At 41.5% G+C, this 72089-nt stretch overlaps 1 protein-coding gene across 2 annotated transcripts; it reads left to right on the top strand.

Annotated features, from left to right (window-relative positions):
• The first annotated feature begins 31828 nt into the window (after nt 1–31828).
• LOC100280669 (uncharacterized) lies at nt 31829–42233 on the top strand. 2 transcript variants are annotated; one of them, NM_001153588.2, is made up of 7 exons: nt 31829–32082; nt 32796–32899; nt 33172–34968; nt 39848–39898; nt 40448–40546; nt 41156–41302; nt 41803–42233. In NM_001153588.2, the coding sequence occupies exons 3-7, from the start codon at nt 33313–33315 to the stop codon at nt 41932–41934; spliced, it is 2085 nt and encodes a 694-aa protein (NP_001147060.1). In that variant the 5' UTR covers nt 31829–32082; nt 32796–32899; nt 33172–33312; the 3' UTR covers nt 41935–42233. The 2 variants fall into 2 exon arrangements, with proteins under 2 accessions (NP_001147060.1, NP_001395041.1); NM_001408112.1 differs by having other exon boundaries at nt 33327–34968.
• Nucleotides 42234–72089: the final 29856 nt, after the last annotated feature.

Consider the following 72089-nt stretch of genomic DNA (forward strand, 5'->3'; position numbering starts at 1 on the left):
AAACCGATGGCTCCCCAAAGTAGTGAGAGAGCTGGAGGCATCCCTATACAACTTATCACTGTTATTCTGAGAGGCAAGTAGTGTCTGGTTCTCAGTCTTGAGCCTTTGTACCTCCTCCTGCGGATGGGAGAATCCTTGATAACAGGTCGACAACATGGAATAAGCAACCTAAAGCTCATGGCAAATTACCTCGTGGGTTTTCTTCTCCAAGTCTAGTTTCAATTGCAGGGTGGAGTTCATGGCACGGGCACCATCAAGGAACCGGGTGACTTGATGTAACATCCCAAACTTCTATTTTGGGATTTAGAAAAGATTCTCCAAAAAGCTTAAGAATCAAAATGTCATTGCTAAGGATTTCCCTACCTTTAGAATAAATTTTCTTCCTAAAATAAATATAGTGAAAATTTTAGATCCAAACTTCGAAACTAGAATTTAAATTGAAACTTAAAAACAAATAGATAGGTTCCTTAATTTACTATTTGATCGAATAATACCTTTATAAATTATGCGTTTAGAAACAAATAAATAGTTAAATCATCTCTTAATAGAAAATATACAATAGAGTTTATTTTCTAGCAAAATAAATAAGTAGTGAATATTTAATATTGGAATGGACTTTTAATTAGACTATACGCCCAAAGAGCAATTATTCTTTAAATAAATATTTATGTGTGTACTATATATTTGAAGCATTTTCTCAAATGAATAAAATAGTTAACATAAAAATAATATTGCATCACATGCTAGATCTTTGATTGTGCATTTGATCTGAAAACCATATTTGAATCTAAATTGAAACCTAAAATTCAAATAGAAACTAAAAAGGAGAGAAAAGAAAATAGACTAGATAGAAGAAGAAGAAAGCTCGTCCTTCCTGCAGCCCAAAGGACATTCGTCGGCCCATCTTTTCCCTCTTCTCTTTTTTTTATTTTTTTTCTCTTTCTAAGTTTCGTCACGCCACATCGCTGGGAAACTTTCAGCGCTTATGTCGTCTTATGTCATGCTTGCATCAGCCACGAGGTCCAGAGTTTACGGAGGATGAGCAAGTCACCATATGGTTCAAGGACATGATATGTGTTCCTGATATTGAAAGCCTTCGTGAGACTATTTTGAAGGAAGCCCATGATTTGGACTATTCTATTCATCCTGGTAGTACCAAGATGTATCAGGATTTGAAGCAGAAATATTGGTGGTATGGATTGAAGAGAGATGTGGTTGCACATGTGGCTATGTGCGATGTGTGTCAAAGAGTTAAGGCTGAACACCATAGGCCAGCCGGACTATTGCACCCGCTAAAGATACCCGAGTGGAAGTGGGAAGAGATTGGTATGGATTTCATTACTAGATTGCCTCGCACCCAGAAAGGATATGATGCTATATGGGTGATTGTGGATAGATTGACTAAAGTGGCTCATTTCATTCCGGTCAAGACCACTTATAAAGGTTCTCAACTAGCAGAGTTGTATATGGCTCGGATTGTGTGTTTACATGAAGTACCAAAGAAGATCGTGTCTGATCGAGGTTCACAGTTTACCTCAAGATTCTGGAGAAGCTTCCATGAGAATATGAATACAAAGTTGAACTTTAGTACGGCTTATCACCCTCAGGCTGATGGACAAACCAAAAGGACTAATCAAGTGTTGGAAGATATGTTGAGAGCTTGTGCCCTTCAGCATGGAGGAAGTTGGGATAAAAGTCTACCATATACTGAATTCTCATATAATAATATTTATCAGGCCAGTCTGAAGATGTCACCTTTTGAAGCTTTATATGGCAGGAAGTGCAGGACTCCTCTGTATTGGGATCAGACTGGAGAAAGACAGTTCTTTGGGCCTGAACTGATTCAAGAGGCAGAAGAACAAGTCCGTATAATTCGGGAGAATTTGAGGGTAGCTCAAACCAGGCAAAAGTGCTATGCTGATAATAGAAGAAGACCACTAGAATTTGAGGAAGGAGATTATGTGTACCTCAAGGTGTCACCACTTCGTGGAATGAGGAGATTTAAAGTTAAGGGCAAATTGTCCCCTCGCTTCATTGGACCATTCATGATCTTTAGGAGAGTTGGGGAGATGGCATACCAACTCGAGCTACCTGATAATCTATCGGATGTGCACAATGTATTTCACGTGTCTCAGCTTAAGAACTGTCTCCGTGTCCCTGAGGAACAGTTACCAATGGAAGAGCTCAGTGTTCAGGGAGATTTGACTTATACAGAATACCCGATCAAGATTCTTGATACTTTGACTAGATTTACAAGAAATAAGGTGATAAAGATGTGCAAAGTACAATGGAGTCATCATGGAGAAGATGAAGCTACTTGGGAGAGAGAAGAAGAGCTTCGCATAGATTTTCCCCATCTTTTCCCTCGTTCCTCCTAAATCTCGAGGACAAGATTCCTTTTAAGGGGGTAGGATTTGTAACACCTAATTTGTAAGAGATCATATAAGAGGAGAAAAGTGTTTTCCTTTACTTATATGTGTGTACTGCATCTATTTGTCATCACATGTGAACACCACCTTTAAAAACAATTAATAAAAATATATACCACTAAATTATGCATCATGCTGGATATTATTTTGTGTGCATATTGTGACAATATAAAATAATAATGTGACAAAGAATATAGTAAAAAGTCCAAAGTGGAATTTAAAACTCAAAAAGAGATTCTAAAATTTAGAAAAGAGAAGCAAACAAATACCATGTGAAATAAAAATATAAATAATATATATAAATATATCCCCAAATTAGAACTTGTCATGGAACAATATAATCTAAGGTTAAATTGGTCACAAGTTTGAATTTAAACTAGAATTTAAATTTGAATTTGAAAATCTAAAAAGAAAAGAGAATAAAAGAAAAGAAAAAGGAAATAAAAAGAAAACAGCATGCTGGGCCGACTTCCCCATTCCGGCCCAACCACCTAGAACCGGCGAACAGCCCACCGCGTGTCCGCCGACAGGCGGGACCTGCGTGTCAGTCACTCTACGTGCCATCGTATACTAGCTGACGCTCCGGGCCGCCTTGTCAGTCGCGCGCGCATCCGCTTTCTCCTTTACGTCGACCTATGGGGCCCGCTCGGCAGTCGTTTACCCGTAACCATGTCGTGACGCAGTCGTATCGCTGCACTCAGGGCCCACCTATCAACCACCCCTCTTCACGCGGCCACGGTAACGGCAGGCGCGGGATCCACGGCGAGCACCGCCATGGTGTTCGCCAGCACTGTTACGGGCGAGGCCATCCTCCGCGGACCATAAAACGTTTGTGCGCCCCCTTTTTCCTCCCCTCTTCCACCCTCTCGCGCGGACCCAGGCACCGGAGCCAGTTGCCGCAGCCGCGCGCCATTAGCTGGGAGACGGAAATTCCGCCGCCGAGGCCTAATCCGCATTGTTGCTGCGCCGGGTATAGTGTGCATGTGTGAGGAGCCTCGCCGTGTCTCCGGGAAGCTGTCTACTACCGTCGCGGAGGAATTGAACCACAGGGTGACCCGGAATTGCTCGTCGGAGTGGAGTTCTCTGCCGTGCTCGTGTCTCACCGTGGCCATCACCGACCTAGCGTCGATTCGCGGTAAGAATTCCTCTCTTGGGTTCGCTATTCACTCTACAACGCGTAGGAGCTTTCGGGTTGAGAGATTAGGGTGTGTGCACGTGGATTGGATGTCTCGCCGGTGAGGGTGCGCCGCGGGCGGGGCGCCGCCGCCGCGAGCTGCAGGGGATTGGTCGGGTGGCTTGGTGGCCGTTGGATCCACCAGGAACGGCTACGATTAGATCGTAGGTGTACCGATTCGCGATGTTCATCCTACACATCCGTTTCGGATCTGGCGAGCGCGATTCAATCTGGTTATTTTAAATCCGGTGCATTCGCTAGGGATCGGACGGTTGCAGTTGCGTACCGGTTCAGATAGAATTGTTTTAATCTCGGTCGTCCGTTGTTGATCTCGCGGCCGTAATAACCCCATACCCCTTCGCAAACACATTATTCAGAAGAGCCCCCAAGTTTGATTGGAATCACCCACCTCCACTGTTTTCTGTGTCTGGGTTATCTTGCGCCGGGGCCCCTGCGCTTTAGGAAATTTGAGGCCCAGTCCAGAGAGTAAGAAAAATCAGAGAAATGAATTTAGAAATAGATTTTTAGTATTAAATTAATTGCATAAACTTGTTTAATTTGTACAAAATCCATATGAACTCCAAATTAATCCATTCCAGTTTCTAAAATTTTGTAATATTATTCTCTATCACTTAGAGTCTCTGTTTTGACATGAAAACAGTAAGAAAAATAATTTCTCACTTAAACCTATTTCAAGCACATAAAACCTTTGGAAATTCATAACTTAAAATGTATAACTCTAAAAGTTTGATTCCTGTTCCTAGGATTTTATTTTAATGTGTAGATTATTATTATGTATTTTGTTTACATATTTGGTGTGATGTTAATTTTCTCTATATACTGTGCTTGTTTGTATTGTGGCGAGTAGAAGAACCTGTGACTGAGGATCCTGGTGCCCAACTGATAGAAGTAGCTGAGCAGGAGCTCATTGAAGGCAAGTTGTGCCCTTGACCACTTTTATACCCAATAATGTTCTTTAATATCACTTGTACATGCATAGGTTTAATTTTGATGGGACCCGATAGGTCACCCTAGATTGTTTATCTCTTTACCTTGTTATCCCTAAATCACTTGGGTAGTTTTGGTATTGCTTTACATGGTTTTGGGATAACATTTCATTATATCCATGTTCCAGTTATTTTGTTACTCTATTTATGTTCATGTCAAGATCATTAATATTAATTGGAACATGGAGCTTAACTTGAGAAACACGTGCCACCACAAGGGTAGTATGGGATGCCCTTGGCTGACTAATTAGGAAAGCTAGTGGAAGACTACCTTACCCGAAAGGGGCAAGGGCTGTAGGGGAGTTGCATGCAAGGAGGTTCTCGGGTTGATTTTGCTGCGATGGCGGTCAGACGGGGGATTCTTGCAAGTGCTCTTCCCATAAACTGTAGCGGGTTTTCGGAAGCTAGTAGAACTTTGTAAAGGCCTCGTAGTGTTGCCCTGCCTCGCTTCCTTGGTAGAGGTGCATGGGAGTTGCGATCCCTTGGAAGATGGGTAACATGACTTGTGGGTACAGGGTACAACCTCTGCAGAGTGTAAAACTGGTATACTAGCCGAGCTCACGGTCATGAGCAGCTCAGGACTCTCGCATGATTAATTTATGGAACTTAAATTCAATTTGTCATTTACATTGCATGGGGTTATTTATTAATTTTGTTCTATTACGTTATTAAGGTTTGGTATTTACTTATATTTAGTAACTGCTAAAAAAAATTTGACCAACTAATTAAAATCAATGCTCAGCTTTAACCCCTGTTGTTGATTAGCCTTACACCTCACATGAACTCCCACCTTTGGTGAGTTCATGCCCACTGGTTTCCCCATAACTTGTTGAGCTATGATCATGTGTGAGCTCACCCTTGCTATCTCACACCCCCACAGGAGAAGAACAGGTGGTTCAGGAGGAGCCACAAAGCGAGGAGTTTGATCTGATCTAGGTGGCGTTTCCTAGTTGACTTGCGCCAAGGATGATCCTTAGTTTGTTTTATATTTATCTTTTATTTTGTAATAAGACTTCCGCTATGTAATAAATACACTGATGTTATTGTGACATTTATCTCTATACACTCTGTTATTATATATGTTGTCTTCTTGGCGCATGTATGAGATGCACCCGGCTTTGTCCCTTAAAGCCCGGGTGTGACACCAAGTGCGCAAATATGAGAGATTTAATCTTCTCTTATCCCATTCCTCAAATGATGTGATTTCTTTGTTCTTTTTTGGAACTCTGTTCAGGACATGACACGCTGTCAAAATCGACTCACCCCACCATGCCTTGGATAATCCCGTTGTACTCAACATGGCATTCACCAAATCTGTTAAAGTGCGGTTTTTCCTTTCAGCAATCCCATTGGATTGTGGTGAGAATGGCAGTGTCCTCTCATGAATAATACCATGTTCCATGCAGTTTTCATCGAAAACATTAGAGAAATATTCTCCACCTCAGTCAGACCTTAACCGTTTTATTTTCCTCTCAAGTAGGTTCTCAACTTCAGCTTTGTAGGTCTTAAAATAATTAAATGCTTCATCTTTTGTTTTTAAGAGATACACATAGCAAAATCTGGTGGAGTCATCTATAAAAGTGAGAAAGTATCTTTTACCACCTTTTGTCAAAATTCCATTCATCTCGTACAGATCAGAATGAACAAGTTCTAGAGGTGCCAAATTCCTCGCCTTAGCAGCCTTGTGAGGCTTGCGGGGTTGTTTTGATTCAACACACACATGGCACTTAGACTTTTTGACCAAGTTAAATTTAGGAAATAGATTTAGATTTGCTAACCGCATAAGACAGCCAAAGATTGCATGACAAAAACGTGAATGCCATAAATCTGACTCATCAGAAATATTAACAAAATTCACCATTTTATTACACACATCATGCAGTGATAAGCGGAACAAGCCTCCGCAGTCATATCCTTTACCAACAAAAGTACCATGTTTCGACACAACACATTTATTTGACTCAAGAACAACTTTGTACCCATCTCGACATAGCATAGAAGCACTAACGAGATTCTTCTTGATAGAGGGCACATGCTGCACGCTCTTTAATGGCACCGTCTTTCCTGAAGTAAACTTCAGAATGACCGTACCAACACCAAGAACATGAGCACACGTCCCATTTCCCATTAACAAGGCGCCAGACCTCCCGACCTGGTAGGAAGTGAACATAGAGGCATCAACACACACATGAATGTTTGCACCACTATCCATCCACCACTCAGGTGAATTACAAACTGGAAGAACAAATGGTAAAGAATTACCATACCCCAGATGTTCCATCTCCAGTTTCAGTGGTTACAACATTAGCTGATTTCTTGTCCTGTGTGAACTTGCAATCAGGGCACTCTCTAGCCCAATGTTGATCACTGCCACAAACAAAGCATCCTCCCTTTCCCTTGTTATTGTTGTTATTCTTCTTTTAAACTGTGCTGTTTGAACAGGTTTATTTGTGTTCTCTTGTTTGTTTTGATTTTTCTTCTTATTAAACATGTAGAAGTTTCTCTTTTGCACCACATTAGCGGTAGAGGTCTCAACACATTTTCCAGTGTCCTTTGTTCTAGCCCTTTCCTCAACATCAAGAGTACCAATGAGCTCTTCCACATTGAACTCTTGTCTCTTATGTTTGAGAGAGGTAGCAAAGTCCTTCCAAGAAGGTGGCAACTTGGCGATTATATCGCCAGCCACAAACTTGTCAGGCAAAGGACAAGGAAAAAGCTCAAGTTCCTTAGCTAGTGCCTGAAACTCATGAGCCTGTTCCACTACAGATCGGTTCTCAACCATCTTGTAGTCATACAGCTGCCCCATGAGATATAGCTCGCTACCAACGTCAGTTACTCCAAACTTTCCAACAAGTGCATCCCACAGCTCTTTCCCTATAGGAAGGATGATATAGCTTTTCTAGAATTTTGCATCAAGTGCGCTAATTACTGCTCCTCGAAAGAGGTTGTCGTCAGCCTTAAACTTAGCCTCATCCTCAGGAGGTAAGTTGGCAGGCTTGCCCTCAACGGCATGATAACAAGACATTGCAGTAAGCCACAATTCCATCTTAGCTTTCTAAATCAAGAAGTTTTTACCATCAAAAGGATCAGGCTTTAACACAGCAGCAAAACCTCTGACAGAAAACTGCCTAACATTAGGTTTTTGGATTGTTAGAAATATAGGCATTTTCCATATCATTTTAGTTCCATAAATTAACATTATGATGATGACATATAAAAGATGATTAATCATAGAAATCATGATATCAAATATATCCATAACAATATGGATCATGAGAACATAAAACATATGAATCATATAAATCATATAAATATAATAAGCATATAAACTGACGGAACAATTGAAAATAAACAGATAGCAACATAAACAGCATGACTGTAAAATTAAGACAAACAGATATAACATATTACTAGCATGAACAGACATCAGACATGTCATGATATAATATGACAGAACAGATGAGATAAATTCATGGTTACATACGAAACAGTAGACATGAACATATGAAACATATATAATCTAGAGAACGTAAAACAGTAAGGAGATGAAACGATCATACCCTCCCATGCGTTCCGAGGATCCAGATCCTTGTCCAACTTCTCTTGTCATTCCGCCAGGAAGAAGAAGATGTTTACCAGTGATGAAGACAATGACGGATGTTCGGGCAGTCGCTACCCAAAAACCTAATTGCCGATCCCCCGTGCAAGGTCTCGAACGGCAAGGGATTTAGAGGCACCTGCCCTCTCGCTCCTCTGTGCGCGCAGAGTTACGAGATGGAAATACCCACACTTGCGGCTGGACAGTGATTCTGAAATGGTTCTGCTCTCGTACCAAACGACAGGAGTTCTCCCCTTTTAACCTCATCACAGAAGGGAAGCTGAAGGAGAAGGGTCTCGCATGCGGCAGATCAAGAGACGGGCATCTGAAAGGTTTAACCCGGAGTTGAAACTCCCATGGTTAATGAGTGCTAAAAATTAACACAACCACACCACGCCTCGCCCGCCGCCGGCCTGCCATGCCACGCCACGCCACGCCCCGCCCCGTCCGGCCCGAGCCCGTGCCCGGCCCGGCCGGTGGCGGCGGCGGCGCGCGCGTGTGGCACGCCCTTGTTTGTTTCTTAACTTCTCAAATTAAGTGGAATAATTCCCACCATATAAGTCAAGCCAACGACCCTTGAAATTCCAATATGGTACTATTGGTGTTGTCCATAATTACGCACCATAGAGTTTATTGATTAAATGGGCCAAGCCCATAAAAGTTCCAACAGAGGAAGGTTGCTCAACCTATGATAGCATCACTTTTGGAGACAATCGCAAAGGAAAGGTTAAAGGTTTGGGTAAAATTGCTATTTCAAATGTACTCTTAGTCGAATCTCTTAACTTTAATTTTTCTATCCGTAGCTCAACTATGTGATTTGGGTTTTAGTTTCATCTTTACTGTTAATGATGTTCTCATTTAAAGTGTTGATGGTATCAATCTAATATTCAAAGGTTTTAGACATGAAAATCTTTATCTTGTTGATTTTTCATCTAATGAGGCAAAGCTTACAACTTGTCTATTCTCTAAGACCTCACTAGGTTGGCTATGGCATAGAAGACTTGGTCATGTTGGTATGAGACAATTGAATTAATTATCCAAGCATGATTTAGTTCGAGGGTTGAAGGATGTGAAATTTGAAAAGAACAAATTGTGTAGTTCATGTCAAGCCGGGAAGCAAGTGGCAAATACTCATCCCTACAAGAGTCAAATGTCTACTCATAGACCATTGGAATTACTTCACATGGATCTTTTTGGACCAACATCTTTTATGAGTATTGGTGGTAATTCCTATTGTCTTGTAATTGTGGATGATTATTCTAGATTGACTTGGGTCTAATTTCTTCGAGATAAATCAAATGTATTTGAAACTTTAAGTCATTTGCTATATTGGCCCAAAATCAATTTGATTTTGACATCAAGAAAGTTAGAAGTGATAATGGGTCGGAATTCAAAAAATGCTAGAATTGATGAGTATTGTGATGACAGGGGTATTGAACATGAATTCTCTTCCAAATATACACCGAAACAAAATGGAATTGTTAAAAGGAAAAATAGGACTCTTACTGATATGGCTAGGTCTATGTTAGTCGAATATAATGTGCCAGCCTCTTATTGGGCCGAAGCCATTAATACCGCTTGTCATGCATCAAATAGATTATATTGCCACAAGCTCTTAAAAAGACTCCCTATGAATTGCTTATTGGAAGAAAGCCAAACATTTCTTATTTTAGGGTATTCGGTTGCAAATGCTATATTTTAAGGAAGGGTAGTCGACTCTCTAAATTTGAGAAAAAAATGTGATGAAGGCTTTCTCCTTGGATATTCATCAAATATCAAGGCATATAGAGTTTTCAACAAAACTCATGGGATCATTGAAGGAGCATATGATGTAGAGTTTGATGAAACAAATGGATCTCAAGACGAAAATGAAAACCTTGATGATGTTGGTGGAGTTCATTTGAGAAACGCTATGAAAACTATGGCTATTGGTAAAATAAAGCCAATGGAAGACGATGATGATAGTATGGTTGTCATTCCATCCTCTTCAACCATAATGAGGAAACTCAACAAAGCCAACATAATGATGAAATTGAGGATGATCATGTTCAAGATATCTCGAGTCATTCGATCCCTCCTCAAGCTTCAACTAGTGATTTTCAAATTACTTCAAGAATTCATAATTCAATCATAAAAGAGCACCCACCAAATCAAATTGTGGGTCATATAAGTAAGGGTGTTCAAACTCGATCACGTATTGCTTCATTTTGTGAACACTTCTCTTTTGTATCTTGCATTGAACCTAACTGTGTAGATGAAGCTCTACTTGATGTTGATTGGGTGAATGCAATGCATGAGGAATCTAATAACTTTACCCATAATGAAGTTTGGGAGCTTGTTGAAAGACCAAAGAATCACAATGTTATTGGAACCAAATGGGTATTTCAAAACAAGCATAATGAATATGGTTTGGTGGTAAGAAACAAAGCAATACTAGTGGCACAAGGTTATACACAAGTTGAAGGGTTAGATTTTGGTGAGACATTTGCACCCGTGGCAAGATTGGAAGCCATTCGAATCCTTCTCGCCTATGCTTGTGCTCATAATATCAAGCTCTACCAAATGGATGTTAAGAGTGCCTTCTTAAATGGTAAGATTAGTGAACTAGTGTACGTGGAACAACCTCCCGGTTTTGAGGATCCCAAAATACCTAACCATGTGTACAAGCTCTCTAAGGCTCTCTATGGGCTTAAGCAAGCTCCACGCTCTTGGTATAAAAGGCTTAGGGATTTCTTGCTTTCCAAAGACTTCAAAATTGGGAAAGTTGACACTACTCTATTCACTAAAAGAATTGGTAGAGATTTATTTGTTTGTCAAATTTATGTTGATGATATCATTTTTGGATCAATTAATGAGCTATTTTGTGACGAGTTTGGCAAAATGATGTCAAATGAGTTTGAAATGTCCATGATTGGAGAATTGAGCTTCTTTCTCGGTCTTCAAATCAAACAATTGAAAGATGGAATCTTTGTAAGTCAATCTAAATATTTGAAGGATATGCTCAAAAAGTTTGGATTGGAAAAATGCAAAATCCATTAAGACTCCTATGGCAACAAATGGTCATCTTGATTTAGATGAGGGAGGCACAATTGTTGATCAAAAACTTTTTTGTTCAATAGTTGGTAGTTTGATCTACATTACCGCATCTAGGCCCGATGTTATGTATAGTGTTTGCATGTGTGCTCGGTTTCAAGCATCACCTAGATAGGTTCACTCAAAGGCCCGCTAAAAGAATTCTAAGATATTTGAAGCATACCCCCAATATTGGTCTATGGTATCCCAAGGGTGCTCAATTTGAATTAATTGGTTATTCGGATTCGGACTATGCAGGTTGTAAGGTTGATAGGAAGAGCACATCAGGATGTTGTCAATTTCTTGGAAGGTCTCTTGTTTCATGGTCATCTAAGAAACAAAACTCGGTTGTTCTTTCTACCGCCGAGGCGGAATATATATCGAACGGTAATTGTTGTGCTCAATTATTATGGATGAAACAAACCTTATTGGATTATAGGATTTCATTCAAAAATATTCCTCTCTTATGTGACAATGAAAGTGCCGTAAAATGGGCTACAAATCCCGTTCAACACTCAAGAACAAAGCACATTGATATTAGACATCATTTCTTAAGAGATCATGTTGGCAAAGGAGATATCTCTGTTTATTCTATCAGCACAGATGATCAATTGGCGGATATATTTACAAAGCCGTTAGATGAAGCAAGGTTTTGCGAACTGAGAAGTGAAATGAATATAATTGATCTCTCGAATGTTGCTTGAAGATGAGTACACATGTGTTCCATTCGGTTTGATCTCTAGGATGCTCCATTTTGTGATATTTATCTCCTATTTTTGATCATTTATTCTTATTACCTAATGGAAATTCTATATATGCAAATGACTAGACATTCAAGTCAATTACATATGAATTCATAGATACTAACCATTTGATTGATAATATTGTCTATTTTTTGAGGTAAGAATCTATGTTGAAACTCGTTTTCAATAATTGAAAAAGGTATGGAAAACTCTCTGTCAGGCCGCGGACCGTCTGCCCCCTGCCCGCGGACCGTCCGACGCAAAAGTTGTTGGATTGTCCGGTGGACAGTGTAGACTGTCTGCGCCCACCAGGTCGCGGACCGTCTGGGCGCTTTTCTCAGACCGTCCGCGAGTGGGTTTTAAGTCAGTCGAGGCCGCCAGCAGCACTCATTTCTCCATCACCTCTTGCTCCCTCTCTCTCACTTTCTCCTCATTTGAAAACTGTTTTCTGCGATTGCTATCGTTTCAATTTTAAGCGTGGACTGTCCGAGAGTCTTCTTGGTGATCAACTATGATGTCTTCTTCTTGGTATTCACATTCTTCATGAAATTTATTCACATTTTGACAATTTTAGGGTTTATATATTTTGGTCTCTGGTCTGTTTTTGGATAGATCTTTCATCAAATTGTTTGGTGGCATTTGTTATAGTTATCATCATGAACTAATTGCAAAATTTTGGTATCACTATTTTGAATATATTGCTCTAATTTTGAGACTGAATGTTTGGAGCATATTAGGTATCCAAAATAGCCCCTAGTCTGTCGTGGACCGTCCGCCCATGTAGCGCGGACCGTCCGGCCATGGTGCGTGGACCGTCCGGTACCCTAGCACGGACCGTCCGCCTTCTGGCAGATTTCCACATAGATCTTGTTGTCAATTTTTTTCAGGTTATCATCTTATTATTGGGATTCTTTATATTCTGTTTTCATTGGATTCGGTGGTCTCAAGAAGAAGCTTGCAGGGCGGTTTATGTCCAAACGTCATTGTGCAGACGATTCAGACTATAACCCTGCCTAGACTCTGAGGCCCAATCATCAGCTGGAGGCAGTGTTTCATTGGATACTGAAGATGCTCCCCACTCTCATCCAGACTATCATATTGACATTATAGGATGGATAAATCCCAGGATGCGATTTTCCATGGCTGAATATTCTTTAGGATGACTATAGATCAATTTTCACTTTCCAATGACACCAACATCCAGTACTTCCATACTCAGTTACAGTTTGATGTTTTCTGGGGTACTCTAATGGACATAAAATTTCATAAGCATCAAGTTATTGACTGGGACTATATGCAGGGTCAAATAGTTATGGAAGGATTACTCGCTAAGTTCCTGGCATGTGGTTTGTATGAGTTCATGGGTCAACGCACTGACTTCAATGAACTGACTGTCAAGCAATTTCTTGCAACTACTGAAATCAATATTGAAGATCAGCTAATTGTCTGAATGACTGGGTTTAAATGGTATGTGGCTACATTTGCTGAATTTGCAGCGGCTAATAGTCTGGATTATGCCATTATCCCTCAAGGAGTAGATCTTTATACTGAGGACCAGTTTGAAGATTTTGCTCAGTATTATGAACCTGCCAGGCTGGGTATACCTAGGCGTTTCGGTGAGACTCCAGGCCTGCGACATCATCCTGCCGTCATCAACAAAATTGCTAGGGTCACTATTCTTCCAGAGAGTGGTGACAAAAGCAGGATCCCAGACAAATTCTGGAATATTATTGATCATGTCATGAAGGAGGAGGTCATGAATGTTGTTCTCTTTATGATGCATCAGTTAAATGATCTGAAGATGGACAAGAACCAAAATCTGGCATATAATCCATATAATATGGCTCTGATTAAAGCCAAAACCAGATTCGAAGGGCGGTGTGAAACTGCTCACACTCCGTTCAGGTCATTCAATAATGAAATTGGTTTTCTTACCAGGCCTCTCACACCATTTCCTGATGATGAGGGAGCACATGGAGATGCTTTTGCTGCTCATCCTGAAGCGTGCCCCGCTCAGCAAATGCCACCACCTCCATCTCCACAGCAGCAAGGACAGTACTAACAGCGTGCACCTGGATATTTCGATCCTTAATGCATCAAGGGCTCCAGATTCATATAGATGGTCAGTTCAGGGCATGATGTCACATGTCGATGACCGGTTTGATCACATGCAATCCACATTTGATGGTCAATTCTCTGATTTGCATGGTCGATTTACTGTTGTTGACACTCAGCTGGATGGGGTTCATACATAGTTCAGTGATCTTCGTTCTCACATTCAATCTACTATACATGATCCAATTATGAGCAGAATGAACAACATGCAACAGAGCTTTCAAGATAATATGGGTGCTCTGTCCAGCCAATTTGAGTCTCTGTCTACTAGTGACAGCATTCACTCACTAGATGCAAGACAGCAACAACTTCAAAATAATTTCAATCGGTTCACTTCTATATTTGACAGCTTCAACTCTCACTTTTACAATATGTATCCTCGTCCTCCACCTGGTGCGCAATGATGTCCCCTTTGTGGAAATTGATGCCAAAGGGGGAGAGAAGTGATGATTCACGGGGGAGGTTGAGAAATGAAGATTCAAGATTCAGGGGGAGCTTGCTGCATATTTATGCTACATCTGTGTTTTATGCTACTAAGTTATCATGTTACTTTGAACTATGTTTAAATTGTTTTTAAGGCTCTATATATTTGAATTCTTAATGGTTAATCGAAGTAGTATTTCTCTTGCTGCTTTCAATTTTTACATACTATTATTTCTATGTGCCTTTATAACCAAGATTATAGGAAGGTCTCCACCAAAACTCTGATATACTATGTGTGTGAATTCGTGATGTGGATATTCTCTATGCACACATATAGGGGGAATTATTCCTATTCTCTGAGTTTTTCTGTGCTGACTTATCAACATTTTAGATGAACATCAAAATCAAGATAAGTCACTCAAAAACTCATCTCAAATCTTTCTTATGCCCAGAATGTAAGAGAGGTTGGGAAACAAAATCTACTTTTCTCTAAAATATGCATTGTTGTCATCAATTACCAAAAATGGGGAGATTGTAAATCATCTAGGCCCCTAAGTGGTGTTTTGGTAATTAATGACAATTGACTGTGGACTAATAATTCTTGGAGAAATAAGAATGCAGGACTGGATCACATGATACAGTAAAGTCTTTGGGACTCATAACCATTGATTGTGGATCAAGTGAAGGCAAAGGTAAAACATAGGTTTTTGCTTTTGCCGGTCAGCAGGTGTTTAGAGAAGAAAATTGACCGGATTAATAGGATAGATAGCCATACTATTAAGAGGGGTCAATGAACTTGAATGGTGTAAAACTTAGTGCCTCGTAGAGCATAAATGGTAGCATGTGCATGAGGGCTAATAGCGCTATGGGTTTCAAAATTTGAGTTATTTTGAACTAGTGAAAAAATCTTTTTTCTCTGTGGTTGGTGGACCGTCCAGGCCAGAAAGTCGGACCGTCCGTGACTCTGCCAGAGAGGTTTGCTGGCCGTCTGTCTCTGTCTCCCTGTGGCGGACCGTCCGGGCTAGGAGGCCAGACCGTCCGCATAAGATGAATTGAGTTTGGGCAGGGACGGTGTGTTTTTGTGTCCTTGTACTACGGACCATCTAGGGTTTTTAGCCGGACGGTAAGTGGTCCAGGTGCGGACCATCCGGCCATGAATGGCGGACAGTCCGCTCAAATTACTTTGACTGACCAACGCTCTGTTATTCCAATTTATCAGGTTCCGGACCGTCCGACCCTGGTGGGCAGACCATCTGGCCTTGACTTTTCTGACAGCTCTGACGGGTTTCAAACGGTCAATATAGCCGTTACTGGTACGGCGGACCGTCTGGCCATGGGCGCGGACCGTCCGCGTGTGCGCAAAGCTATTCTATTGGCCACTCCTAGTACACATTGAGCTCATTTGTGATCCTCCAACTCAATACTCACACTCGTTGATTGAGATCGTATTCTAGTGAGTGATTGGACACTCTAGTGCATTTGCATTCGTTGTGATCTTTTGAGGCACTAGGTGGTACACTGGGCAAGCGTCATCGACTTGTTACTCTTGGAGGTTGTCGCCTCCTAGACGGCTTTGGTGTTGTCTCCGTCGAGCTCTCTGTGAAGATTGTGTAGGAGCCGCAGGATTGATTGTGAGGGGTCCGCGCCCACCTCGTCGGAGTGGCAAAGGCGACGCAAGTGAAATCGAGGTATTGAGCGAGTTCTTCTCCACTTGGCTCAAAGATCAAGTCGTGACTTGGTAGAGGAGCAAGTGAGAGCTTGAATTCCACCTCAATGTGGATTAGGGGTGAACGGCAAATCACCGATACCACAGGATAAATCTCGGTATCTCTCTCAACCTTTATACATTACTTACAAGTAGTTGGTAATTTGTATATTGTCTATCTTTTTGGTGTTAGCTTAAATTGCTCATTATATTTTGTTGTCTCATCAAGGCTAGTAATTTTTATATCTCTTGTCAATTTGATTAAATTTCTCTAGTGTATTTTATTTTAGTCAAAACCGTCTATTCACCCCCTCTACCCGGTGTCCTAGATCCTACACATGCTCAGGTTAATTTAATGGGACCTAATAGGCTACCCTAGTTTTGATTACACCACACCTTGCAAACAAATGAACTATTGTGTAGATTGGCTATGCTCTACCTGGTTTCGGGGTTAATGTTATAGCTGAATTATGATCATGTTCCATTATTACCGTTGGTTTAATTATTGTTCATGATAATATTACCGTATTACATGGAACATGGAGCTAAACTTGAGATAACAGTGCTTCCACAAGGGTGAAATGTGACGCCCTTGGCTGACTAATTAGGAAAGCTAGTGGAGGACTACCTTACCCGAAAGGGGAAAGACCGATAGAGGAGTTGTCGGTGTAGGGAGGTTCTCAGGTCGATCATGCTGTAATAGCTTTTTGGACTAGGGATTCCTATATCACTTTTCTCACGAAATTGTAGCGGGTTTTCTGAAGCTAGTGGAACTTTGTAAAGGCCTCGTAGTGGATCCCTAGCCGTTCACCTCAGAAGTGTCTAAGGGCCTTGCAAACCCTAGCTAGATGAGATACACGACTTGTAGGTAAAGGGTGCAACATCTGCAGAGTGTAAAACTGGTATATTAGTCGTGCTCATGGTCAAGAGCGACTCAGGACTCTCACATGATTAACTTATGGAATTAAACTTAACCTGTAATTTGCATTGCATTGTGGGATTTATCATTAACTGTGATCTATTATTTAATTGGGACGATATCTATGTATACTTAATAACTGCTAATAAATTTTTGACCAACTCTAAAAGCAATGCTCAGCCTCAACCACTTTCCCATTGGAAAGCCTTACACTTCACATGAGCCACCACTGTAAGTAAGCTCATGCACATTATTCCCCACAACATGTTGAGCGATGAACGTATGTGAGCTCACTCTTGCTGAAGTTGAGGAGCATGAAGGATAGGTACCACCAAGTTGAGGAGCATGAAGGATGCCATGATGAGTTCATGAGAGGTCTAGACCATCGTCTCTCAGTCAACTATGGTTGTCGAGGATATGATGTAATTATTTAGCTATTTTGTACATAACTCCTATTATATAATAAAGATGTGACATTCGTTTATGTACCATGAGTCATCATATGTGTGAGACTTGATCCTAGCACACATTTGATTCACACCCGGGTTTTGCCTGTAAATCCGGGCGTGACATTTGAATGGCTTGATTTCGGGCACATCTCTCCTCAGCATCAGAACACCACCGAGCCCAAGCTGAAGAAGCGACTAGCAGCCATCAATAATGTGAACAAGAATAAGAAAAAGCAGCAAGAAGTGGCAGCAAAAACTCACCAGCATTAGCAGGCCTCATATCATCCACCTGCCTATGAAGAAAAATAGGAGTCCATTGTGACAAAGAGGATATTTTCAGGTACCGGAGCTCCATGTGCTTTTAGTTGAGTGGTCACCAGGACAGAAGTTAGCAAACAGAACACCCATTGGCAAATAAAAGATAACACGAGATGCAAGTACCTGCAAATTTGACAAGAAGTACGGAAAACCCAAAGCTAGAACCGCAAGGATACCCTAGAGGCAATGCATTAATAGAAGCCACAATACGAGCAGGGACGAGCGTCGAAGGATCCAGATCACCCAGGCTAAGCGCGACACCCATTGGGATTTCAACACCAGAAACACTCATTGGGATTTCAACACTAGAAGCACCCATTGGGATTTCAGCACCAGAAACACCCATTGGGATTTCAGCACCAGAACCACTAACCTCCAAAGTGGTTGGGTCGGCTAGACCAATGGGCATAACTGAGCTTGTTGTCCTAGCATCATTAGTCCAAGGCATTGGTGACCCAACGTGAACATCCATTGAAGCAACAGAAGGAGAACCAACTAAAGCATCATCGGGGCTGGAGGATCCCCAGGAGCAGGAGTGATCTCTAGGACAGGAACTGAAACATCATGGTGGACTGGCAAGCTTACCTCTGGCCCGGCCAACAAACTAGTAGAGGACAATTCGTTCGGGCGATCTATACCGACATCAATAACTCTGATTTTAGGTAATTCAAGCAATAGATCCTTAGGAATGGTATCCTCGAGCACACCATCAATGGCCGAAATAGTTAAACCTCGAATATCCATCATCTCTGTGGCAACAAGGTTTGAGGTGTTACTGCGAGCCTTAGATCGCCGCTCACACCGAACTAGGGGAAGCACTTCTTCTTCCTCAACATCTTCCTCCACCACATATCTAGTCGTTTTCACCCCACTTCCACCTTCCACGACATCCTCCAGACTAGCATCCACCAGATTATCATCGAGGTTTGGCTCGACTAGGGCAGTCATCGGCTGTAGGTCTGACGAATGTCAAATTTTCTTCTTCTTCTTCTTGAATTTTGAGACTCGGCCTGAGTGTCTGCTTGGCATGATCTCTTGCGCCACGGACTCTCAAGGTTGCCTACCTTCTTCCCTCCACCACTCAACTACTCAGGAGCTCCACACCCTGACTCAAGTTGCGTTGATTCAGACGACTCCCCGACCAGCATACTAAGAATCGATCTCAGAATCATTGGCAGGTGGTTGTATCAAGAAATGAGTCTGCTTTTCCTCTTCATCCAGGTCTCAATGTGCATCGATTATAGCTTCTATTTTGTCTTGAGAAGGTCGCACTTTATGGCCGGAGCCACAATCCTCCTCACGGATGGGAGGGTTGGACACAAACTCAGAAAAAGGACTCTACATCAATAAAACAATACAATGAGCACAAGACATACAACAATTCAGCAAACGTTGAATAATAAGACTGAGGAGCACCAACATTTACAACAGCACCCCTCAACATCATCTCAATCCAGCTCAAGATATTTTCCTCTGATATTTGTGTTGGGGACTTGTTCTCAAATGCTTCGAATTAAGAACAAGGCAACACAAAATGTTAAGTATCAAAAGGCCCTTCGTCCTCCGAATCATTATTTCCCTTCGGATATAATGAATTTAGGACGAAGGTCATGAAGGACATACCTTCGTGATCATGATAAAAAATGGAGAACATTCAAGCAAAATATAGAAAGTGACACAATTATTGTAAATATTATTATTAATCTATTTCTTATTTTTATTACTTGTTTGAACAAGAATAAATTACAAGTATACCTTCGGCTTGAAGGAAAAGAGTACAGGCGTGACGCAAAAGTGAATGCCAAGTCAGCGTGAACAGTACAAGGATATTGTTCACCTATTTATAGGCACGGGTCGCAGCCCATGCAAAATTACAATAATGCCCTTTACATTTATCCATAACCCTATAGTAATTCTTCGAGGTCTAGTTTGGCTTTTCATCTTTAAGTCGGTTCCCCTTTTCTGCTATCATGCCGAAGCTTTCCTGCGCATAGCTTCGTGATTATCTAGACCTTCGCATAATCCTCTTTCGTCTCGTTCAGGCTTCGTCCTGACTGTGCTCTTGTATACTCATGATTCGATTCCGAAGATACCTGCTCACATATTTCACTTGGAAAACATTGTCAAATCATGTTTTTGAGGACCTTCAGAAGCCGAAGGCCCCCAACAGTAGCCCCTCGCAATATTAATTTGCTGGAATGATAAATTTATATTGCGACATGGACGAAGGCTTTGAGCCGAAGGTCCGAAAAAACACCTTCCCTTTGGTAGAATAGCAACAGTCTTTGACAAGCGGGACCCTCCAGTTTTCGACATAATGGGCGTATAAATAGGGGCTCACCACAATTTATTTGGCACGCTCTCTTGCCATCTGTTTTGCCTGCTCAAATAGTTTTCTGCCCACAAATATTTGGTTGCCTCCCTAGTTTTAAGCTTCGGAAGCGAGAGGCAAGAATTCCGAAGGGATGTCTGAGGATAAGAAGGTTGCTGCCGAAATGAAGCTGAGCCTTTCTGAAGAGATGCATCTGGGCTTTCTTGAGTCAATAGCAAAGACGAATACGTAGAAGATTACAAGGGAGATTTTATAAGGTTTATCTGAAGATACTGGTGATAGTGACAGTTATGATGCAGACAGTGGGGGTGAAGATTCCGAAGATCGACCATGGCGACCAAGCCATTCAGTCTTCGGAAAATCAACTATTGGGCAGAGTCACCTTGAAAACATGAGGGGGAGATATTTTCGAGATATGTCCATTGTGAGAGCAGATGCCGGAGAAAGAACTGTGCCGACTCCCGAAGATGATGAAGTCGTTATCTTCCGAAGCTTTTTAAAAGCTGGACTACGATTCTCTGTAAGTAAATTTGTGGTAGAAGTTCTGAAAATATATCAGGTTTACCTTCATCAACTTACCCCTGAAGCAATAATGAGAATGGGAATCTTCGTCTGGGCTGTGAAGAGTCAAGGCCTAGAGCCAAGTGCGAAAAGCTTTTGCAATATACATGAATTGTTATACGAAACGAAGCCCTGGGGTAAAGAGCAATATCATAACAACTTTGGTTGCTACAACTTCGGTGCTCGCTCTGGATCAAGTTGTCCCGTGCCCACTTTTCGGAAGAGATGGCCCGGAGAATGGATGAAAGAATGGTTCTATGTAAAAAATGATTTGAAGGTTCGAGAAGATATTAAGGATATCATCATGTGCCCCATCTGGCAACGCTTCGGACTCCGGAAACCGAAGGTAGAAATAGATGAAGTAGCCGAAGAATGCCAACGAGCCTTCGGCGTAGTCTGCTCTTTTATTGGGACAAGGGATTTAATACAAGAACACATTGCCTTCAGAGTGTGGCCTCTTGCAGATAATTGGGAAATGCCGAAAGAAACTGTTAAAGAAACTGACGAAGGTGGGCTAGTCAGGCTAAAGTATACATTCAAGTACGGAGACAAGTTCGTTGAACCAGATGATGATTGGTTAAAGAGTATTGAGACTGTAAGTGATGAATTGCTTGGGGTATATTCGAAGGCCGAAGACACTGCATTGTCAGCGGCCTTCGGAGGCCGAAAAAAGAAAAGACTCAATCGAGTGTTTGATGCAGTCGGGTTTGTCTACCCCGACTATCGCTATCCAATACGGGGGCAAAAAAGAAAGGGCACAACTTCTGCGAAAGAAACAGCTACGGCTGTTTCTAGCGAGCCGGCGCCGAAGAGAAAAAGGATAAAAGTTCTCACACACCGGCCACGCTATATTGAACCAGCCACGGTGCCTGAGTTCACCGGTGAGACCTCTTCGGCCACCGAGGCTAAAGAGCCAACCCTGCTGGAAGAAATCACAGAAATGGCCGAAGTGCCAGCGACAGAAAAGATGGAAGAATCAAAGACGGAAGAAGCAAAAGCATCAGCTGAGGGAGTGAAAATATCAGAAATTTTAAGTCCTTCAGAAGAAGTTGAAGCAGCAAAAATTAAAAAGGGGCCAACAGTAACCCCAAAAAGAAAAAGAATGGTTAATGTGTTAGATGTTTTGGAAACAATTAAACTTCCAAGCACAACCCCAAAGAAGACTGCTGAAACTTCTGAGGTGCTTACTGGAGTATCTGTTGCTAAAGCTCTGAAGCAACAGACTGAAGTCGAAACCGAGCCTTCAGAACCAACCAAGGTAATACCTTTGGAAGTAGAAGAAGCAAAAATTGCAAAGGCAACCGAAGAAATGAAAATGTCAGAGCCAACTTTGGTCGAAGAAATTAATACTGCTGCCCCCGAAGCATCTTCCAAAATATACGATTATATCGTGCGACATGCTTCGGGGAAAAAGTTATCGGAAGAAGAAGTTTTTGAAGCTAATCACTATGCCAAAGAATTGAAATATCCGAAGGGGGCATTAGTGTTCAATGGGACGAACGAAGAAGATTTCCTATACTGCCTCCCGGACAACAAAGAATTATCCGTCTGCCAGGAGATGGCTAGAAGTATGGGGTTTCTGAAGCTCGAAGCTGGATTATGTGCTATGACGAAGGAGGATCTCGCGGATAGTCTTGCGTACAATAGCCTGAAGGTATGGAAATTGGGCGTTTGGAAATTTTATAATTCATGACTCATTCTTTTATTCTTATACCAGCTCTTTTACATATAGGGTTTAATTCTAAGCAACGCATTGAGAGCACAAAAGAATGCCGAAGACGAGAGTTATGAGATCGCGTTCAACAACCTACGATCAGAAGTTATTAAACTAAGAAACGAAGCTCTGGAAAAGGATAAAATTCTACTCACATTGGTAGACAAGGTAAAAAAGGACGAAGCTGCCTCAAAGGCCCAGGCCGAAGCCCAAAAACGTGAATCTTCAGAAACAGCTAGCTAGAGCTAAAGAAGAACGTATACTTGAAGAAACAAAACGAGAGCTTAATGATCAATTGGCCAATCATTTAGAGATAAGTGTTAAGGAGCTTCGCGCATCCCAGAGAAAATGCTATGTTAAATCCATAGAATGCGTCAAGAAGATAAAATCCAGCTTCGCCAGCGTTGGCGCATTCTCTAGTGAAGAGAATTTTTCGAGAGGCAATCCTGAAGGTCCAATGGAATGGATCAGTCACGAAGCAGAGGCCTTCGAGGAAATCCTGAATAGCCGCGGTGACATCTGTGCTTTTTCGGGTGCTAGAGGGATTGCTACTGTTTTGGAGAAGAAAGGTTGCGAGCATGTAAGATCCTTGGCGCAGTCCGAAGCTACCTTGTCTTCTGAAGACATTAAAGACCCCTCGCCCGAAGCAAGCATGGTCGGCGGGAAATTCTTCACCGATATCTGGGACAACGGCGACCGAGAAATGGCGCAAGAAATTATTCAAAAGAGTGAAAAAGGCATCCACGATGCCAGAAAAGTAGCAGAAGCTTCGGAGAAAAGTACAGAACCTGAGGGGCAAATAGGTATTAATTAGTGGTTTTTATTATGTTGTAATTTTTAATTCCAGACCTTGTTCGCGGCTTGTAATAGTAATATAGTCATATCTTCTCTTCCCTCAGAACCTGCTGAGGCATCTCCGGGCCCCCACCCGAAGGGGGACGAGGAATTTAGAAAAATGGCCGAAGCCATTATGGACAAGGTTGTCGACCAGCTATTGAATGAAGCTGCAGAAATAGTGCTTAAGGAGGATTGAATGTTACTGTAGAAACATTTAGAACGTAACATGTGTAATATATTGTAACTTTGAATGTAATATATAATCTATAGTTTAATTCTTTACGATGCATGAAATTTTGCATACATACCATCTTTTGAGTCTTCGGCGAAAAAACACCTTCCCTTCTTTTCATGCTTCGTGAAGAAAATCCTTTCTATATCACAAGAATTTGCTTACTTCTCTGATGAAAAATGTCCAAGCTTCGTGAAATATTTTCCGAAGCTATAAAAAAGTTTTGCGTGGCATCTCCAATGAGGCTACACTTCATCTCGATTTGTCTTGTGCCTTAGCACGATTTTTCTCTTTTCCAAAATATTCTCCGAAGACCAACACTGTATCCCCTTCTTGTTCCACATGCAATATGATGTATGATGCTTATGTTATGCAGAATGATGTGATGATGTTATGTTATGCAAAATGATATTTTTGCCGCAAATACATATCCCTGTAATAGAGCACACACACTTTTTATCTCAGCGCTGACTTTTCGCTGCAAGCCTCCCTTATGAGCTTCTTCGCCTTTTACTTTCAGCGGAATCAGCGTTTATTTTTCGCTGTAAGCCTCCCTTCGGAGCTTCTTCGCCTTTTACTTTCGGCGGAATCAGCGCTTATTTTTCGCTGTACTTTTAGAAAACTTACTCTGTGTTCCCTTAGGACCGACTTTTTACTGTTTCGAGGAATTTGTACTATGCCCGTTAGAACAAATGTTTGATAATACAAAGGTCCTTCATGCCACCATAAATTTGTATGCTTCGGCGAATCAAACCTATGAGAAAGACATATTTTTATTATGGTAATAGACAAAAATGTTACAAGAAATCGAAAAACGACAAAAGACACTTAAACTCCTCATAATTGTTTCTTACTAACAAAAAAGGTAATACTGAATGTAAGAATGCGAAAGAACTACTGTTGGAGTAGGATATTCATCAATAAATGTGCTTCGACTCTGGCACAGTGCTGTTGACTGTGCGAGCTTCGGACTCCTCTCTGAAATCCCTCTGAAGGTGAGTGTGCTGACTCCCTTCTGGCTGCTGTCCTCGCTACGTCGGCGGCGGCGGTGGTGGTGGATGCTGCCAAGATGCTTGGGGTTGGCTTGCCGAAGCGACAGAAGCTGCGGGGTGGTTGCCTACATATTCTGGAATATAAGGCGAATGATATGAAGCAGTATGCATGACCTGCTTCGGCTGACTTTGTTGAGCAGCTGCTTCTGCTATCTCCTTCTGTTTCTGGATGGTAACGTGACACATCCTAGTGGTATGGCCCTTATCTTCACCACAGAATAGACAATAAATTTTTCTTGGCTGATCTCCAAACCTTCCCCTGAAGCCCCTAGCGTCTCTGCCTCTTGGCGCTGGCGGCCGAAAAGAACTTTGCTGCTGGCCCGAAGCTTGTGAAGAATATTGTGGCCTTTGCTGCTGACTCCCTCGATCATCAGTTTGAGCAGAGTTATGGATTGACCTAACGTGCCTCGGGTGAAATCTTCCTCCGAAGCCCCTGGTCATTTCAGAGAACCTGAATGCTTCCTCCCTTCTTTGGCGAAAGTCATTGTCAGCTCGAATGTATACGTCCATCTTTTGGAGCAGCTTCTCCAACGTTTGTGGTGGCTTCCTGGCAAAGTACTGCGCTGAAGGTCCCGGCCGAAGCCCCTTAATCATGGCCTCAATGACAATTTCATTGGGCACTGTTGGCGCTTGTGCCCTCAGACGTAGAAACCTTCAGACGTACGCCTGGAGGTATTCTTCGTGGTCCTGGGTACACTGAAATAAAGCTTGAGCAGTGACTGGCTTCGTCTGAAACCCTTGGAAGCTAGTTATCAGCATATCCTTCAACTTTTGCCAAGAGGTGATTGTCCCTGGCCGAAGAGAAGGGTACCAGGTCTGAGCAATGCTCTTGACGGCCATGACAAAGGACTTTGCCATGACTGCCGTATTGCCACCATACGAAGATATGGTTGCTTCATAGCTCATCAGGAATTGCTTCGGGTCTGTATGACCGTCATACATGGGGAGTTGGGGTGGCTTGTAAGACTGTGGCCATGGTGTAGCCTGCAATTCTGTTGAGAGAGGAGAAGCATCATCAAAAGCAAAGTTTCCATGATGGAAATCTTCATACCAGTCATCCTCATTGTGGAAGCCTTCCTGATGGAGCTCTCTGCGTGGAGGCCTTCGGCTCTGATCATCTTGAACAAGATGACGAACCTCTTTAGAAGCTTCGTCTATCTGTCTCTGAAGATCAGCTAGACGAGCCATCTTCTCCTTCTTGCGCTGCACCTGTTGCTGAAGGATCTCCAGGTTTTGGATCTCCTGATCCAGGTCATCCTCCGGAGGTGTTGGACTAACAGCCTTCCTCTTCTGGCTTCGGGCCTCTCTAAGAGAAAGGACGTCCTGATTGGGATCCAGCGGCTGTAAAGTACCAGCCCCTGTCGCTGAAGCTTTTTTCGGTGGCATGACGAAGGTGATGCTTGCCGAAAGTGTTCAAGACTCAAAAAATGGAAGTGAGTTCACCGGAGGTGGGCGCCAATGTTGGGGACTTGTTCTCAAATGCTTCGAATTAAGAACAAGGCAACACAAAATGTTAAGTATCAAAAGGCCCTTCGTCCTCCGAATCATTATTTCCCTTCGGATATAATGAATTTAGGACGAAGGTCATGAAGGACATACCTTCGTGATCATGATAAAAAATGGAGAACATTCAAGCATAATATAGAAAGTGACACAATTATTGTAAATATTATTATTAATCTATTTCTTATTTTTATTACTTGTTTGAACAAGAATAAATTACAAGTATACCTTCGGCTTGAAGGAAAAGAGTACAGGCGTGACGCAAAAGTGAATGCCAAGTCAGCGTGAACAGTACAAGGATATTGTTCACCTATTTATAGGCACGGGTCGCAGCCCATGCAAAATTACAATAATGCCCTTTACATTTATCCATAACCCTATAGTAATTCTTCGAGGTCTAGTTTGGCTTTTCATCTTTAAGTCGGTTCCCCTTTTCTGCTATCATGCCGAAGCTTTCCTGCGCATAGCTTCGTGATTATCTAGACCTTCGTCATAATCCTCTTTCGTCTCGTTCAGGCTTCGTCCTGACTGTGCTCTTGTATACTCATGATTCGATTCCGAAGATACCTGCTCACATATTTCACTTGGAAAACATTGTCAAATCATGTTTTTGAGGACCTTCAGAAGCCGAAGGCCCCCAACAATTTGTTTGTCTATCACTCGGGAAGGATCTCTTACACCGATGTACAGATACACAGGGTGAACTCTATCCTTAAGAGGTTGAATGTTCTTGAAGACAAAGTCAATAACCACAGCTTCAGTAGTCAAGTCTCTGGCTTTCAAACCAGCAATTTTAGTTAACAAGATCCTTGCTTTGGCAACTTCAGAGTCGGTTAGGGCCTCTATCCAACTCGGCACACGAACATTTGGCTACCTTCTAGAGCGTGCAGGCAAGGACTTATTATAATTCTCCATGGTAAGTCACTCAAAGCGCCATCCCTTGATGCTACCCTTCAGAGGGATATCAAGGTACTCAGCCTTTCTACCGCGATGGAGTTCAAGGTTGGCTCCACCAACCACTCCATGTTCCCCCATTCCTGGTTTGCAATGGTACAAGTACTTCCACAATCCAAAATGCGGGCTAATCTCGAGGTAGGCCTCACAGAGATGAACAAAGATAGCAATTTGAAGAATAGAGTTGGGATTCAGATTAGTCAAATTGAGAGAGTAAAAATTAAAAAGGTCGCGGAAAAATGGAGAAACAAGTAAACCTAGGCCCCGAATCAAGAAAGGAACAAAGACTACAGATTCATGAGTATCCTCCATAAGTACGGTGATCCCTTGCCAAACCCGCCAAGAGCACAAGTCCTTCGATGGAAGAACACCAATCTCAACTAAGTGAAGCAAGTCGGATTCGGAGACAACTGAGGCATAATTACCATAGAAGGAAGCTGATTGTTGTGATTGATTGGGGGAATGATGGGTGCAGCGCTCCCCTACTTCTTCTTCCTGGGCACCATGGGACTTCACTAAGGCACGAAATCAAGCACGGACCCGTAGAGGAACGAGAATTTCAAAGGGAGATTTGTGGCAGAAAAAATAGAGTTGTGTATATTCGCACACTGTGGACCTATTAAGTCAGGCACTTTAAGTCGGATGATATAAGTTGGACATGTTCCCAGCCGGGCAGACTAAGTCAGGTAGTCGACTATTGTGCACAATCAATCAGAATATATCAGTCAGAATATAAGTCGGAAGGAACGAGTGACTCAACACCAGTAAGCAAGATCTCAAACACAGTATACATATCAAAAGAAACTCAGCATTAAGGAGTATATGCAGCAACCAGATTTCATTCATGTGGGAAAGGGGTCATTACAGAAGAGAAAGGGTCGACTCATTATGAACCGACCCTAACAAAATACAACCTCCACTTCCGCTTCTTCTACTACTTTACTACTTCTACTACTACAACTACCTACCACTACATCATACTACACTATACTAATACTTATGCCGGTGGCGCCTTGCCACCGGCATTGCCGCCACTATTGTCGCTCTCGTCGCCACCGTCGTAGCTGCTACTGCCACTGTTCCTGCTCCGTTCGCCGCCACTATTGTCGCCCTCATCGCCACTGTCATAGCCGCTCCTGTCCTCGCCACCGCTATCTTCCTCCTCCTCGAAGTCCTCCTCCGAGTCGTCCGATCCCTTGAGCCCTGCCCGCTTGATGAACCAGATGTAGGCCCTCTCCGCCGTCGAGAGCACCATCGAGTCATCCAAACCCTTAGATGACGTCGAGAGGGGGTCCGATGATGGAGACTCCTTGCCCTTAAAGGAGAACTATTCCTCCGAGAACTCGGAATCGCCAAAGTCCTCCGATGGCCGGATCGGAGGACACTTCCGCTTCTCGCCCTAATCCTTCTTGCAGCGCTTGCCCTTGCGCCTTTGCCTCTGGCCATCAGGGTTTTCTTTCGGTAGTGGAGAAGTGAGAGAAAAAATGAGACCAGAGCGAGTGAAGAAGAAAGTCACAGGCGGACGATCTATTTAAAGAAGCCAAGGGACGACCTTTCGGCTCCCGTCTGTACAACGAACAATCACAAAGACTTCAAGAGCTGTGTAAATTTCCAAGAAATAGCAAGTCACTGACACCCATTGGCGTAACATGGCACCGGAGAAGAGTAATACCAACCATTCAGATGCACTACTGCACCCTGTCACATCATGTTACTATTTTGAGACAAGACAACATACATACCCATTGGGCGCACCCATTGAGTGTACATGCCGGGTTTTTTGGGATTTTTTGAAGCAGCCTGATCCATGAGATATCCATGGAAGTTGCAAAACGACAAACTCAAGATTGGTCAAACTGGAGTCAACCGGACTTCTATCGATTGGAACCCAGTCAGCAGGTCGTATTAAAAACCCTGGCTGGACATAATTCAGCCGGACCTCCATCGGTTTGAGTCCAGTCGACCAGGTTTCAGCCGATACAGTTTCAATTGGGCGAGTCTCCGTCGGCCACGTTTGTTATAGTAAACCAGAACCTTCTAAAAGCAGATTGTGATGACCTTTGAGTTGATTGATGCTCAAATCAATTCAAAGCTCGGGGCTACACCTATTGGGTGCACCTACGATAAGACAAAACTAAACTCAAAAGCAGATAATGAAGGCTTTTGAGTTGATTGATGCTCAAATCAATTCAAAGCTCGGGGGCTACACCCATTGGGTGCACCTGGGTACAGAGATGGAGCAAAGCTGCCTTCAAAAGCCTAGAAAAAAAAAATCAAAGGGCACCATTATTCCTTAGAGTCTCGAGCCAACTACTTTCGAAAGTTGGCTTGAGCCTCGGGGGCCTGTGTGGGATAGATATCCCTCGGGTCCTCACGAACACACAAATGTGTCATGGGCCGCCTGATGGGCCTCCCGACGGTTTGCCTTGCGAGACAGGCCAACATGCTACAACCAGATTGGGCAAACTTGATCCAATAAGACAAAGACTGGGCATCCGAGTTATGCGTCGACCGAAGCGCTGATATCTCGGGTGATGAAGTTGCACACACTCGAAGAGCTATACATTCGGCGCTAACTCGACTAAGGAAGTGATTGAACTCTAGATAAGCAGGACTACATGGCACGATAAAGGAGGAGATAAGTAGAATAGATAGTGATCACAACTTGTAAAGGGATAATTCTCTGGTCGTGTATATAAGGTCAAGGGAGACTCCTACAAAATCATATCATCTCATGCCATCACACACCAGCCCTCATCAACAACCCTGAGCGCCATCACAGCTCACTTGTAATCCTCATACTCCAGAGAAATTTCAGTACACGGCCTCAACATGAAGTAGGGTGTTATGCATTCTAGCAGTCCGAACCTTTATAAATCCTTGTACAAGTATGACGTGCTCCTGCACGTACCATCGAGTCACAGTCAACGACACCTCCCTACCCAAAAGCATCACGTGGGTAACCTTGTGGTGCGCGGTCGGTTACAAACACCAACACATATGATCCTGTAAGGGTACTATCGTCTTTTCCTTTGTAGACGTGCTGATAAGGTCTTTAGGCTTTCTCTCTCGTTTACTTGCTCTTGCACGCTCAGATCATTGGGCCGAAGCTTCCTAGCTTCGGCTTTACGTGTACACCACTCAAACGAAGGCTCTAAACAAAGCTCAACTTCTTTTACTGCTTTGAAAAATCTAAAATAGACTTGAAAACCATTGATGTCTTAGTGTTTTGAAGAGCTTCGACAGTGAGGGCCCCCAACATATGTGCTAAATATTAGCAAGGTGCTAAAGTTTAGCACACCTTGAGGAGCTAAACTGCTATTGAATGCTAAAGTTTAACACTTCACTTTTAGCATCTTTTAGCACTCATGTTTTGATCTCTAAGGCTGTCTGCAACGGAGAGCGCTGAGCAGCCCCCTCCCCTTCGTAGCGGCTGCAGCTCTCTCCCTTGACCGCGCAACGCTGCCCCATACAAGCCACTCTTTGAGCCGGCCCTCTTCTCTCTCACCCTCAATCTAGCGTTTCACTGTTCACCCCCTACGACACTGTGCTGTGGGTCCACGAGTAATTGTTAGTGGATAAAAAATTGATAGTAGATATAGAAAATGATATTTTATAGTTGTAGTGGGGTATAGGGAGAGTATTTAGGGGGAACCGCTGCGGGAGATGAAAAAATAGAGAGAAAAATAGGGGGAAAAAGTGATATAGGGGGAAAAATTTAGGGGTAACGGTTGCGGATAGCCTAAGTGCTAAAGTTTAGCTAAAACTATAGTGTTGGGGGAATGCCGTTGTCGAAGGTTCTTAAAACTAATAGTTCTAAAATGTTTTAAGAGTAACTAGCCCGTGTTTGCTGAAGTATGTCAACACATGTAAAAAAGAAGTGGAAGAAGCTTTGGTTCAGGCGCTATACCAAAGCTTGTCGTCGAAGCTGGAACCGCTTACTCGATAATGAAGAAGGGCAGTACGTCTGCTGTCCTCAGTAGTTTCCGTAGCTATATGTATATAGTTAAAGGCTATGGTTGTAATTTCATACAAAGTTGTATACCGAGCGTCCCTATAAACAGGTGAACAATACTTATGCAGAGGGGCCTTATTTTACGTCGCACCGATCAGCTCCGGCTCCGAAGATGAGTTTGCCTTTACCCACATGTTAACTCCGTCTCTGAAGATGAGTTTGCCTTTACCCACATGTTAGTGCTTATATCTTTGAAGGTATAATTATATTCACTTATAATAAGAATAAGATAATACGAATAACACAATAACCAAGATTTCTCTTGAGTATGCTCATGTGTTTTTTAATTCCATTAAAGTTTTAATCTTAAGAACCTTCACCTCATTAGTTTATGTTCGAAGCTGAAGATAAATTGAGGGGAAGAAGGTTCCTTATTCTCAATTACGTTGACTTGTTCTGATGTCTTTCATAAATCAGAGTGACCAATAAACTTGACTATGGATCCAAACATACCCTAATAAATTGCTAGCACCTAAAGAAGATCCCACAAACCTTTATGACGGGCAGTTTTAAATCACGGCTTGAGAGAGGACAGCAGAGCTGGGTGGATCCGAGGATGCACACCGGATCACACTCCTCCATCTAGGCAGCCACACCCGTCGATGGGGCCATCCAACGGTCAGGGCCCCGCCCGCGGCGATTATCTCTCTCTTTCTTTTTCTCGTGGGTTCCGCTACGTCGCTCACTTTCCTTCCTTTCCACCAGCCACCCGCCCCTCCCAGAAAAACGCCGCAACCCCTCTCTCATTTTCTTCCTCGTCTACACCTCCTTCTCTCCTCCTCGATACATTCGAGCACGCCCGGACGCGGTCAGAAGGGAGAAAGCAGCAAGCGGCGCCGGGTTCCCCCTCCCTTCGTCGCCCCCGATCGACGCCGATCGGGGCCGACTGCTCGTGGGGGACGCCGACCGAAGCCCGGGCGGCGCTGCTTCGTACGTTTCTCTCGTTCTTCCTCCTGGCCTTTTCTTCCTGTTGCCTGGCGTCGGGTAGGTCGGTTGGTAGGTGGATAGGGTTGAGCTTGTGGGCCAGGGGTCCGGGGGATGTGGATTGATGGGGCTGGGCTGGGGCGTGGTCTCGTGGGAGCTGAGATCCGCGGAATATTTTGGGGGCGGATCCTTGTGGTGTTTTTTTTTCTGCGGAACTCCTGGACTATTGGATGGGAATTTCGTCGATTTGAACATTTATGGTTAGGGTTACGGTTTCGTGGTGAAAACATCACTTATCCTAGAAGGAATGGAGTAGAAATGAGAGTTTTACTGTGAGATGGATGTGCAAAGATGGAGTACTTCCATGGATTGGAATTCTGTAGCACTACCATGGTTCGTTTATATTTGGTGCAAATGATGAGACCACCACGAAACGAATAGTCATTGGCTTGTCATCAGTGAACAACCTGTAATGAATAGTCATTGGCTTGTCATCAGTGAACAGCCTGTTTGAGAGTGCATCTCTCTACAATAGGGTTAGATACTTATCAAATGATTTGTACGTTCGTGCAGAACCCACTGTTTGGTGTTAAAGCTGGTAACCCTATTCTTTTGGTAATCATATGCTTATGCTGTGATGTTAGGTTCTGATATAGTGATATTCTCTCTTTATGTTGTTTCCGAACAAAGGTATTTGACTTGTTATGTTTTTTTGCCAGAATATACGGAAGCAGTTTCTAGTTTTCTTCAGTTCGCCGCTGCAGTTTCTAGTTTCCAGCGGTTCCCACCAGTTGTCTAATAACTTATTGTTGTTGTACGTGAGGTATGTATATCATTGGCTGCCTACATTATTTCTTTAACAACCACCACATTATTTTTGTTTGAGTATAAACTGCAAATGTAACTCTGATTACGTGTACTGTGACTGTTTTCTTAATATTCCATCTTTATGTTTTATTAAGGATTCCCAATGATGCAGCTGTTCAGTTCAGACATAATTTACTTTAGTTTGCATTTGCTTATTTTGATAAATGGTGAATTGCGATGCTGATTCTTTTCTAATTACCAAAATTATTCTTTTGTCGTATTTGCCAGGTTGCTTTTGTCGTATTTGCCAGGTTGCTTTTGTTGTATTTGCCAGGTTGACACACTTGGTGTTGTAAATCATTGCTATTTTTGGGTCATGACTTGTTTTTATTGAAATCAATTGGCTGCCAAGGGTACACTAAATCTTTGATGCAACATAATAGGATCACCATGCTGTCTTCTTCAGAGACTTGCCAGCTTGGTTCTAGTTCTAGCAACCCTGTCATGGATCAGCAGAATTTACTTCCCAACAACTCTAACGTGGATGAACAGATTTTACTCCCAAATGCATTAGAGCATGAGGACTACCCACACTATTTGCTCAATAGTCATGAGGTGGGAATGCCAAGTGGAAGCCTGATTGGTCAGCAAAATACAAGCTTGAGCTTGTGGGAACCAGCTGGATCTAGCTCAATGGAGTGCTTAGTTGATCATGACAACTTTTTCCAGGCAAAAAGAGAACATCTTGCCTCTTCTCGGTCTATTGGTGCCCCGTTAAGTATAGAGAGGAGGAGACATGAAGGCACTAGTTCATTGCCTTCACACAACCTAAACATAGACCTCAACATTAATCAGGCTGATCAATTTGGCTCTGATGATGTTGATCTTGCACATGGTAATGGACAACCAAGAGCAAATACTGTCACAGCCCACAGGGGCTCTTTCATAACTGAGCATATTCTGCATCATGGAGTTTCTTCGGATGCTATAGGAAATTCTTCCAGGAATGCAGAGTGTTTTGTTGGTGCAGCAGGCCAAGACAGTCATCATGCAGCCTTTAAGAGAAAGTATCTTGATGGATGTCATGCAGAGTCTTCTGCTAACGGAAGCTCACGCAATCGTCACCAGAATAATAGTACTCTGCTACCTCCTCCGACCACCTGTGAAAGTTTTACTATACCCACCGCAACAAATTTTAGTGTTCCGTACCATCCTGTGGAGCAGCTAAACCAGAGTACTAATATTGCTGCAAGCTCTACTTTGTCTGATCACTATTCTTCATACAGTGATCCACGTGGAAACGAATTCGTGCGAAATACACGGATGCGAATAAACCCTAGTGATTATGATCAATCGCTGCCCAGTCTATTACCTGAGGGGAGTTTCAGGTGCTCGGCTTACCAATCTACACAGCAGCAGTCATCATTTATTCCAGCGCAACCTAGACAAGTTAGCTCTTCTTCTGGTTCTCATAGTCGATCTCATGTGCCTGCTGTTACTCAGTTTTCACAAAATCTTCGCCGTCCATCAACTGTTAGTTTTGGGTCAAGAATTGGGAATTCTTCCACTTCTGGTTCTACAATACCAATACCTGCTTCACAAGATCCTGGTACAAGCTTGTTGGGAAGCGATTATCCTGAGCCACTTTTGTTAGGTTCTTTGTTTACAGCTGATTCAACAAATTTCTTATCTGCATCTGGAAGCATAAGTAACCAGCAAAATTCTGGATCCAGCTCTAGTTCCATGCTCAGGCCTGCTGTTAATGTTGGAACACAAGTCCCTGAGTTCAACGTATCTCAGCCAAGTACAACTTTAAGAGGTTCATCTGATGTGTTCAGGAGGTCCTTAATTTCTGCTGGCATTTCTCATTCTAGAAGTTCAAGCATCCCATTGCAGCACCGTGGAAATTCATCCACATCACATGAGATTAGGAATCATCAGCCAGGATCAAGCTCTCGTGCACATCAGCAGCACCCCTTAAGACCCGGTCATTCCTCTGTAGACAGGCAGAGCTCTGGTTACTTGGACCTTCAGTCTTTTATGCAGACCATAGCTTCAAGGGAAGGAGGCAGACCAATGTCAGAGGTAACTACCCTTGAATCATTTCATTGAACTGATTGTTTTGATTAGTACTTACATGATAATTTCGTTATGTTATATCATCAGCATGTGTTGTGGAAATGATTAGAGATATATAATTCTTTTGATATTATGGCCATATGAGAAAGCTCTAGTTGTTTTCATCCAAGTTTTCTGCTCATTGAGATGCTTATCATGCCATGAAAGTGCTCCAGCTGATTTCATCCAAGTTGAATGCTTTTATGTTGATGTATTTGTGGCTATGTATCCATATTTAAACACATCTTCATGCAATTCCTAATGTTGGTGTTGAAATTAACTTTTCTTGTTACATATCATGACTAGCGCAACAGATAATGTAGTGCTAGTTGATGAAGTCGGGCAGGAGTAAATAGGAAACTAGAGTTGCGGGGGGAGACAATAGAGTCCAAAGGTCTTAGACTCAGTAGAACTAAAACCGAATATATGAGATGTTTTCGGCGCTACTATACATAAGGAGATATCAGTTAGAAGGTCAAGTAGTGCCCAAAAGAACATCTTTAGGTATTTAGGATCAATGCTACAAAGAGACGTGGATCTTGATGAAGATGTTAGCCATACAATCAAATTAAGATGGATGAAGTGGCGTCAAACATCTGACGTTCTATATGACACTAGTCACTAGTCAGATACCTGTGCATTGTGACGGTACACAAATTATTCGATAAAATGTTAGTGAACAACGATTACATGAAAATGAACAACACATACTATCATCGACCTCAGTATCTCTGACTTCTTGAAGTGAAGCTGTCGACACCTAAGCCTATCTTTGATTTGAACACAAGTAATAAAACAACCCAAAAGACTAATACGAACAGAACAAGTTAGAAATATCCTCTTGTGAAACAATCAGCAAATGTGTAGAAGATAACAAAAATCACAGGGATATGGTACTGGCCATGCTTACCTCTCTTGAACAACACCTCCCGTATTTTTCCTATTTGCTGCAGGACCAATACACATAGGCCTGGAAGAACAAGGCATACCATTCATTTCGGTCATTGCACGAGCTTGCTCTGTAGGATCACCAAATTTCACAAACTCATAACCCTTGGTGCACATTTTCAATTTATCAGTCACAACTTTTGCACAGATTTGTATGGGCAGCAAGAGATGCTGATGTCAGATAACTACAGCGAGATGTGAGGTTATCTCCAACAGTAAAAACATAATGCCCACCCTTGTCATCTTCTCTTAGAGGAGGGGAACCATCATGAGGCTGCTATTGGTTGACTTGAGAAGAAACACAACATGAAGAGAGGCCAAACACCGCGGCAGCGGCACTGAAGGCATTCACACCTTCTTGTCCACAAAGTCCTAACTGAACATGGAAAGTAGAACCAATAAATTTTCCATTGAACCGAGTTATTAAGCAACCAAATCACCACAATATCATGCCACAACCAGTTTATACAATAGCAATAAAGGGGAAGTGCTTCCTGTCTCAAACTCTGCAAATCATTAACAAATTCCTAAGTTCTTATGGTACAATTAATTCACCTTCACCTTCGGTGACTACACAAAGCTGCTTCTAACAATAAATGAATAATTTACCTTAATATTATATTCCTAAATTATCATCTATCGAGCGCAACATATGACAGACAGATTATTGTAATTACAAGTGGTAAAATAAATAATGTAAAAATACAATATTTGTACAGATTATAACATAACAATCCTAACCACAATATTGACCACCGGTATTGACCACCGGTCAGCCATCAAACACTGAATAAATCAACCATCTAACCTTGGCCACCATACGCTGAACAAATCAACTACTTCACCCTAGCAATTGCATTAAATCTCCGAGCAATATGATAGATCGACACCAGAACAAGTCAATCTATGGTGACAATTACCGTTATTCTACAGATCCACCACTTAACCCTAGAACAACAACACCAATAAACGAGCTGCACATGGAAAACTGACATCCCAAACAATAGACCATTAAAGGAAAATGGAGCCAGCAAAAGAGACTACCTGATACGTCTCGACGGTGTCGACGTCCCACCCAAGCCGCGGCCGCGTAACCTCATACATCTCAGTGGGGCTGACGTCCCACCCGAGCTAGTGCTGCTTGCGCGGTCTACTGTCTAGCGCTGTGCGGGGCATATCGGTAATGCACTCCATCGGTCTCTCGAATCGGAGGGGCGAGGTGAAGGGGAGGCGGTGGCTGGATTGGTCTTCGCGTGGAGGCGCTCGCGTCCTCTCAGGGCTCTCGGGTGCAATGGCGCGGTAGCTGACACGGGCGTGACCAGCCTTGGAAAGAGGCAGACCGAGCGCAGATCCATCCTTATCCATAGAAGGGCCATGCTTGCTGGTGATGGAGGATAAGCTGGACCGCGGGTTAGACTAGAAAGAAGTATAAGGACTTTTTGCAAAAGGGATGACGGTGGAAACCAGGAAATTGATGCTTTATAGGAGTAGAGCAAGGGGTACTACAGAAGGCAAGTTTTATAGGATGGCGATTAGACCTGCTATGTTGTATGGTGCAAAATGTTGGCCTACAAAAATACATGCTCAACAGATAAGTATTGGTAAAAATGTATGCTGCGTTGGATTTGTGGCCATACAAGAAGGGATCAAGGTTACTAAAACAACAAAACGTTGAAACTATCATGTGTGAAGTTTGACTTTAACGTAGTTTTGAACAACATAGGAAAATATCAATATATCATAATTTCAAACAATAACACAAAGTTAAAAACCAAAACAAAGAATAATAGCTTACCAAAACAGAGACAGAGGATGAGAGGAATCGGTGTGCTAGCCATGACTGCTAGCAAACAGAGGCACAAAGGGAGAGGGGCGGTGCTGACTGCGTGGCTTCAGCGGCACACGGCGCAGAAAAGTTGCACACGCTGCAGGAGGAGAGGGCGCACTCGGCGTGGAGGGAGAGAGTGCACATGGCGCGACGGACGAGAACAACAACACCTTCAGACGGCGGTAGTGAGTAGAGAGGAGAGCGGCGTGCTTCTAGCCACTAGGCTTCAGGGCAAAGGTGTAGGGCAATCGCGTGGAGACTAGGCTGGTTTGGGCCCAAAAGTAACTAACGGATTGGGCCTAAAGTAGGTAATGGTCTAAAACGCATGAAACACTGTGTTTTACAATTTAGAACGCTTAAACGCCAAAACTCGGAGTTTAAACGTTGTAAAAGGTAATTTTAGGCCATATTTTAACGTTCTAGAGTTTCAACCTCTAATTAGCATTTTGATGTTTAAATGTTGTTTAAACAAAAATTTAATAACACTGGAAGGGATTGAGTCCATAACGATGATATAAATGATAGACTAAGGTTGCGTTTGGTTGGAGAGTCAACTAGAATAAAGCGGCTCCATTCTATTCTGCGTTTGGCAAGTAGAACAGAGCCACTCCATTTTTTGTTTGGTTAAAGAGTAGAATAGAGCAGAGTCGCTCTGTTATTTGTTTAGTTGGAGATCCATATGAGTGTAGAGGAGAGGAGAAGAGCGCTCGCATCTGGTTGTTTTGGTGGAGCGGGAGCATTCCAACTATTTATGGTAAATTTCTATATGGAGACTACATGAGTCGTTTCACTCCTCTTTTGTTGAAATCAAATATCTAGAAAATAGAAATGGAACCGCTCCATTATTCTCCACTCCTTAACCAAACACACCCTGATGGTAGCACCAATTAAAGAAAAAGCTTGTCCAACATCGGTTGAGATGGTTTGGACATGTCCAACGAAGATCTCAACAGGCACCAACACGTAGTGGGATCATAAGGCACGATAGCAATAGGAAGAGAAGATGAATGCCGAAGTTGACAGAAAGAGATAGTAAAAGGAGACTTCAAAGGATGAATATACCAAAGATTTAACCTTGAATAGGGAGTGCAAAAAAATCTATCCATGTACTCGAACCTTGATTTATTGGTTCTGTTGGGTTTTATCTCTAGCTTACCCCAACTTGCTTGGCACTAAGGCTTTGCTATTGTTGCTGTATATCATGTTCCATAAAGGTGTACTCATTATTTCATTAAAAAAACTCGACCTGCAGGGGGTAAGACAACCCCCGAGTATTGTATTAAGAAAAAGACCTCACATAGGTCGAGAAAACCCCCGAATCCCTGCCCCACCCATACACAGCAAAGTCGAAGCCCATGTGAGAACGACCGTGACCGGGGCTGAGCCTTAGACCTGTGTTTTGGCGTGGGACAGACGGGGGGATTTTTTAACCACAACTTGAAATTCGCTCCCACGGGGAGTCGAACCCAGGATCTGAGGAGTGCTACTCAGACCACCTAACCAACTCGGCTCGATGCCCTTTCTCTACTCATTATTTCATTAATACCATGCTAGTTGTGTATGCTATGGCAACCAATGATCTGCTCCCTAAATTAGCACTGGACATCACCTTTGGTCTTAAATATCTGTGAATTTAGGCCATGTTTGGTTTCAATTAGTCCTAGGACTAAACTTTAGTCCCTACTTGTTTGGTTCTAGGGACTAAACAGATTCTAAAGTTATTAAATACACTGTCCAAAGACTCAAATGCCCTTGGAATACACTCACAACATTAGCTGTCTATACAAACATGCTCTCACAACCGAATACTACAGAGGGAAGGTAAGAGCAACAGGGTAATTGTGGGCTTTTAGTCTCTTTTAGCACCTGTGTGAAGGACTAAAGACTAAATCATTTTAGTCCATATTTTAGTCCTAGTGTTTGGCAAAAAAGGGACTAAATGAGACTAAAAACTAGAGACTAATCTTTAGTCCCTTTAACCAAACACCCCCTTAATGGTTTTTTAATAAGAATTGTTGTTTTTTACCTGCCATATTTCGTCTTTGAATGTTTTTCTGTTTTCGCACACAGATCCGCAATGTCTTCGATCAGATTCGTCAGGGGAGAAATGCACGATTGGAGGTCAGATTTACTTCCTGTTTTGCATATTGTTGTTATAGCATGCCAGGAGGTGTAACATTCCGTGTCGTTTGCACACATGATTGAATCACCTGAAATTAGTCTATATGTCTATTAGAGGGTTCAAGTCCCTTGAATGTGATGATATATTGTTTACACACAAATTAACTTGCACATGCAAACCACACATGATCATACACTAGTACAATGTTTTGGGTGATCATATGAGTGGTCTGCTGGACACGGTCTTACTGCCACATGATCCAGTTTCTGCGTCTTGGGGTCAAACTGTTTGTTCTAGTTTTGTTATCTTCACTTCTTAGCTCTCCAATGATATAATATATCCAATGCTTAGTAATTTTGTCAGAACTATTTCCAAGATATAACATAATTTATTAACTAGCTCTTATCATCATGTTTATACTTGGAGTAAATAAAGTATTATCTTTATCTAGACAGTGATGGTACAAATTAATCTGTTTCCAAATAGATGTTCAACTGTGATTGATTTGTGATGTACCATGTTAAATTAATAGTATTTATTTTGTACAGGATTTGCTTCTCATTGACCGGTCACTTATTATGAGACGAGCTAATTTGATTGATAGACATCGGGATATGAGGCTTGATGTGGATAATATGTCCTATGAGGTATCAACATTTCTCTTTATCATAATTATCCCAAAACCTTAAATCCTAGTCAATGGGGACATTAGGGGGAGGACTAGGGTTGTAATCAGATACAGACTCGTTCCATATTTTCTCTTTGATTCGGATTGGATACACATATTATCATGTCGTGTCGGATAAGATTTGAATGAATATCGACATCTGAAATATCCAACTTTGAGAATATGGATACAATTAAAGATCGGATACGGATCAGATACCAAGTACCTGGACTCATACGGATCGGATCTCAGCCCTCTTAGACAGATCAAATTCGAATACGAACGGATAATATCCGTACCATTTACATCCCTAGGGAGGACATTTTGAATCCTGGCACATTTGGCTACTAATTTTGTTTGAATTAAGTCATTTTCAAGCAGAGAATATATATCCTAAAATTGTATGATGTGGTTTAAACTGCATTAATCTCGTGTTCAGAACTGAAGTTACTGAATTTTTGCTGGTAGTAGGAAGTATTTAATCTGTAGATTTGTAGGCACTTCAAGTTTTAAAACTGTGGTTTCTGTGGTATCACACATGGTGTGATTGGATTTGTGTTTGATTACTTCAATTTTCTTTGTTTCTCAGGAATTGCTGGCACTAGGTGAACGCATTGGGTACGTAAACACAGGACTTACTGAAGAAAAGATTTTGAGTAACTTGAAACAATGGAAATGTGTCTTAAAATCATTGGATGATCCTCCAACAAGTGTTGAACCATGCTGTATTTGCCAGGTAGTTTGAGAACTTTGTGTTCTCTTAAATTGCTTGCATAGATTTGTTCGGTAGGAATTTATTTTAGAGATCAGATGCTATATTCTGACATAATGATTCATCCATTGCATTATTTTTAACTGGTGCTTCTACTAAGGCATGATGTTAGATTGTGGTGTAGTGGATGTCCAAGTACTGTGAAAAACCACATGATTATTCCTGGAAGGTGGTCCCTGCTGTGTGTTGAGTCCACTGAAGTGTTGGCCTGTCTTTTTAATTGTTAATGAGATGATGTGCGGTTGCATGTTGCAACATGTCTTTTAATTTGCTGTGGCTCCAATGCTTTCGTCAAAATTCTTGCGTTAATATAATAATTGTTTTGGGGAGCATCTCTTGTTTTATTTACTGCTCTTGCTTAGAACGGGCTTATTGTTCTGGCTCAGCATTATTACTCATTTACTTCCAGAGATCAGCTGTAGCTCATTGGCATTACTGAACATTGTTGACCTTGAACATTGCAGGAAGACTATGTGGAAGGCGAGGACCTGGGCAGGCTGGATTGTGGTCATGACTTCCACACCGCATGTATCAAACAATGGCTGGTTATAAAAAACCTGTGCCCAATCTGCAAGAAAACAGCACTGGACACCTAAAAACATGGCTGCCTTTTTCCTTAGGAAAAAGCCGGTAGCGGCAGGGCAAGTGGTTGCCATCTAACCACACCCTCCCATGACTAGCAAAGTATGTTACACCTTTCCCATCATCAACATACATGTGGGAATCTATACTATAGGTGGTACATGGCACTTGCCTGAAGCCAATGGCTGTAGACCATGGAGTTTTATCCTTTGTTTTTTTCAATCTTAGATTTGGGATTTAAAATTTATTCAATGACATTTGATTTACTTGGGCAATCTGCGATATTTGCTATCATCATCGATCGCTTATCATCTCAGATTTTGTTGTTTGATTTGTGCTGTGACTAGCAGCTTGTAATTCGTTCACCTCGATTCTTGAACACGCTGTCGGTTCCTTGGGACGGTTAATCGTTTCTTCGTAGCAGGAAATCGTTCTGTACTGGTACCGTAAAACAAAAGTGAGAATGCGGTCGTCTCGTCTCGGCATCTCCGGTGTATTCTGTTGTGTCTCATCATCACTAAGGCCCTGTTTGGGAATAAAGTTTTTAAAAACCACAGTTTTTGAAATACTATAATATACTTTAGTCATGACAATACCGTAGTTTACAAAACTGAGGTCCAGACCTAAGTTTAGAGTACCTTAAAACAACTATAGTATTTGCAATACTTCAGTTTTGAAAACAGAGATTTTACCCAGCTTATCAAACACCATTTTGTATATAATACTGCAGTATTTGAGAATACTGCAGTATTCTTCCAAAACTGTGAAAAAACTTTACTCCCAAATACCCCTAAGGCCTTGGATACTCTTGTGGATTAATGTATACATCTTAATCCACGTTGATTAAGGCAAATACGAGAGTAAGGCCTAAGGGGAGTGGGTGTTTGGTTATGGTGATTAAAATTTAGTACATGTTATATCAAATATCAAATGTTTAAATCACTACTACAATTATTTAATATAATTGAATTATAAAACTAATTGTTGAAGAATTGACGGAGAGACATTTATTAAGGCTAATCAATGCATGATTACCAAATGTTTACAATAGCATAACATAATCGAATCATAAATTGATTAGATTTATAATCGAATCATAGATTGATTAGATTTGTTAGATTCGTTTTATCATTTAGTCCTCGTATGTGTATTTAAATTTATAACTAAACTATACTTAATATTTATAACTAATATAGATGGCCAATATTGCTGGGCTAATCGGGCCGGCTTGGAGCACGACACGGCCCGTAGTGCCTGGGCACGGCACGACACGGGTGGAGCCGGGCCCGTGCCGGCACGGCCCTAAGGCTAGTGTCGTGCCTAGGCCGAGTGCCGAGCACGCTGGACCGGCACGGGCACGACCCGATTAGCTCTAAAGCACGATTAGACATGATTAGACCCAAGCACGACTAGTGAGCTGTGGGCTGTACTCTTTTTTTTCTATTTAGGGTTTTCTCACATGGTGAGTTTTTATCTAGATAGGTTTTTAATGAGACAGCCATTGCACTAAACAGCTCAATATTAGCTATTTTAGTATGTTTTAACTGTGTTTGTGAATGTCTGACTAAAATTCTGTGGTGTAGTGCTCGAGCCGGCCCTGGCACTACGGGCTAAACGGGCCTATCGTGCCGACACGACACGGCTAAGAAGGCTCAGTGCCGTGCTTGGTCCTAGGCTTAGGCACTAGTGTCGTGCCGGCACGGCACGACTATTAAACGGGCCAAACAGGTCGTGCCCTAACCGTGCCGTGCCTGACCGTGCCAGGGCCGTGCCGGGCCAGACTACCCGTTTGACCATCTCTACTAACTAGTATCTAAACATCTGATGCGACAGGTACTAAAGTTTAGTAGGGGAGACGAATAAGGCCTAAATGCATACAACAAATTAATAATATATTTGAATTATAAAGCTAATTACATAACTGAAGATTTGATGACGTGACAAGTACTAAAGTTTAATAGGGGAGACGAATAAGGCCTAAATACACACAACAAATTAATAATATATTTGAATTATAAAACTAATTAGATAACTGAAGATTTGATGGAGAGACATATTTATTAAACCTAATTAATGCATGATTTTCAAATGCTTTCTGTAACATAACATGATTGAATAGGTTTAATATATTCGTTTTATCGTTTATTTCTCATATGTGTAACTATTTTTATAATTATACTATATTTCATATTTTTAACTAGTATATAAACATTTGATGTGACATGTACTAAAGTTTATTAGGGGAAACAAATAAGACCTAAGTACACACAACAAATTAATCACACCCGACGCTCTAGATCGCTTTAACTCCAGCCAAATACCACTATAGAAACCAACATTTTAGATCGCCTTATTTACCTTTTATCTTAATCAATCGCATCCAATGGTCAACATTTTATTTGGATCATTCCTTACTCGGCTCTAGTCTCCCATCCCCGCCCCACGATCACACACGCCTCGCCGAGATCCTGTCACTCGTCGGGTGCGGAATGGCGTTCATGACGTCGTAGATGGGAGACAGTGGCGCCTAAGGCAGCCTCATAGGCGCGCTCCTACGACACACATCCGGTCTCGTATGCTAGGCAGCGACGCCGTAGGACCTCCCTGACCACATGTTTTGGTGTTTCTTCTCAGGCTTGTTTGGGAGCACAGATATAGGAGGGGATTAAAGGAGCTAAAAACCCCCTTGCTATTCAAATTTGAATAGCAAGGGTGTCAGGTACCTAGGAACGGGGTACCCAAAAGTAGGCCCACAACCTCGTTCCGGCCATTTGCCGACCAGCCTTCTTCCGAGCAACCCAGCGATACGGAGGGAAAGACCAGGTCCTCTACCGAGCAAGCTTGCGAGGCGAAGCGACCGTCCAAGTCTCCGAGCAACCCGGCGAGGCGGAGCGACCGACCAAGTCCCCGCCGAGCAACCCAGTGAGGTAGAGCGGTTGACCAACTCCAAACCGAGCAACCTTGTGAGGTGGGGGATCAAACCTGACACTTTGATCCACGACTGTTAGTCACTTGTTCTCGAATGCTGTGGATCAAGAACAAGGCAACACAATTGTTAATTATAAGGGACCTTCGTCTTCCGAAGCATTATATCCCCATGGGTATAATGATCATCAGACGAAGGTTATGAAGAACATACCTGTAACACCCCTGGTGTTACTGGCACTAAAACTTGAGCATAACATCATGTTCATTGACATTTCATGTTGTTTGTCACACCTAGAATGCGTTCACTAGGTAAAATTCACAAACAAGTTGTGATGATGTGACTTGAGGAGTGCTTAACCTTAGGGTTTGGTACTTGACCTTGAAATTAGGGCCTATGGATGAAAGTGAAGCCAAAAAGAGTAAAAATCTCAAAAGTCATTATAAATGTTCACAAGATATCAAAGGTGATGGACTTTAGTGGCACAAAAACCCTAAAGTACTCAAAACCCTAAAAAAACCTTAGAAAACCCCAATTGGAACCCTAGGGGGGTAAATGTAAATTCTAGGCACTTTTGGACCAAAGTGCAAATATTAAAGTGATAGAACACCACAAACCAAGTAACTTTTATATTGGAGAATTTTCAAGTTGAATGATGAGATTTGGACGTATTTGCAAAAGGGTCACATGACCACTATGTGACTAAGTTCTGAAATTCAGTGAAGTTGAGTCATGTTTGGAGCTCTGTACCTCTAAAATCATAAGGATTTTGCTCTAGGTCAACACATCAAATTTGTAGAGCTATGATAGGGGTACACTTTGCTTAAGTGACTGAGCCTTGATGCTCTACAAAAATTAGAGTAAAATGGACAGAAGTTTGGCTGTCAGTCGAGTCAGAAGACTGAGATCTGACTGACAGTGAACCCTGATGAACTTTGAAGCCGATTTAAGCTTGATTGAGTGTGCAAAAAACCTGGGTCACTGTGGCAAAGTTGAAGCTCTAACATTAGTGAACAACTTTGTTATACCAAGCTTGACTAGGCGTTGAATGATTTTTGGAGTAAATCGCTCCCAAACATGCTCTGTGAGGTGCTCTAAATGGAGTTCTGATGGTACAGTAGACTAAAAAAGATCACAGGTTCGCTGCATATCGCCGATGGTGACCCCACGCTCAGATTCGCGCTGGCGCCGCGATTCGTGCCCTCTGCGGTGTGGATTGTGATCGGCAGTGGAAAAATCTTCACCGTGGATGAGTTCAGAGCACTGTTCTGCCTAGGCGTCGTACCCACTTGCCGGCGACGTGGTCGAGCGGCCATCGCCGAGGTGTACACCGTTTATCGCGATTGCGCCAAGCCGTGACCCTTTCACCACGTCGTTACTCACCGAAATAGCTCACCAGTGACCGCCGTAGCTCCTCAGCCAGTGATTGTCACGGTAACCCGCGCTAAAATATTTATCTAAAAATAGTGATCAAATACTTTTGTAAAGTATAAGAAGTTCTCTACAACTTTGGTATTGTCATCTCAAGGTGATTAGACACTTAATAAGGTTAAATAGTGATAAACGACAGATGTATTCAGATTGGGGCAGATTCAGTCTTGCGACTTCAAAAATTCATAACTAAAGATTCATGTATCCAAACAAAGTGATCCTACTTTCTGGGAAGATAATGAAATTGTCTACAAATCATTTATAAACAACTCAGGTTGATTTAAAGTGTATCAAGGTTAAAAGATACTAGGAGGCTTTGGTGTCCAGAATTGGACAGATTCAGTCTTCAGACTTTAAACACCCATAACTTAATCTTCAGACCACCAAAAAGAGTGATCCAAGACTTTTTCGAAAGCTTAGCAAAAGTAATACATAACTTTTATAATCACCAAGAAGTGATTCTATGTTTAACTAAATCAAACAATTCAGTTTTCAAAATCTGTTCTGACAGTGGACAGAACACAACAACCATTTTGTAAAATTCATAACTCTTAAACTTTCAGGCCTATGGTTATGAAATTTTAACACAAGCAAGATAACGACCATGAACTGATTGTAAAATTAACTTAAGCAAACAATTCAATCTCTGGAATCTGTACAGACATTGGACAGATTCAGTTACTGAATTTATGAAAAGCATAACTTCTAAACGATCAGGTTTATGGCTGTCATATTTTAACACAAGTAAGTTAATAAAGTTATCTACAAATTTCCTGTGACCACCAATAATTGATTTCAACATTAACTTAAGCAACTATTGCAATCTCTGAATTTTGTTCAGAAATTGGACAGATTTAGTTACTGATCTTGTAAAGAGCATAACTTCTAAACGATCAGACTTATGGCTGTCAAATTTTAACACAAGTAAGATAATAATGTTATCTACAACTTTTCTATATGCCTTTTCTACAGAAAATATAATTTAGTTCATTAATCATGCAGCACGGCGAAAACAGTGCGTGCAGCCCAAAACAACAACTAATAAAAATCAGCTCCTATTTACTTCAAGAATTACCGTGTTCTAGAGACTTGAACCATTCTAACACTTTACCATGTGTTGGAGTTAAAACAATCAAACTATGACCAACAAGTAGACTTACTAATTTTATACAAGTTATTTCGTGCGCTAGAATTACCACACACGTTTAACAAATGCATTCACCACAATACTCAGAACAACTCATTCACATTTCACATATATCTTTACTAAAACATTTCCCGCATCGCTTGCAACTTAAAACTAAGCTTTACTACGTGAACACATGACTTCCAATTTAATCACGAATATCATCATCACACCACATCGACTCGATTCAACTAACCCTACATGATCATCTCATGAACGGAGCGTTTCAACAATCATTCTAAAACGAACTAACTCCATTACACAACTTGTATTACGAGCCTACTTGACCACTCGATGTGTCTACTCGAAATCGAGAGCACAACCAACACTGTTCACACAGGAATTTCAGTTTGCAAGCACGAGAGCACTCAACTAAATTACCAAGCAAAATCATAGAGAGGTACTACCACCAATTTCTCAAGTTTAAATCATTATGATTTAGTTATCAAGTTTCAATTTATATCAAGACACTTAATCATTTCAAGAAACATGCACACTTTTGTTTACTTCTAATTTTTCTCTAATTCTTCTTATAATTATAAAATGTGTGTCATTTTAGCACCATATGAAACTATCTAATTTGGGGCTAGAATTTTTATGAGGCATAGGTAATAACAAATCATGACCAATGTATAAATTTCACATGCCCAGGTTTTATATTTTTTTTAATACAAAAATAACAAATTGTTAACGCAATAAAGCATGTGAAAGAAAGTTAAATCTAAAATTAATTATTTTCTGTGGATGCATGACCATATTAAGTTTTCTTAGGCTACTATAATATCATGCAAGGACAGTGGAACACTATTTTCCATTTTTACATGCATATATTATTTATAAACCATTTAAAACTACTTAATATGCATCAAACAAAGTAAATCACTAACTCAGTGATAAATTGACCATAAATCATGAAATTTTTACCACTCCCTAATAATCACATAGAGGCTCTACGGTAAAAATTTCAATCCATTTGGGGCACCAGAGCTACAGATCCAAAAATAACAAGCAAAACAATCATTTTTTTCTTATTTAACATGTTTTAATTAACACACCAAGAAAACAGTGAACAACATATATGTTTATATTTTTCTTAGCTAGAGTATGTGAAAGGGAAATAGGGTCAAACCTTTTCTTAAATGATTTTGGTGGTTGAATTTCCCAACACAAAATATTGGACTAACTAGTTTGCTCTAGAATATATGTTCCACAGGTGCCAAAGGTTCACAACAAACCAATACAAAGTTATAAGAAAGAGTTCAAATGGTAAAAATTTCAATCCATTTGGGGCACCAGAGCTACAGATCCAAAAATAACAAGCAAAACAATCATTTTTTTCTTATTTAACATGTTTTAATTAACACACCAAGAAAACAGTGAACAACATATATGTTTATATTTTTCTTAGCTAGAGTATGTGAAAGGGAAATAGGGTCAAACCTTTTCTTAAATGATTTTGGTGGTTGAATTTCCCAACACAAAATATTGGACTAACTAGTTTGCTCTAGAATATATGTTCCACAGGTGCCAAAGGTTCACAACAAACCAATACAAAGTTATAAGAAAGAGTTCAAATGAAAGGAGCAATGAAAACCGAAGGCTGCCCTGGTCTGGCGCACAGGACTGTCTGGTGCACCACCGGACAGTGTCCGGTGCACTAGGGTGGATCAACTCCAACTTGCTAGCTTCGGGTTTTCGGGGGAGCCTCTCCGCTATAATTCACCGGACTGTCCGGTGTAGCACCGGACTGTCCGGTGTGCCAAGCGGAGCAACGACAAACTGCGCCAACGGTCATCTGCAAAAGCTAAAGGAATAGTGAACAGTGCGCGACTGCGCGCGCAAAGTCAGAGTAGGCGCCAGAAAGCGCACCAGACAGTGAACAGGACGTGTCCGGTGCACCACCGGACTGTCCAGTGGACCCACATGTCAGAGCTCCAACGGTCGAACCCTAACGGTTGGGTGACGTGGCTGGCGCACCGGACAGTGTCCGGTGGCGCACCGGACTGTCCGGTGCACCCGTCGATAGACAGCCTCCCCAACGGCCACTTTGGTGGTTGGGGCTATAAATACCCCCCAACCACCACACTTCAAGGCATCCAAGTTTTCAGCCAACACATTCAATACAAGAGCTAGTGCATTCAATACAAGACACAAATAGAGTGAATCAAAATCTCTCCAAGTCCCAATTCCACTCAAAGCAATAGTGACTAGAAGAGAGAGTTTTGCCGTGTTCTTTTGAGCTCTTGCGCTTGGATCGCTTTTCTTCTTCCCCATTTCTTGTTCCCAAGACATTTGTAATCAAAGCAAGAGACACTAATTATGTGGTGGTCCTTGTGGGGACTAAGTGTCCCAATTGATTGAGAAGAGAAGCTCGCTTGGTCTAAGTGACCGTTTGAGAGAGGGAAAGGGTTGAAAGAGACCCGGTCTTTGTGACCACCTCAACGGGGAGTAGGTTTGCAAGAACCAAACCTCGGTAAAACAAATCACTGTGTCACACTCTTCATTTGCTTGTGATTTATTTTCGCCCTCTCTTTCGGACTCGACTTTATTTCTAACGCTAACCCCGGCTTGTAGTTGTGCTTGAAAATTCATAAATTTCAGATTTGCCTATTCACCCCCTCTAGGCGACTTTCAATTAGTATCAGAGCCCGATACTTCATTAGAGCCTAACCGCTCGAAGTGATGTCGGGAGCTCACGCCAAGAAGGAGATGGTGACCAGCGAGAAGCCCGCTACAAGCCACGGGAAAGCTCCATCGGGGGAGTCCGGCAATAAGAAAATGAAAGTGGTCTACTACGAGACCGATTCTTCGTCGCCATCCACCTCCGGCTCCGACGCGCCGTCCGTCACTTCTAAGCGCCATGAGCGCAAGAAGGTTAGTAAGATCCCCTTATGCTATCCACGCATTTCCAAACGCACTCCTTTACTTTCCGTCCCACTAGGCAAACCACCGGTTTTTGACGGTGAAGATTATTGTATGTGGAGTGATAAAATGAGGCACCATCTAACCTCACTCCACGCTAGCATTTGGGACATTGTTGAGTTTGGTGTGCAGGAACCATCGGTAGGGGATGAAGGCTATGACTCGGACGAGGTAGCCCAAATCCAGCACTTCAACTCCCAAGCCACTACTATACTCCTCACCTCTCTAAGTCGAGAGGAGTATAATAAGGTGCAAGGGTTGAAGAGTGCCAAAGAGATTTGGGACGTGCTCAAAACCGCGCACGAAGGAGATGAGGTGACCAAGATCACCAAGCGGGAAACGAGCGAGGGGGAGCTCGGTCGATTTATGCTCAACCAAGGAGAGGAGCCACAAGCCATGTACAACCGGCTAAAGACCTTGGTGAACCAAGTGCGCAACCTCGGGAGCACCAAATGGAATGACCATGAAATGGTCAAGGTTATTCTTAGATCACTCGTTTTTCTTAACCCTACTCAAGTTCAATTAATTCGTGGTGATCCTAGATATAAACTAATGTCTCCTGAGGAAGTGATAGAAAAGTTTGTGAGCTTTGAGTTGATGATCAAAGGCTCCAAACAAATCATCGAGCGTGGCACCACCTCCACACCCGAGGTGCAACCCGTTGCCTTCAAAGTAACGTAGGAGAAGAAAGAAGAGTCTACACCAAGTAGACTCCCCATCGACGCCTCCAAGCTTGACAATAAGGAAATGACGCTCATCATCAAGAGTTTCCGCCAAATCCTCAAGCAAAGAAGGGGGAAAGATTACAAGCCCCGCTCCAAGAAAGTTTGCTACAAGTGTGGTAAGCCCAATCACTTTATAGCAAAATGTCCTATTTCTAGTGACAGTGACAGGGGCGACGACAAGAGAGGGAAGAAGAAAGAGAAGAAGAAGTACTACAAGAAGAAGGGCGGCGATGCCCATGTTTGCCGGGAGTGGGACTCCGATGAGAGCTCCACCGACTCCTCCAACGAGGACGCCGCAAACATCACCGTCAACAAGGATCTCCTCTTCCCCAACGTCGGCCACAAGTGCCTCATGGCAAAGGACGGCAAAAAGAAGGTAAAATCTAGAGCCTCCACTAAATATGCAACATCTAGTGATGAGAAAAACTCTAGTGATGATGAAGATAATTTGCTTGCCCTTTTTGCCAACCTCAACATGCAACAAAAAGAAAAATTAAATAAATTGATAGGAGCTATTCATGAGAAGGATGAACTCTTGGATAGCCAAGAGGACTTCTTTATTAAGGAAAATAAGAAGCATGTTAAGGTTAAAAATGCTTATGCTCAGGAAGTAGAAAAATGTGAAAAATTATCTAGTGAGCTAAGCACTTGCCATGATATTATCTCAAACCTTAGAAATGAAAATGCAAAATTAATTGCTAAGGTTGAGAAGTTAGATGATTGTGATGATTCAATTGTTAGTCTTAGAAAATGACAATGCTAATTTGATTACTAAGATTGACAAGTTGAATGCATCACTCTCTAGCCTTAAAATTGAGAATGAAAAATTAATTGTTAAGGCTAAAGATTTAAATGTTTGCAATGTTTCTATTTCCAATCTTAAGAATGAAAATGCTACTTTACATGCTAAGATTGATGAATTAAATGCATGCAAACCCTCTACATCTAGTGTTGATCATGTTACTATTTGTACTAGATGTAGAGACATTAATGTTGATGCTATACATGATCATCTAGCTTTAATTAAACAACAAAATGATCACATAGCTCAACTTAGTGCTAAGATTAATTAGCATGACTTAGAGAATGAAAAATTTAAATTTGCTAGAAGCATGCTCTATAGTTGGAGACGCCCTGACATTAAGGATGGCATTGGCTTCCAACAGGGAGGCAATGTCAAGCTCAATGCCCCTAAAAGATTGTCTAATTTTGTTAAGGGCAAGGCTCCTATGCCTCAGGATAACGAGGGTTACATTTTATATCCTGCTGGTTATCCTGAGGATAAGATTAGGAGAATTCATGCTAAGAAGACTCATTCTGTTTCTCACCATGTTTTTATTTATAAGAATGAGGCTTCTAGCTCTAGGCGTTCTACCCATGTTACAATGCCTAAAAAGAAATCTCCTATTGCATCAAATGATCATAACATTTCATTTAAGACTTTTGATGCTTCATATGTTTTAACTAACAAATCAGGCAAAGTAGTTGCCAAATATGTTGGGGCCAAACACAAGGACTCAAAGACTTGTGTTTGGGTACCCAAGGTGCTTGTTTCTAATGTCAAAGGACCCAAGACCGTTTGGGTACCTAAGAACAATGCCTAAACTTGTTTTATAGGTTTATGCATATGGGGGCTCAAGTTGGATCATTGATAGCGGGTGCACAAACCACATGACCGGGGAGAAAAGGATGTTCTCCTCCTATGAGAAAAACAATGATCCCCAAAGAGCTATCACATTCAGGGGATGGAAATCAAGGTTTGGTCAAAGGACTTGGTAAAATTGCTATATCTCCTTACCATTCTACTTCCATTGTTTTTCTTGTAGATTCTTTAGACTATAACTTGCTTTCAGTTTCTCAATTATGTAAAATGGGCTACAATTGTCTTTTTACGGATATAGGTGTTACTGTCTTTAGAAGAAGTGATGATTCAATAGCATTTAAGGGAGTGTTAGAGGGTCAGCTATACTTAGTTGATTTTAATAGAGCTGAACTCAACACTTTCTTAATTGCTAAGACTAACATGGGTTGGCTCTAGCATCGCCGACTAGCCCACGTTGGGATGAAGAATCTTCATAAGCTTCTAAAGGGAGAGCACATTTTGGAACTAACAAATGTTCATTTTGAGAAAGACAGGATTTGTAGCGCATGTCAAGCAGGGAAGCAAGTTGGAGTTCATCATCCACACAAGAACATCATGACGACCGATAGGCCTCTTGAGCTACTCCACATGGACCTATTCGGCCCGATAGCTTACATAAGCATCGGCAGGAGTAAGTATTGTCTTGTAATTGTGGATGACTATTCTCGCTTCACTTGGGTGTTCTTTTTGCAGGATAAATCTCAAACCCAAGAGACCTTAAAGGGATTCTTGAGATGGGCTCAAAATGAGTTCGGCTTAAGGATCAAAAAGATTAGAAGCGACAACGGGACAGAGTTCAAGAACTCACAAATAGAAGGCTTCCTTGAGGATGAGGGCATCAAGAATGAGTTCTCTTCTCCCTACACGCCACAACAAAATGGTGTAGTGGAGAGGAAGAATAGAACTCTACTTGACATGGCGAGGACCATGCTTGATGAGTACAAGACTTCAGACCGGTTTTGGGTGGAAGCAATCAACACCGCTTGCTACGCCATCAACCGTCTCTACCTTCACCGAATCCTTAAGAAGACATCCTATGAACTCCTTACCGGTAAAAAGCCCAATGTTTCATATTTTAGAGTCTTTGGTAGCAAATGTTTTATTCTTGTTAAAAGAGGTAGAAAATCTAAATTTGCTCCTAAGACTGTAGAAGGCTTTTTACTTGGTTATGACTCAAACACAAGGGCATATAGAGTCTTTAACAAGTCCACTGGACTAGTTGAAGTTTCTTGTGACATTATGTTTGATGAGACTAACGGCTCTCAAGTAGAGCAAGTTGATCTTGATGAGCTAGATGATGAAGAGGCTCCATGCGTCACGCTAAGGAACATGTCCATTGGGGATGTGTGTCCTAAAGAATCCGAAGAGCCTCCACAAGCACAAGATCAACCATCTTCTTCATACAAGCATCTCCACCATCTCAAGATGAGGATCAAGCTCAAGATGAAGATCAAGAAGAGCCACCTCAAGAGGAGGACAATGATCAAGGAGGAGATGCTCATAATCAAGGAAAGGAAGATGATGAGGGTCCAAGACCGCCACACCCAAGAGTCCACCAAGTGATACAAAGAGATCACCCCGTGAACTCCATTCTCGGTGACATTCATAAGGGGGTAACCACTCGATCTCGTGTTGCTCATTTTTGTGAACATTACTCCTTTGTGTCTTCTATTGAGCCATACAGGGTGGAAGACACATTAAGGGATTCAGATTGGGTGTTGGCAATGCAAGAGAAACTCAACAACTTCACGAGGAATGAGGTATGACATTTAGTTCCACGTCCTAATCAAAATGTTGTAGGAACCAAGTGGGTCTTCCGCAACAAGCAAGATTAGCATGGTGTGGTGACAAGGAACAAAGCCCGACTTGTAGCCAAGGGATATTCACAAGTCGAAGGTTTCGATTTCGATGAAACCTATGCACCCGTAGCTAGGCTTGAGTCAATTCGTATATTACTTGCCTTTGCTACTTACCATGGCTTTAAACTCTATCAAATGGACGTGAAAAGTGCCTTCCTCAATGGACCAATCAAGGAGGAGGTCTATGTTGAGCAAACTCTCGGCTTTGAAGATAGTGAGTACCCTAACCATGTCTATAAACTCTCTAAGGCGCTTTATGGGCTCAAGCAAGCCCCAAGAGCATGGTATGAATGCCTAAGAGATTTTCTTATCGCTAATGGCTTCAAAGTCTGAAAAGCCGATCCTACTCTCTTTACTAAAACAATTGCAAATGATTTGTTTGTATGCCAAATTTATGTTGATGATATTATATTTGGGTCTACTAACAAATCTACTTGTGAAGAGTTTAGTAGGATCATGATTCAAAAATTCGAGATGTCTATGATGGGGGAGTTAAAGTATTTCTTAGGATTTCAAGTGAAGCAACTCCAAGAGGGCACCTTTATTAGCCAAACGAAGTACACTCAAGACATACTCACCAAGTTTGGAATGAAGGATGCCAAGCCCATCAAGACACCCATGGGAACCAATGGGCATCTCGACCTCGACATTGGAGGTAAATCCGTAGATCAAAAGGTATACCGGTCGATGATAGGATCTTTACTCTATTTATGTGCATCTCGACCAGATATTATGCTTTCCGTATGCATGTGCGCAAGATTCCAAGCTGATCCTAAGGAAGTTCACCTTAGGCCCGTGAAACGAATCTTGAGATATTTAGTTCATACACCTAAGTTTGGTCTTTGGTATCCCAAGGGATCCACTTTTGATTTAATTGGCTATTCCGATGCTGATTGGGCAGGGTGTAAAGTTGATATAAAGAGCACATCAGGGACTTGTTAGTTCTTGGGAAGATCCCTGGTGTCTTGGGCTTCAAAGAAACAAAATTCCGTAGCTCTTTCAAACGCCGAAGCCGAGTACATTGCCGCAGACCATTGTTGTGCGCAATTGCTTTGGATGAGGCAAACCCTTAGGGACTATGGTTACAAATTAACCAAAGTTCATCTCCTATGTGATAATGAGAGTGCAATCCGCATGGCGGATAATTCCGTTGAGCACAGCCACACTAAGCACATAGCCATTCAGTATCACTTTTTGAGGGATCACCAACAAAGGGGGGATATCGAGATAGCCTATGTGAGCACCAAAGAACAATTAACCGATATCTTCACCAAGCCATTAGATGAGAAAACCTTCACCAAACTTAGGCATGAGCTAAACATTCTTGATTCTAGGAATTTTGATTGATATTTTGCACAAATAGCTCATTTATGTACCTTTGATCATCTCTCTTTCATGTGCTATGACTAATGCGGTTTTCAAGTGGATTTCATGCTAAGTCATAGATTGAAAGGGAAATGGAGTCTTTGGCGAAGACAAGGCTTCCACTCCACTCCATCGTATTATTTCTACTTCGCCGTCACTCCGCATCGCTCTCCAACTTTGGTATAATCCTTCACTCATGTATTATTTGCCAAAGGGGGAGAAAACTTGAAAAGGGCTTATATTTCACTCACAAAGTATCCATTTTTGGCGATTCATGCCAAAGGGGGAGAAAGTATTAGCCCAAAGCAAAAGGACCGCATCACCACCAATTTCAAAAAATGTAATCTTTCAATTTGTATTGAAGAAGTTTTTCGATTGGTATCTTATTTTTGATATAAATTCAAATTGGTATGACCTCTTTCAAAATTAATATCTAAAACCCTCTTGAACACTAAGAGGAGAATTTCACTAAGGGGGAGTTTTGGTTTAGTCAAAGGAAAAGCATTTGAAACAGGGGGAGAAAATTTCAAATCTTGAAAATGCTTCTTGAAATCTTATTCATTTACCTTTGACTATTTGCAAAAATAATTTCAAAAGATTTTGCAAAAAACAAAACAAGTGGTGCAAGCGTGGTCCAAAATGTTAAAAGAAATAAAGCAATCCATGCATATCCTATGAATGTATAAATTGGTTTAATTCCAAGTAACCTTTGCACTTAACTTTTGCAAACTAGTTCAATTACTGCACTTATATATTTGCTTTGGTTTGTGTTGGCATCAATCACCAAAAAGGGGGAGATTGAAAGGGAAATAGGGTCAAACCTTTTCCTAAATGATTTTGGTGGTTGAAATGCCCAACACAAATTATTGGACTAACTAGTTTGCTCTAGAATATATGTTCCACAGGTGCCAAAGGTTCACAACAAACCAATACAAAGTTATAAGAAAGGGTTCAAATGAAAGGAGCAATGAAAACCGAAGGCTGCCCTGGTCTGGCGCACCGGACAATGTTTGGTGCACCAGGGTGGATCAACTCCAACTTGCTAGCTTCAGGTTTTCGGGTAGCCTCTCCAATATAATTCACCGGACTGTCTGGTGTAGCACCGGACTGTCTGGAGTGCCAAGCGAAGCAATGGCTAACTGCGCCAACGGTCGTCTGCAAAAGCTACAGGAACAGTGAACAGTGCGCGACTGCGCGCGTAGAGTCAGAGCAGGCGCCAGAAGGCGCACCGGACAGTGAACAGGACCTGTCCAGTGCACCACCGGACTGTCCAGTGGCCCCACATGTCAGAGCTCCAACAGTCGAACCCTAACGGTTGGGTGACATGGCTGGCGCATCGGCCAGTGTCCGGTGGCGCACCGGACAGTCCTGTGCGCCTGTCGATAGACAGCCTCCCCAACGGCCACTTTGGTGGTTGGGGCTATAAATACCCCCCAACCACCACACTTCAAGGCATCCAAGTTTTCAGCCAACACATTCAATACAAGAGCTAGTGCATTCAATACAAGACACAAATAGAGTGAATCAAAATCTCTCCAAGTCCCAATTCCACTCAAAACAATAGTGACTAGAAGAGAGAGTTTTGCCGTGTTCTTTTAAGCTCTTGCGCTTGGATCACTTTTCTTCGTCCCCATTTCTTGTTCCCGAGACATTTGTAATCAAAGCAAGAGACATCAATTGTGTGGTGGTCCTTGTGGGGACTAATTGTCCCAATTGATCGAGAAGAGAAGCTCACTCGGTCTAAGTGACCGTTTGAGAGAGGGAAAGGGTTGAAAGAGACCCGGTCTTTGTGACCACCTCAACGAGGAGTAGGTTTGCAAGAACTGTACCTCGGTAAAACAAATCACCGTGTCACACTCTTCATTTGCTTGTGATATGTTTTCGCCCTCTCTTTCGGACTCGACTTTATTTCTAACGCTAACCCCAGCTTGTAGTTGTGCTTGAAAATTCATAAATTTCAGATTTGCCTATTCACCCCCCTCTAGGCGACTTTTAGTATGATAACATCTAACCAACAAAACAAGTTTCATCATTTTTGGATTTTTATAAATAAAATTATGGGGAGAAGCAAGTTCATTTATTTTGTAAACTAGTTTTTAATACGAATTTCTACAGAAAAACTTTTGCACTAAAACATTCTAACTTATAGATCCAATAGTAGAGAATTTCATAAGGAAGGCAACAAAACAAATTTCACGATTTTAGGAACTTAAAACTCGAGATACGAATTTTAGAACACAACACAAAAATCTGTAATTAGTGTGCACACTCACATTGGCCCTGGGCCCACATGTCATGGAAAGCGGGGGTCTTCTTCCCTTGACTTCTACACACACAGAAACAGGGGCAATCTGTAGGGCGCGTGCTCCAGGCCGGCTAAAGAGAAGCTAGGCGCCAAGCTATAGACTAGAGGGGCGGCAACAAAGAAGCAGCGAGAGTAAACTCGACCTGCCCACCCAAGGAAGGCTCGACTGCCGAAGTTGAAGGGGATGTCGCCATGAGAGCTACGTCGGGCACCAACCATGGAGAAAAAAGGCTTCCCTGCGCTAGAGAGGGGGAGAGGAGGGAGAAGGCGCCGTGGAGAGGGGAGGTGCTCGGCCATGGCAGCAGCACGGAGGGGCACGTGGTATAAATAGAAGGGAGCGAGCTTCAACCATTGGTGGCGTGGGCGGCATTGCTGCAGAGCTCTGGCATGTCAGACTGCTGGCAGGTGATGGCACAACGACTTTGGACGGATGTTTTTGCCATTTTCTGTTTGGATTCAGACCCGGATCACTGTAGAAGATATGTTCGTTGATGCATACTCTACAAATCTTGTACAGAGCTTGAGGTGATTTGGGCACTGGTTAGAGGGTTATAGACCCACGAAAATTGGTTTGTCAGTGGATTAGAAATCAGTGGAAACTTGTGAAAACTGAGTGTCAAAGCATGTCAAACGGAATCGGATGAACGCCATCTTTTAATATGTTTTGCCCCTATTAATTATTAACAACTTTTATATTTGGGAAAACTTGAGTTGTTCAACAAAAATTTGGGAACGCGAGACGTCAACCCGAACGATGCTGATTTCAGACTTAGAAGAATTCGAATCCTGAAATCAGATTTTTATCATGTTTTGATGGCACTGTTTGAGATACTTAGAGATTGAATCAAGGCTTGGTTTAAATATAAAATCTGTTGTATAACACAGGTTCTACAATGTTTATTAAAGGTCAAACCTCATATCTTGAATATAAATTAAAGTTTCACTTTGGTCAAGGTAGCATCATTATAAAGCTTCAAACTATATTTTTAAGGCAATCGGGGTATTTTCTCGACATTTCCTTGGCATTTTCTCTACGTGAACCCTTAATAACTTTTGTTGTAGAGTTGATATAGAGTTGTTTGAGAAAGATGACAAGGTTTTGTTGAATTTCAAAAATTGCATTTGTTCGGACGAGTAGTTTCAAGCATGTATATGATTTATAATTTCATACGTATATTTGGTTCAACTTTGAGAAATCTTTAAAATGAAATTGATAGATAGAGGTGAATGATGACATAAACATAACAAGCTGATTTGCATAAAAATTAATTAGAGGCTGACATAAAGAGATTCTGCGAGAGAATGCAGATTTAGACATAGTATTTGGACGTAGACTGACTATCGAGAAAGCGGATTCGGGCACCGATTGGATAACATAACAACTATCGAGAGTCCGAATAAATGAGTCTGGACGGGAGTTGCGAGACGATATTGATTTTCGAATTTGCATTTGCTTCGAGAAATAAAAGTTTTAACAGGCTCCAAATTTGACTGTTCTTGAGATCAAATAATTCCAAACTCGATGAAACTCTCATGAGTAATATGATAAATGGAGATAAATGTGATAAAGAGATAGAGATTTTGATATAGCTGAGGTACCCGATCTTTCGGCGAGTAGAGATAATTCCAATTTGGTGGAAGATGACCCTTGCGATCCAACTACGACGAGCAAGCCCGAGGCGCCAATGCAATCGCTGAACCAACTCCCTGTGGTTACCGACCTTGCTGATGCGAGATCGGCCTGATCACGAAGATTGTTTCCTGTGCGCAATCGAAGAACGAACAAGAAAAAGATGCGAGCAATCTAATCTATTACTCGAGGGTGGAGTTCTGAATACACGAAGACAACGCTGATTTGCGCGTGTTCGAGAGTAGCTAAAGCTAACGTAAAACAAAACTCGAAGAACAAAGGAGGCGCAGCTCCTGGATAAATATAGAGGGGGCGCAACCCCTAGGGGCGGCCAACCCTAGGTCGTCCACTATGGGCCGCAGTTGGGCTGGTCATCTATTCTTCTGGGCCCTCATTCTTCAGTAGCATGACGAAGTTAAGATCTCTGGCACGGGCCCGAGTGATTGGCCTAGCTAATGAAGGAAGTGACGCTTGATGTGGAGGTGCTGCTGGTGTAGTCGTACTCATAGTGATGTCCTCATCATCCTCCCCTTCTTGAAGTGAAGTCGTCCTCGACGGCAACTCCTCATCCTCGGCCATATAAGGTTTCAAATCTGCAACATTAAAACTAGTGGAAACACCAAATTCCGCAGGCAGGTCAAGGATATAAGCATTATCATTAATCTTTGTTAGCACCTTAAAAGGACCAGCAGCACGAGGCATTAATTTAGAACGGCGCAAAGTAGGAAACCGATCCTTTCTCAAGTGCAACCAAACCATATCACCTGACTCAAAAGTAACAAGTTTTCTTCCTTTACTACCAGCAACCTGATTTTTTGCATTAGTAGCAGCAATGTTCTGTTTCGTTTGTTCATGTATGGTAATCATTTGTTCAATATGTGCAGCAACATCTACATGTGGGGCGTTCGCAGCATTAAGTGAAATCAAATCAATAGGTGCCCAGGGATGTAACCATAAACAATCTGGAAAGGGCACATCTTTGTAGAAGAATGCGTGGCATGATTGTAAGCAAATTCAACATGAGGCAAGCAATCCTCCCAACGTCTCAAATTCGTGTCTAAAACAGCCCTAAGCATGGTAGATAAAGTTCTATTTACTACCTCAGTTTGTCCATCAGTCTGAGGGTGACAAGTAGTGCTAAAGAACAATTTACTTCCCAATTTATTCCAAAGAGATCTCCAAAAATGGCTTAGAAACTTAGCATCGCGATCAGAGACTATTGTTTTCGGAATACCATGTAAACGAATAATTTCTCTAAAGAACAATTCAGCAACAATGCTAGCATCATCAGTTTTATGACAAGGTATAAAGTGAGCCATTTTAGAGAATCTATCAACAACCACAAAAATACTATCCCTCCCCTTCTTAGTTCTAGGCAAGCACAAAACTAAGTCCATAGAAATATCAAGCCAAGGAGAAGAAGGGACAGGCAAAGGCATATACAAACCATGGTTGCCCAGACGTGACTTAGCTTTCTGGCAAGTAGTGCAACGTACAACAAGACGCTCAACATCACGGCGCATCCGAGGCCAAAAGAAGTGTGCGGCCAACACCTCATGTGTCTTATAAACGCCAAAGTGCCCCATGAGACCGCCTCCATGAGCTTCCTGCAGCAACAAAAGACAAACCAAGCTTGCTGGAATACACAGCTTGTTAGCGCGGAACAAAAATCCATCCTGTATGTGAAATTTTCCCTAGGGTTTGCCATCCTTACAATGTACATAGAAATCTTTAAAATCAGCATCATCCACAGATTGATCTTTCATAGTTTGCAAGTCAAAGATTCTAAATTCTAACTGTGAAAGCATGGTATATCTACGGGACAACGCATCAGCAATGACGTTTTCCTTCCCGTTCTTGTGTTTAATGATGTAAGGAAAGGACTTGATGAATTCTACCCAACTAGCATGACGACGATTCAGATTTGTTTGGGTACGAATATGTTTTAAAGCCTCATGATCAGAATGAATTATAAACTCACGAGGCTAAAGGTAGTGCTGCCATGTTTGCAAAGTGCAAATTAAAGCATAAAATTCCTTATCATAAGTAGAATATCTCAAGCTAGCACCGCTTAATTTTTCACTGAAATAAGCAACCAGTTTTCCTTCTTGTAACAAAACAGCACCTAACCCAATACCACTAGCATCACATTCAAGTTCAAACACTTTCTGAAAGTCGGGCAATTGTAACAGTGGAGCATGGGTTAACTTATCTTTCAAAGTGTTGAACGCCTCTTCTTGTGGGGGGTCCCAAGCAAAAGACACACCTTTCTTTGTGAGTTCGTGAAAGGGGCAGCGATGGAGCTAAAATCACGCACAAAACGACGGTAAAATCCTGCAAGTCCAAGAAAACTCCGAATTTGGGTGACCGTCGTTGGTGTAGGCCAGTCTTGAATGGCTTCAACCTTGCTGCTATTGTGATACCCGGTTTGCAAAGAAGAGAAGTTGAAGGTTATTCTTTTTGTTTGTTTCTTCTCTTATTCAGGTGTCGCGCTTTGGGGATTTAGAATTTGTGGAAAACATTCACCAGTATAGCAGTAGAGTGGTTGGTCGGGAGCTGTCGTGCAAGCGAGTTGGGCCGCGAATCGCAATCCGGCCCACTAACCCTCCCCTAACCCTAGCCGCCCCCCCTTTTTCCCCCTTGGGTTGTTGCAGCCGCCCCTTCCCCTCCCCTTTCTCTTGGACCCCCCCTCTCCCATCTTCTTCCTCCTCAAACCTTTGCAGCCCTCACCACCCAAAACCCTAGCTGCCCCCCCCCCCCCCCATTTCTCCCCCTCCTCCCAATGTGCAGCCCTCCCGTGTGGTTCTCCGTCGTGTGGCTGCGATCTCAATTGGAGTTTGGAGGGAGGAAGAAGGAAGGAGGAAGGGAAGAACCTAAGGTGAATTTGTGATTAACTTTTGTTGTTTTTGTGCTGCAATCAATTGGATTATGTGTTTATCTTTGCGAATCGGTAGAGGTGCTGTCCAGGAATTTTGTGAGTGGGTGAACAGCAGTAGTTCTAGGGATTTCTGGGAATTTTCGTGGGGTAATTAGTGGGAATCAGTGGGATAATCATGTAGAGCTTTGTCATACCTTTCCAACGAGTACTTATGCGCTCGATTCGGAGTTATAATTTAGGAGATATCGTTGTTTGAATCCGGGTATGTTGCTGTCCAAAAAAAAAGATTTTTCAGGTGGGTGAACAGCAGTAGTATTAGCAGTTTCTGGGAATTTTTCGTGGGTAATTAGTATTAACCAGTATTATAATCATGTAGGGCTTTGTCTTATCTTTCCAATGAGTACTTATGTGCTTGATTTGGAATTATATTTTAAAAGATATCGCTGTTTGAATCCGGGTATGTTGCTGTAAAAAAAACAGATTTTTCAGGTGGGTGAACAGCAGTAGTATTAGCAATTTCTGGGAATTTTTCGTGGTTAATTAGTGCTAACCAGTATGATAATCATGTATGGCTTTGTCTTATCTTTCCAATGAGTACTTATGCGCTTGAATTGGAATTATATTTTAAAAGATATCGCTGTTTGAATCCGGGTATGTCGCTGTCCAAAAGAGAAAAAAAAAACAGATTACAGGGTTCATCTTGTGAACTGTTTTGGGCTAATTAGATGTTGGAATTTAATTATAAATTGTATACAAAACTTGTGGGGAATTTTATGTAGATGCCTCGGGAGTTTTTGTTTGTTACCAATGCTGTCATAATTTTGAAGTTATGAAATTATTAAGCAGCGCCGCTGCAGTTTGGTGGGTGTGGGGAGAGATGTAACCCGCGGCGGGGTTTGAGTTTGTGCGTAGGTGCGGCGTCGTTTATGAGCCTGGTTATGTGAAATTGGTGCACTAAGTTGTGTGTCAAAAACAGGTGGTGGACTACCGGATCGTACTTAGGAATTTGCCCAAACTTCCGGTAAAGGCAAGTAAATACAGTGGTGGTTGCTACCGTTTGGTTTGCATCCTATTCCCTGTCATTGAGTATGCATAAGTTTTAAATATGTTAATCATTGAATTCTATGATGAAGTTTATTTGTTCGAAAGTATTAATTCTCAATTGTCTAATATTGTGGATGATCATGATTTGGTAATGATATATGTGGTTGATTCCTATCATGGATGGAGTTGAAGTATTTTTTTTGAATCACGCTATATGAAGTGTTGTAGGCATGTCATGCACATTGCATCATCCATCTTGCATTCTGAAGTTATGTCGTGATCTTATGGTCCGACTGTACCGGTACATTTTTAGCATCGTACGTTGCCCGAGGAGGGGTACGATGCGGCTTCATATCCTTAGAGGTATGAAGGCAGAAGTCATCCTTGCATTTGCAGACATTTGCACTCATGAGGTATATATATGAAGAGTGACATTACTATGTTACTATTGTGGTTTCTACCTGCGAGGTGTGGTAGCTAGGAGTGTTGTACGTTGTATACGTGCTGCACCTTTGTAATAAGAAGGTTGTGAAATCAAGTGGTGGTAAAACAATATTCTTATGTGGTTAAACAGTTTGATATTATTTTACTTGTTGAGATGTGTCATCTCACTCTTGCATTACTCAATGCAGGTACTTGATACATGTTGGGAATGAGGGGAGTAGCAGCACGTCCACTTTCACTCTCATAATAGCGCTGCCCAGGCGTAGCCATGATTTAATTAGAAACTTGTTGTCAAAAGAAGTTTATTTTTTTGCTAGTCGTGCGCACTGGTTAATTCAATTCATGTCGTATGTTTAACTTCCCTTTGCTAGCCGATTAATAATACTTGGTATGTTTTGTCATGATATATGTTTATACACTGTTGTCCCCCCCTCATTTATGCAATTTTGCAAAGGAGATGCTGCCAAAATTTTATATAGATGTCAGAAGTGTAGTTCAGTAGCATTTCGGGGTGTTTGTGGACCCCGGGGTGTTACAGTTGGTATCAAAGGATAGGCTTTAGATTCTACGCAATTTGAAGATAAATTTGACACACTTGCACATATAGGAAGGGTATGGGTTCGTATATCTTTCATATTAGTATTTTATTGTATAGATGACTAGAACTTCCTTACTCCAAATTCCTTTATGGTTTGATGGGGTACGTCATTAATGACGTAATGCTTGATATGATATGTTATTTCTATTTAATATTGGTTTCTTGATGTGGTTGTTATTGAAGATATTATGCAAGTGAAGCTACTACTGTACTTGTTTTATATACATATTGTCATGATGTTTTTTTGATGCAATGTTTTCAAATCTCTGAGCTATTACTATCATATATTTCTATATGCTTGACTGTGGATGTTTTTTTCCAAAAGGATTCTTGGGTTCTAGTACTTGTAGGACCGATTGTTTATTGAGCTTGTCTATAGTGGGTCTAATCCGACTTGGTGTAGTGTGAAAACACTATATAATGTAGTTTTATGGTGTTGTTGAGTTTGATTGACTGTTGGGTTACAACCCAACTTATCAATGTAATATTTCCATGGGTGCAATGCTTTGCACCTCACTTTTTTGGCTAGTGTGGCTACTTGCTAACTTGATCTTAGTATAAAATTGGTTTGTCTCTATAGAGCAAAGGCAACATTGTAATGTCTATGAAATCTTGAGACTGGTAGAACTCAAGTGAATTTGTAAGATGACGTAGATTGATAAGTCCAACCATGTTTACCTGATAGGTTTTCTTATTATGTGCAACCTTATTTTTTTAACAATAAATAGGGTGGTTTCAAGTGGATTTTATGTCGTGCATGTTTTCCTTCTATGGTTTGTTTCAATAGCCATAAAGGCTATGCATAATTTTTAGTTGTTGCAGGCTAGTCATGTGGACGATATTGACAACCCATTTTATTTTTTTTATTTGCCAACATTGTATGGTAGTTTGATTTTTTTTTATGATCAGTTTCTCTATGCATGCTTGTTGAATCATTATTTGGACCGCTTTATCTTAAACGAAGTCAATGCTTAACTGGGAGTTGCTTATGTTTGTTAGTCATCTATCTCTTTAATGATGGGGTTGTTGCATCAGATTGAGATTTTTCTTATTTGAATGATGGTTTGATAGATCATGTATGTCTACTACTTTGAATGCATCCTGTGATATCACGAGGTACAAATTGTTCAAGTGCAGTAATAGTAGGTTTTGTTGTATGTGAGGTTAATCAAGGTAGTTTGGTTATGTGGATTGTCTTATTGACATCCAATTACTCCTGAGGAGCATAGTATCGTGTTGCTATTTTAGTATTGAAAGTAATATTTATGAAGCTTTTGCATGAGTCTGTATCAAGAAGTATATTAGTTTTTCTTGTTGTTATCCCTCCATTGCTTTATGAGTATTGCAAATTTTATCTCTTTTGAGAGGAGGAAAAGACGTTACATGACATGAGCACCATTTGCTTCACGTCAACAGAATAGTTGTGGAGAGCTCTAATAGTTGGATTCTAGTGTAATAACAACCATGTCTTATAGTGCTAGAGACGGGTATGTCAGGTGTTTCATACATTGTCGATACATGGATGTTTGACCTTAGTGGCATTAACAAACGAGGTTGTTTAATTCGTTGATTGTTGTGCTTAGTGTTCTAACCTATTAGGTAAAGTGTTGCTTAAAGGCTTTAGGGAGTTGCATCCCCATTTGGTAGTGGAAAATCCTAGTGTTGATCGCACCTGCCAATGCCTTGGGTTTTATTTTATATTGTTTTTTTATTATGGGTAAGGTGTTGTTTGGTTTTGGGAGTCATTTTAAATTAGTTGGAGGCTGAATCAGGCTTCACTTATCTAAAATGTTTTGTAGTAGGCTTCTTCATCTTTGCATAGGATGCTCAATCACCCAGTTTGGTCTAATCATTGGAGAGTTATGGGTTTCCTATAGCAGCCTTAATTTTGTACGGAAGTATAGACATTGAAGACGGTAAATTTTGGTTTTTGTTGGATTATGAAAGTTTTAGTAATTTCATGATCTTTCCAAAGATTATTGGTTTGTAATTTTCATTGCATATAATTGGAGTTAGGCTACTCTGAAGTTGTTACACCGTTGTGTCTGAACTTTAGGTGTCGTTAAAACCACCAATAAATCGACCGTGTTCTGATAGTTTCAGAGCCCAAATTTGGGAATTCTCTTTAAGAAAAACTTTTAGTTTTTCTAAGTACCTTTTAATGGGTATTTACTTGTAATTGCCTATTAAATAGATTGGGAGAGGTGGTTGTCCGGATATAAGTCGAATCTCTGATGTGCAGTATCTCAGGTTGAGTTTAGCTATAGGTCATGCAGAGTTGAGGGTTATAAAGATAAATTTGGGTGCAACTTTATTGCAAAAGTCGTGGACAATTTCCAAACTTTTCCAACGCATGTTCGTTGTAGTTTTAAGTTGAGTATAGCAGGAGTTATAGGATTTTGAATTTTAGTTGTCCAATATTTCTATCCTATCAGTTTTGCAACAAAGCAGTTGCATTGTTTTATCGGTTTGGAAACCAATTCTGAGACACTCATTATAATAAAAGTTTAGGGAATGTTATAACCTTTCCAATGAGTTTGTATTTTCAAAATTTTGTTAGATGCAGATTGGGTGAGTTATTGGATGGATATATATGCATAGTATAATTAAAAAAAAGTGTTCTTCGATGGAATGATATAATGTATAGAATATGCTTGGATGGATATATGGGCAGGCGTAGTATGCTTAAATCGATTCTTGCTTCCATGATGTGAGATAAGGCTTAAAATGATTTAAAAAGTTAGCATATGGCTTCTATCTTTATGTTGGCTCTGAGTGTCTCGTAATGAAGAACCTAAAGTTATTAGTCCTTCGATGAACGCTTAATCTTAGAAGAGTATAGAACCTGAATAAATCTATTGCTTGCTGTTTGGGACTACATGACCAGTTTTGGTTATGCAGCTAGTTCAATGAATTAAACCATGTTTTCTGTAGAGGTGTTGTATATAAAAGTTGTAGCCAACTTCTTCATCTTACTTGTGTAAAATTTCATGACCATAGGTCTAGTAGTTTGGGAGTTATGATTTTCTCAAGTCTAGTCTTGGAATCTGTCCAGATTCTGTACAGATTTTGAAACTGACCTTGTTTGCCCAAGTTAAACTTTGAATCAGTTCTTATAAATTATAAAGAAATGGAGTACTTTCCTTAAGATTTCCAACAAATATTGGATCACCCTTTTTGGTGACCTATAAGTTAAGCTACAGCTGTTTTAAGTGGAATCTTTGAATCTGTCCAAATTTGGACAGCAAAGCCTTTCTTATGTCTTTTGACCTTGATATGCATTGAATTAACCTGATATGTTTATAAATGAAATATAGACAATTTTACTGGCTTTCAAAAAAGTCTAGGAGCGCCTAAATTGGATGACTGAGACTCCAATTATGGATTTTTTTAAGTGAGTAGTTGAATTCTGTCCAAGTCTGGACAAAATTTACGTTTCGCATTGTTTGTCCTTTCTAAGTGTCAAATCTTGTGGTGATGATAATACCAAGGGTATAGTGGACTTTGTAAGCTTTCCATAAAGTCCTACTTTACTACTGTTGGATGCATATTTTGTGAGTTTATGAGCAAAACAATTAACCGTTGTGCTGATGTCTAGAAATATGCAAGCATTAAATTGATCTTTTGAAGTTACTCTTGTTTGGATAGGTTTGGTTTAGGCTATTGGAGCACAGTATGTATTGCTTTCATTATATATATTCATTGAAGTACTTGCATGTGTCAATGTTGATTTGGTGTCAGGAAAACTTTGTCCGGGTTATATAGGACTGTCTATTATCTTAGCCCGAGTTGGAAGCTTGGCTTAGCACATGCAATTGTCGGAGTCTATGATCAGAGTACGCCATGTATTCCATGTCTCTATGTTGAGAAAGTATTTGCGGAATCCATATCAATAATCGAGCTAGAGTCGATTCCCATGTAGCAAGACCTGACTCTAGAGTGTCGTCTGCTGCGTATCCTAGAATCCTTGAAGCTCGAGGAGCTGATGCGGCAGAAGTACCCCGAACTTTTCGTTATGGGGTGAGTTTTTGTTGTCGCTGATCTTTCCTTGTCATTTCGATAGAAGCGTCGGAATTCGAGGTCGAATTCTTTTTAAGGGGGGTAGAGTGTGATACCCGGTTTGCAAAGAAGAGAAGTTGAAGGTTATTCTTTTTGTTTGTTTCTTCTCTTATTCGGGTGTCGCGCTTTGGGGATTTAGAATTTGTGGAAAACATTCACCAGTATAGCAGTAGAGTGGTTGGTCGGGAGCTGTCGTGCAAGCGAGTTGGGCCGCGAATTGCAATCCGGCCCACTAACCCTCCCCTAACCCTAGCCCCCCCCTTTTTCCCCCTTGGGTTGTTGCAGCCGCCCCTTCCCCTCCCCTTTCTCTTGGACGCCCCCCCCCCCTCTCCCATCTTCTTCCTCCTCAAACCTTTGCAGCCCTCACCACCCAAAACCCTAGCTGCCCCCCCCCCCATTTCTCCCCCTCCTCCCAAGGTGCAGCCCTCCCGTGTGGTTCTCCGTCGTGTGGCTGCGATCTCAATTGGAGTTTGGAGGGAGGAAGAAGGAAGGAGGAAGGGAAGAACCTAAGGTGAATTTGTGATTAACTTTTGTTGTTTTTGTGCTGCAATCAATTGGATTATGTGTTTATCTTTGCGAATCGGTAGAGGTGCTGTCCAGGAATTTTGTGAGTGGGTGAACAGCAGTAGTTCTAGGGATTTCTGGGAATTTTCGTGGGGTAATTAGTGGGAATCAGTGGGATAATCATGTAGAGCTTTGTCATACCTTTCCGACGAGTACTTATGCGCTCGATTCGGAGTTATAATTTAGGAGATATCGTTGTTTGAATCCGGGTATGTTGCTGTCCAAAAAAAACAGATTTTTCAGGTGGGTGAACAGCAGTAGTATTAGCAGTTTCTGGGAATTTTTCGTGGGTAATTAGTATTAACCAGTATTATAATCATGTAGGGCTTTGTCTTATCTTTCCAATGAGTACTTATGTGCTTGATTTGGAATTATATTTTAAAAGATATCGCTGTTTGAATCCGGGTATGTTGCTGTAAAAAAACAGATTTTTCAGGTGGGTGAACAGCAGTAGTATTAGCAATTTCTGGGAATTTTTCGTGGTTAATTAGTGCTAACCAGTATGATAATCATGTATGGCTTTGTCTTATCTTTCCAATGAGTACTTATGCGCTTGAATTGGAATTATATTTTAAAAGATATCGTTGTTTGAATCCGGGTATGTCGCTGTCCAAAAGAGAAAAAAACAGATTACATGGTTCATCTTGTGAACTGTTTTGGGCTAATTAGATGTTGGAATTTAATTATAAATTGTATACAAAACTTGTGGGAAATTTTATGTAGATGCCTCGGGAGTTTTTGTTTGTTACCAATGCTGTCATAATTTTGAAGTTATGAAATTATTAAGCAGCGCCGCTGCAGTTTGGTGGGTGTGGGGAGAGATGTAACCCGCGGCGGGGTTTGAGTTTGTGCGTAGGTGCGGCGTCGTTTATGAGCCTGGTTATGTGAAATTGGTGCACTAAGTTGTGTGTCAAAAACAGGTGGTGGACTACCGGATCGTACTTAGGGATTTGCCCAAACTTCCGGTAAAGGCAAGTAAATACAGTGGTGGTTGCTACCGTTTGGTTTGCATCCTATTCCCTGTCATTGAGTATGCATAAGTTTTAAATATGTTAATCATTGAATTCTATGATGAAGTTTATTTGTTCGAAAGTATTAATTCTCAATTGTCTAATATTGTGGATGATCATGATTTGGTAATGATATATGTGGTTGATTCCTATCATGGATGGAGTTGAAGTATTTTTTTTGAATCACGTTATATGAAGTGTTGTAAGCATGTCATGCACATTGCATCATCCATCTTGCATTCTGAAGTTATGTCGTGATCTTATGGTCCGACTGTACCGGTACATTTTTAGCATCGTACGTTGCCCAAGGAGGGGTACGATGCGGCTTTATATCCTTAGAGGTATGAAGGCAGAAGTCATCCTTGCATTTGCAGACATTTGCACTCATGAGGTATATATATGAAGAGTGATATTACTATGTTACTATTGTGGTTTCTACCTGCGAGGTGTGGTAGCTAGGAGTGTTGTACGTTGTATACGTGCTGCACCTTTGTAATAAGAAGGTTGTGAAATCAAGTGGTGGTAAAACAATATTCTTATGTGGTTAAACAATTTGATATTATTTTACTTGCTAAGATGTGTCATCTCACTCTTGCATTACTCAATGCAGGTACTTGATACATGTTGGGAATGAGGGGAGTAGCAGCACGTCCACTTTCACTCTCATAATAGCGCTGCCCAGGCGTAGCCATGATTTAATTAGAAACTTGTTGTCAAAAGAAGTTTATTTTTTTGCTAGTCATGCGCACTGGTTAATTCAGTTCATGTCGTATGTTTAACTTCCCTTTGCTAGCCGATTAATAATACTTGGTATGTTTTTGTCATGATATATGTTTATACACTGTTGTCCCCCCCCTCATTTATGCAATTTTGCAAAGGAGATGCTGCCAAAATTTTATATAGATGTCAGAAGTGTAGTTCAGTAGCATTTCGGGGTGTTTGTGGACCCCGGGGTGTTACAGCTATCCACCTCAATGCCCTGCGGAGTAACCACATAACCAAGAAACGAGACACGTTGCGTGCAAAATGTGCACTTTTCCATGTTACCAAACAAGCGAGCAACACGCAAAGCATCAAAAACAACACACAAATGTTCTAAATGCTCCTCTATAGACTTGCTGTAAATAAGGATATCATCGAAATAAACAACAACAAACAAACCTATGAAGGCCCGCAGAACTTTGTTCATTAAACGCATAAAGGTGCTAGGAGCATTAGTCAATCCAAATGGCATAACCAACCATTCATATAAACCAAATTTCTGTTAAAAAGTCGTTTTCCATTCATCACCGAGTTTCATTCTAATCTGATGGTAACCGCTACGCAAATCAACCTTAGAGAAAATAACGGCACCACTAAGCTCATCTAACATATCATCAAGGCGTGGAATGGGATATCGATAATGAACTGTGATGTTATTAATAGCACGACAATCTACGCACATACGCCATGACCCATCTTTCTTTGGAACGAGTAAAACATGAACCGAGCAAGGGCTAAGAGACTCACGAATGTAACCTTTATCAAGCAGCGTCTGCACCTGGCGCTGGATCTCCATCGTCTCATCTGGATTTGTACGGT

This window comes from Zea mays, chromosome 2 (genome assembly GCF_902167145.1).
Source record: "Zea mays cultivar B73 chromosome 2, Zm-B73-REFERENCE-NAM-5.0, whole genome shotgun sequence".
Taxonomy (NCBI): domain Eukaryota; kingdom Viridiplantae; phylum Streptophyta; class Magnoliopsida; order Poales; family Poaceae; genus Zea; species Zea mays.

Bases quoted from the DNA above. Each gene is read 5' to 3' on its own strand.
- LOC100280669 (NM_001153588.2), top strand. From the start codon at position 33,313: ATGCAACATAATAGGATCACCATGCTGTCTTCTTCAGAGACTTGCCAG. The intron at 39,899-40,447 runs GTCAGATTTACT...TATTTTGTACAG, and splicing joins GGAGAAATGCACGATTGGAG to GATTTGCTTCTCATTGACCG. The intron at 40,547-41,155 runs GTATCAACATTT...TTTGTTTCTCAG, and splicing joins TGGATAATATGTCCTATGAG to GAATTGCTGGCACTAGGTGA.